Source organism: Pituophis catenifer, unplaced genomic scaffold (assembly GCF_029215685.1).
Source record: "Pituophis catenifer annectens isolate HBS135680 unplaced genomic scaffold, rPitCat1.0.hap2 SCAF_6, whole genome shotgun sequence".
NCBI classification, from domain to species: Eukaryota; Metazoa; Chordata; class Lepidosauria; order Squamata; family Colubridae; genus Pituophis; species Pituophis catenifer.
The window spans coordinates 68,391,841-68,461,209 of NW_027256886.1; the positions used below are offsets into that span (position 1 = coordinate 68,391,841).

Consider the following 69,369-nt stretch of genomic DNA (forward strand, 5'->3'; position numbering starts at 1 on the left):
CTTTAGACCTATATGGGCAAATAAACTGGCTATGATCCCATCTCAATTTTTGTTGCTCCTTGACTGTTGATTTGAGACCATCTAAATGTATAAACAACGTTGCCCTTGAAATAAATTCATTGTATCAGAGATTCATTGGCTCAAAAACACAGCCTTGTCATCCCTCATATTCCAGCTACCCAAGCCCTGGTCTAAATCTTGGTTTGATGAGGTATAACATAGCCAAAGCAAGTAATTGTTGCTTATAGGAATGAGTCTATCTATAATATACATGGCTGGGTGGGGGGGTGAGGAGGGCAATGGAGTGCGGCGGAGCAAGCAGAGTGAGGGGCTTCGCTCAAGGCAGCAGGATTTGCTGGTGGGCGCTTCTTTTGCTGGGTTGCACCTGCCTTTGCTCTGGGGTTCAAGCCCGCCTTCTGCAAGTTTCCCTATCACAACAACCGTATGAGGTGGGTGAGGCTGAGAGGGAGCTCCCCAGAAGCCACAATTTATAGCATGTTCGAATCTCGCCAGGCTCAAGGTTGACTCAGCCTTCCATCCTTTCTAAGGTAGGTAAATTGAGGACCCAGTTTGTGGGGGCAATAAGCTGACTTTGTATAAATATACAAAAGTATGAAGGGTATTGCTTAACGCATTGTAAGCCGCCCTGAGTCTCCGGAGAAGGGCGGCATATAAATCTAATTAAAAACAAAAACAAAACAAAAACAATGTAGGCCTGGTTTGTGGGGCACAGCAAGTATGTTTTGTTAACTCTGGTTTGGAGATCAGCTGTTCTCATTCAAGCCATATGAAGATGCTACAGCCTCTGAAATGGGGGAGGTAAATTTAAGCCTGAGTCGGACAGCTTCTGGGAAGCCTAAAGCTTTTCCAGAAAGGCATTAAAAATATTTTTGTCCCCCTCATCCTCCCCTACCCCACCTTCCTTCCCCCTCCCCTGCTCCTCCTCTTTTTACCTTTTCTTCTCTCCCCCATTCCTCTCCCTGTCCCCCTTCCCCTGATCCCTTTCCTAACTCAACCTCTCCCTCCCTCTCAGCCAGTCTCTCAACTTTCACCCTCACCTTCACCCTCCCCCTGACCTTCTTGCCCTCACCCCCACCCTAAACTCACCCAAACTCTCACCCTCACTTACCCCTCTGAGAGTTGGCTACAAAAGGAGGGAAGTTTCCCCAGAGTCTAAGAGCCCCACTGAAGAGCAACTTAACTCTAGGAAGGCATCTTCACTCTGATAACTGACAGTAACTGACCCTTCAGCCTTCGGAGATGAAGTCATAAAGCCATTAGAATTTCCAAGGAGATGACCTGCCTCCCTTATCCACCTATCAAAGTTCACCTGCTCCTCCACCTTTGTGACCTACACGCATGCCACACAAAGGTCTCTAGGAAGCTACCAAGCCAATCACTAAAACTGCCAATTTGGTTTTTTTTGCACGGAATCCATAGCTCTTTGGATGTGGATTGCCTCTTGTTATAGAAGCTCCATTAAGTGTTTCAGCCACTGCTGAGGTGCTTAATAGTCTCCTTTTTGCTTTTTAAATTCAGGGGTGAAAGCAGACTTGGCTGTGTTTAGGGCAGACCTTGAAACAGATTTGCCCCATTGTCCAGCAGGACTGAATCTAACCAGATTTCACTGGTTTTAGTGGCACAACTTTGACAAATTCTGAATCCAGACCATTGTCTGGAAAGACCAATAGATTTTGAACCGAAATTATTCAGCCTTTCACATTTGGATCAGGGGTGGGTTGTACTTACCTTTACTACCGGTTCGCAACAGGATTGCACTTGTGTGTGTGCTTTGCTTGCACACTTGCCGAGATTCGGCACATGCTCAGAAGCTTCTGCACATACGCAGATCGCCTATGATGACATCTGGGATGGTGGGCAGAGCCTCCCGCCAGTTTTACTACCGGTTCTTGTGAACCGGTCTGAACCAGGGACAACCCACCACTGATTTAGACCCATTACAATATATGCTCTGCATTGTTTTCTGATTGAGAAAGGGGAAAAAAAAATCTTTTAAATTTATTACTTTCTTCTGCCACTGTCTTCCATCTATGTCTCTGTCACCTTGCCTTATTTAGTTCAGTGAAGCTCCTTCTGTTTTCCCCATCAGAGGCAAGGTGCTGAAAACAGTTGGGAAGTGACAGAGGAAATGGAATATGGAGGGCAAATCAAGAGGCAACTCTATCCTAGGGGATCAATCTGCTTGTGTGCATTAGTGACAAGACGGTCTCCTGCTTGTGCATGGGGTTGGACTAGAAGATCTCCAAAGTCCCCTCCAACTCTGTTTTATTCTGTTATAATGACTCTCCCTCATATCAAATCTTTTGCTTCCTAAAAAAGGACTCTAAGAAACTTCAAGGGAAACAAAGCATGGTTACGCTCTTGAGAATTATTGAACCAGATTGGACTTTTTAAAATAAATAAATAAATAAAAACAATTGCCTATTCTGGCAACTTGTCTTTTGATTTTCACGCAAAATAAATGATGGCAACAATTAGTCTAATTTGCCTGAAATCTTTAAGTGGATATTTCTGTAATTTATACACTGCATTTGAAGCTGGTGAATTTCCTACCTATCTATTTGATGAACTTCTCCCTGAACAGTGTCCTGTTTCATCCTTAAAAGTTCAAAGTCTAGTTTCTCAACTGGAAAGTTATCTTGGGAGTCTATTTTCAATCTTCTACCTGCTGGTCTATGCAACAAGATTGCTTTTAGCAAAAATCCAAATGGCTTCCCTTTCAATTATTAAATTTGCAGATGAGATTGGTAACAATTATGCTTCAGCAGCAATTCGACTAATTTAAAGCCAAAAGTCTAGGTTTGCTGCTGTATGGTGCTGAGCTAGGCATTAATAAGGAATTTTCTTGTTTAGAAACAATCGCAAAACAATTCTTGAAAATCTCATGTGAGTTCCTTATTCAGCTTCCTATTTTTGTTTATTAAAGTTTAAAATACAGAATAAAAACTAACAAGAATACTTAGAAAATGAAAAACTAAGAGTACTTGGAATGAAAAAGAGGAAAAATAGAAGAAAGAAAAATGAACAAAGACAAAAATGCAGAAGTCAAAGAAAAGGAAAAAAGGAATTACGGAACAGTGACTTTCGGTTTTCTTTTACTGGTTATGAGTACAAATATAAAATGGCATCTACTCTATGATTATGGCATTCTTTACATTTTCTCTATAATTTATTATTTTAATTCTAATCATCAAACCCATACAGTATATCATGAGTTCATTTTTTTTCTTTCCCAAAAGTCAATAAAGGGTTTTCATTCATCATTAGAAATTAGATGAGGCAACCTTGAGTTGGTCAGGATCAAACTCCTGACACTGAACAGAGTTAGCCTGCAATAGCAATAGCAATAGCAATATTTTTATTTTTATTTTTATTATTTTTAATTTATTTTTATATGCCGCCCTTCTCCGGAGACTCGTTTACAGAATCAGCATATTGCCCCCAACAATCTGGGGGTTCTCATTTTACTGACCTCAGAAGGATAGAAAGCTGAGTCAACCTTGAGCCAGTGAGAATCGAACTGTTGGCACTCAGCAGTCTGCAGAGTTAGCATGCAACACTGCATTCTAACCACTGCACCACCATGGGTCTTATAGTAAGTTATAGTAAATAACTACAACTGCAATGAGGGAGATAGTTTGATGTAGAGGTTACGGCATCAGACTAGAAACCATGATTATGTGAGTTCTAGTCTCATTTTAAGTACAAAGCCAACTCTCTGCTATGACAGAGAGAAAGTCAGTCACTTTCTCTCTGTCATAGCAAGAAGCCAATTTGCAAATCATTTCTGAAAAACATTGCCAATGGAATTGTCCAAACAATTTCCAAGAATTGGACACAACAATTGAACCTAGAACAAACACTCTTGAATAAAATTTTATTTTTATCATCACATTTTCCCTCATTCTAATGTTAATTTTCAATTAATGTTTAACCTAAAACAGAGGGGAAATGAATGCCATCATTATTTATTGACTGCAATAGTTATTCACAGTGACAAGTGAATTCCAGTGAAAAATATGCTGAATAGAGGAATGTGCTCCACATGATTGACAGCCTACGCATGAAGAGCTTGTTCGATTTTGCCCAAGACAAGGCAAGCGATTAATTATAGCACACCAGTAAGATGGGTAGCTGGTTGAAAAGGTTTTTTTACCCCCCACATAACATGCCAAACTAGCTGAACGAGCAACTATAAACAAATACGTACTTCACCTCTTTGCTTTATTAGTGGGACAGTGGAATCATATCTGCTAGAGAAAAACAGGCGATATCCCAAGACAGTGAATTGAGAGAGCTAGCAGAGGCTTCTAGGATGTGGACATCTGCAGGGACAATAATCCTGGTGCTGTTCAAAAGAATCTGTAGGAGAGGGCCAGGCTGAGCCCGAGGGAGCAGTCAAATATGTTGTCAGTCTTGAGTCCCTTCGCACCTACAAACAATCTAAGTTTTGATCTAAGATACTTATCTGCTGCCAATTTGCTTTGACCCTTGAGAGTTCAGATTCTTGTAGAGAGCATTAGCCTACAATATACCTATATTCATTCGAACTGCCTGCATTCCTGATTTCCTGTGCTCGACAGAAGTCTATCTTCATCCAGAGTTTCAGGGCAATCAGCCATATTCCAACTTTTGGAAAAAAAAGACCCATTATTTATTGAAGATGGCAAAATGCTAACAAGTAACAAGACCAAGGCAGAATTGATGTAGTTTTCGGAGTATAAGTCGCACTGGAGTATAGGACGCACCTTAGTTTTTGGGGAGGAAAATAAGAAAAAAGCTGATTGGTGGCTGGATCGGCCTCCCGGAATACCCCCAAATCAACTGTTCCCAGAGGTGAATTTTAGCAACAGGTTCGTTGGTTGTGAGCTCTGTGCCTTGCTTTTTTTTTCAGCCTTTGAAACTTCTTTTCTGCCTCTGAAAGCCTCTGAAACAGAGCTTCAGGAAAAAAAGGCTTTTTTTCTGAAGCTTCTTTCAGAGGCTTTTATTCTGAAGGACAATCTCCTTTCTTTGGTATTGATATATAGATTAACCTCTTCTGATCTGTTGGTTATTGTGTCATTCTTCAGATTTGTTAGCATCGTTTGGTTAGAACCTTTACTGATTCTTCTTTTGTTGCCTGCCATATTATTTTAGATAAAAGCCTTTCTGAGGGTTTTTTTTCCTGAAGTTTCTTTCAGAGGCTTCTTTCAGCTTCTGAAATCTCCGTTTGAGAAGCTGGGCAGCAGAGGTGGGTTTCAGCAGGTTCTTACCAGTTCTGGAGAACCAGTAGCGGACATTTTGAGTAGTTCGGAGAACCAGCAGTAAAAAATCTGACTGGACCCGCCCCCATCTATTCTCTGCTCCCCAAGTCCCAGCTGATCGGGAGGAAATGGAGATTTTACAGTATCCTTCCCCTGCCACGCCCACCAAGCCATGCCCACCAAGCCACGCCCACAGAACCGGTAGTAAAAAAAATTGGAACCCACCACTGCTGGGCGGAACTACATTTGGTGTATAAGACGTACCCAGATTTTCACCCTCTGTTTTGGGGGGAAAAGGTGTGTCTTATACTCCGAAAAATACGATATTTGACCCCTACTCTGCCTCATCTTCTCGTGTAGAAGGTGACATGCATCTGTGAAAAACGGAATGAAGAGACAGGGCTGAAACTGAAGATCGATATAGGAGGAGAGACCTATTGTAGGCCGTCCTGAAACTGGCAATCATTCCAACTACAAGTGGATTGGCTTGAGACTTAGAGCAGGTGTCATGCCTCTCCTTGTTTCTGTGAATGAAAGAATATAACATTTTCAGATGACAAATATAATGGACTGAGTGATTGAAGTATAAAAACAGGAAGGCCCTGCTTAAAATATTGTACAGGTGGTGCTCGACTTACAACTGAGCCCAAAATTTCTGTAGTTAAGTCAGTTTTGCCCCATTTTATGACTTTTCTTTCCACCATTGTTAAGTGAATCACCCCAGTTGTTAAATTAGTAACAGGGTTATTAAGTGAATCTGGCTTCCCCATTGACTTCGCTTCTCAGAAGCTCGCAAAAGGGGAGCACATGATCCCAGGACACTGCAGCCGTCATAAATATGAACCAGTTGCCAAGCATCCGAATTTTGATCACGTGTCCATGGGGATGCTGCAATGGTCACAAGTGTGAGAAACGGCCATAAGTGTCTTTTTTCAGTGCCGTTGTAACTTCGAACAATCACTAAACGAAATGTACTTGGGTCATTTTTGCTAAGCTGTGGTATCTCCTCACTTTAGCCTATCCTACCCCATCTGCATTTTTGGCGTGAAATGGTCCTATTTTATTTACCACATTAGAGCTGCGAATTTAGGCTTCTCTTGATAGTGCTATTCAAGATTACAAATTAAGTTAGAAAATTCAACAGGAGTCTCCTGAAATGAGCGCATGGGGAAAATATTGCTTTGATAGCCACTTCAGGAGTTCTGTAGAACAATCACCAATGAAGTGATGCTAATCTTCAAGTCATCATATTATGAAAGCCAGTTTTAGGTTTCTTAGTTACTTGACTAATGCAGAAAGATTCTCTTTAATTAACCTTTCTTACTACACAGACAGTCATCTGACAATCAAGTGGTTATACGGAGAGTAGTTCTTTTTAATGTGATATTTTCAGCCACAAGGAAATGTTAGATTCTCATAAAATTGTCTGCGTGAACACAGAGGAAGTGTGCTGCACTACTTATCATTAGTCTGGAGACTGTGGTCAGACATGCTGATTTGTGCTCATATTTTTGTGTCATACCAAACGAACAGGAACATTAGAGGCACAGTTACCTTTCTGGACGTTAGAATAGCTGAAGGTTTGAGCTCAGATCATTTTTGTGTAGGGTCACTCGCAACTTGCTGCCCAGTAAAATATTAGTATGATTATTGTGTTGTAAAATACACCCTGGATTAACTTCAAGGCTGACACAGAATTTATGATTTTTTTTTTCCTGCTTGGATGTTAATGTTTCTCTCACCAACCTAGTAAAGGAAAACAGGACATATTTCAACAGAATGCTTGAAATAATAATATAACTGTCTTACTTTCCTTCCTTCCTTCCTCTTTCTACTTCAAAAGCCTACAGGAATCCTAGACTATATTTAGGTTTTTCAGAAATCAGAATATTTTGCAAGGGGAAAAAAAAAGATATTTTCCTAAGATAAACCTTCCCGAATAGCCTGATGAATTTGGAATTTCAGAAGCCTTGGGGAATGAAGCGAATATTTATCACTTCTAACAAGGCTATTGTTTTAGAATTAACCCAGTTAAGTATTCTCAGAATAGGGTTGCCAGACATCTGGCAAAAGATGCTTTTTTTCTCATGCCTTTCCTCCAGCAGGCATAGCTTTAAAATCTGATATTTTCAGGCTTTTTGAGTATCTAACAAGGCATCTGAGCAGCTTTTCTTTATGCATAGTGTTTTGCTAATATGGCCTAACTGCAGGTTAAAAAGATCTGCCTTGAGACCTCAATTAGTTGATGGGTACCCTCTGAGGGGCTTGTGCTGCCGCCTGAAATTTGCAAGACTTTAATCAATTATACCCAAAAGGCTTTTGCCTCCTAACTAGCTAGAACAACTTCGTGTAATTGAAAAACCACTTTTTCTGATGCTGGAAAAAATAATTTTATATACATGTAGGCCTCCGTATCTTGTTTTGCATTTTTCAACATCATTTTTTATCACAAATGCCAAGAAAGTTAAGCAACTGATGTGTCCTCGTATTTCCAACCCATACCTCCAATTTGTCCTCCTTTGCAATTGTCTGGGTCTTCCTTTGCTTTGGTCTGGTATACATGGAATACTGAACTAGTGGTCAGGATTCATATTTTGTAAGAGGTTGTTTGTCCATTTAAGCAGGGAGTGGAGTACTGTATCCCAACCATCCACTGCAGAACTGGTGTTGCTTAGCTGCATATAATGGGAACAGAAAGGATGGGTTAGCCCTCATCTTCTTGGCATGTTATAACTTCTTGCCCTCCCCAATACGAAGGAGAGAATCTCTTGGGTGAGTTTGGTTAATTATGTTGCTAGCGAGCAGGGGTGGGTTCTACTTACCTTTACTACTGGTTTACATCACGCCCGTGCGTGCACACGCATGCTCTTCTGTGCATGCACAGAAGCTTCTGCGGATGTGCAGATCACCTATGATGTCTGGGTCAGTGGGCGGAGCCTCCCGCTGGTTTTACTACCGGTTCTTGCAAATCGGTCTGAACCGGGGACAACCCGCCACTGCTAGCAAGGCACAACAAAAGGCTAAGCTTGTTATCCAAAAAGACTATCAGTATTGTCTGGAGCAGGGGTCTGCCAACCCCTGAACCGTGAACCGGTACCAGTCCATGACCTGTAAGGAACCAGGCCGTGCGAGCAAGCAAGCAAAGCTTCCTCTGTGCATGTATGGAATCCAGGTAGCATAAGAAACCATGCACCTCTGGTCCCTTTTGCTCCAAAACTTTGGTCCCTCTGGTCCCTTTTGCTCCAAAACTTTGGAGCCCACTAGTCTGGAGCGCTATCTTTCTCAATCCTTAAAAATTAAAATTTTTAAACAATTTTAATATTTTAATATTTTTAATATTTTTAATCCTCAAAGTTTAAATTTGTTTTAAATTGATTGGGGTTTTAATCTGTCTGGGCCAAACTATTTAATTCGATTTTATTTCTGCTTTTTAAATTTTGTATGTATGTATTTTATTGTTGGCTGTTCACCGCCCTGAGTCCTTCGGGAGTAGGGCGGTATACAAATCAAAAAAGAAAAGAAAAAAAAAATCCTGCCATTCTAAAGATGGCAGCTCGATTCCTAAGGAGTCAAGTTAATAACATTTAAGAAAAGGTTAAAAATGGGGTTACCCAACTGTCATTACTTTACAGTGCTCTCATACTATTAGGCAGTGGTGAAATCCAAATTTTTTTACTACCTGTTCTGTGGGCGTGGCTTGGTGGGCGTGGTGTGGCTTGGTGGACATGACGTGGTGGGCGTGGCAGGGAAGGATACTGCAAAATCTCCATTCCCTCCCCACTCCTGGGGGAAGGATACTGCAAAATCCCCATTCCCACCCCATTCTGGGACCAGCCAGAACTGGTATTTGCCGGTTCTCTGAACTGCTCAAAATTTCCGCTACCAGTTCTCCAGAACCTGTCAGAAGCTGCTGGATTTCACCCCTGCTATTAGGTATCATTTTGTTTTGTGGAAGTTGGTGGAGATTTTAAAAATCTCCAATTTTAAAAAATAGGTTATGTACATTTTGTTGGTTAGTGGTTTTTTAAAAATTTGCATAAGTATCATATCAATGGAATGCATATGCCAGTTAAACTGTAGCTGATTGTATCCATAAAAGACATGTATCGTCTAAACTTTGGTTTTGGAACAAAGATGATTGATGTATTGAAGCATAATTTTAAAGGTCTTTTATTTTGCATTGGTAGGTTTTGGTGTATATCTTTAATGCACTTGGCTACGAGTGCTAAATAAATAATTAACTTCCACTTTATTACTACTTTTAGTACTTTTACTACTACTACTACTACTTTTACTACTGTTGCTACAATAGAGGCGCATTCAACGGAGGTGGCCTGCCTAGAGTTATATAAGACCTGAATGGCAGCAAAGAGATATTGAAAACTCTAATTCTTTGAATGTTCCCATCAAGTGGCCTGCATTTTTACAGCTCAGAACTTGTAGTCTTAATGTTGAGGATATTTTAGGGATTAAAATATTTTGGATTCCTTATCTCAAAATAACATCAAACTATGACTTTCATTATTGACCATTTCAGTTGGAGGTATCTTCAAAAGTTGGAGGAGAAATGGAGTTGTCTCACTTAGCAACGGAAATTTCGGGCTCAATTATGGTCGTAGGTTGAAGACCATATGGGCATAAAATTTTCAAGCACAATTGCTGGGTTTGCAAGTTCATTACATGAAATTGTGAAATCGAATGCAGGACCCCAAAATCAATAGCCAAGGCTCACTGCAGTATTTGTTTATTTATTTAAGAGTGTGTACTGGAGGAATTACGGCATCCTTCACTTAATCCTCCAGGGCAAGATTGAAGGCAAACAAGGTCCAGGCAGAAGAAGAACATCATGGCTTCAAAACCTAAGGGACTGGCTTGGGCAAAACTCAGTAGCACTTTTTCATGCGGCTGTTGACAGAAATAGGATTGCCAACATGATTGTCAACGTACAATGTTGGATATGGCACAAGAAGAAGAAGAAGAAGACTGGAGGAATTCCTTACAGAAAATAATGGGTGGGACTCCTACAGGCAAAGGAATATTATATATTTTAGGTAAGGAAGAAAAAATGATAGAAATAATATATTTAGGTAACAGATACTTAAAACTTACCTCAGATTACTTTCCCACCCTTCTACTGTTATTGTCTTCAAGAAAGTTTTGTCTTAATAGAAAGACAGTTATATTAATAGAGTATCAGTAACACTGCCATAGAAACTTCTATAAGTACGTACTTCAAGGTTGCTCTAATTAGCATTCAATGCTCTAACATTTAAATATTTTTAAATATCCCTCCCCTCTAAGAACTTGTTTTCTCACAGTTGCTCCCCGCCCCCCATTGATCTCAAGGTGGTCAATATAGGTATTTGACACAAGAACAGGATTCAATCTATATACTGAAAGCAACTAGTGAAAAGGCCAATTAAATATTGGCCTGTGCCAAGTAAAATGATTGTGTCAGTCAGAAGAGCTAGACATGTTAGAACCAAATTGCATAATCAGCCAGTTCCAGGTAACCATAAGGTAATTCAACTCCAAGTATTGGGACTTGGTCTGTAGCTTCTGCTGTTAAAGCTTCTAAAATCTTGCATACTGGCTTTTATTTAGTTACCTGGAAAATCTTTACAAAAGTTGAAGTATTATGGCTTAAAGCAATGCATAATCACACCTCAAACATGCGAACCCTATTTATCCGTGATGGTGAATTTATGGCACGCGTGCTGGAAGTGGCACACAGAGCCATCTCTCTGGGCGCACGAGCCGTCGCCCATTGCTTTTCTGGGTTCCGGTGCGCCGGCCAGCTGTTCTTCACGTGTGCGGAAGTGCTGGAAAACAGAACAGTAGCCGCCTAGTGTGCATGCGTGCGCTGGGAAGATGATCTTCTGGTTTCTGGCGCACACATGCGTGCGGGCGCGCGGGCTTTCCGATTTCAGCACTCGGTGCCGAAAAGGTTCACCAACATTGCTATATGTCATCAGTTGCAAATATCCCTCAGGCACAAATAACTATGTTGAGTTCAAAGCACATAAGGCCTATATGCAAGAATCCGGTCAATGAATGGTCAAAGCTAAATTGTTGCTAGATAAGGAATTAACAAGGGGATGAACTTGGGTCTCTTGTGGCAATGCAATGACTCCAAACTGATAACATATTTAATTCCACCTTCCAACTCAGCCTACAATACCTGTCCTTTAAAATTTATAAGGGCCGCACACTTTTATATTTAAATAAAATATAAAGGTGAACTGCAGCAATAGTAGTACTAACACCTCTTCCAGGTGAGGTGAGAAAACTCTCAGCTACTAATGGAGCAGTGACACAATTTCAGTATTGTGTTTTATGTCACGTAGACTGTAGGAACAACGTGCCAGTTTGGAGAAAAGTTGGACCTTTGGGTTTTAGTAGAAATGTGTCTGTGGCACTGAAAGTATTATTTACGAAGCCTGGTGCCAATCCTGCCTCAGAGCCTTCAAAGTTGTTATGTCCCCTCAAGCAGCAGTTAAATTGAGAAATGAAAAACCATACACAGCTGCTTTTAACCATCGGTGGCCAGGAGAACAATTTAACCTTAGATTAAGGAGAACCACTGGCACCTCTTGGTCTCTGTTTGTGGCTACCCCCTACTATCCCTCAATCCCACAAAGGCCTCTAAAAAGCCACACCTCTTTGTAAATTGGTTTTGTTTTTTAAAGAACTCCTGAAAACAGTGCAAAGGCCAACAGACTGCAGAAGATTATGTTTGTCCTATTCCAACATTGAATACTGGTTTTCTTTAAAAAAGAAAAAGAAAAAGAAAAAAGAAAAGCATTCCTGTTGTCATTTGGGAAGTTTTCTCATCCAGTTGTGCTAGTTTTGGAGATCACTTATGAGAAATTTTGGGGGTTTGTGGCAGTGGTGGGATGCTGCCGGTTTAACAACCGGTTCGGTGATTGTATGCTTGGCGCACACACGCACACTTGTCGCACATGTGCAGTTTTAAAAATTTTGTGTTACCACTTGGGAGTAACACAGCTGAGGCCTGGCTGTTGTGGTCCGCCAGCAGCCTGAGGATCTGGCAGCGGAGTCGGACAGTGATGAAGCTGAGGTAGAACAGGGGCCAGTCCTGGAGGCTGGGGAAGGCCCGGATGACGACTCTGGGTCAGAGGCAGAGATGGGGCCAGGACCATTGGGGAGTGAGGTGTGGACTCCGGAGCCTCCAGAGGCTGACAGTAGAGAGGCAGAGGAACAGGAGGAGCCTGTTCCTAGTACACATATGAGAAGAGCTGCCAGAAGGCAAGAGCAGCTACAGCAAAGAGGACAACTCGAGAGTAGGGCCAAGAGATGATTGGCCCCTCCCGTAAGGCTTAAAAGACCAGCAACGGCTCTTGGCCTCTTTGTCGGAAAACAACGTTGATAGACTTGTTCTTGTCTTGCTGCATTTACCTCATGTCGGTGTCTTCAGCTTCTGAACTTTTGCCAAGAGAAGCCTTTGGCAGCTTGCCTAATTATACCAAGGTTGGTGATTAGACTTAAGAATTTGTGTTATGAAGAATTTGTTTTAATTTAGTTTGGACTACGCTGAGAATGAGTTAATTCTCAGCTGTTCTAATAAAGTCTGTTTGTTTTGGAACTGTTTGCGTCTAATACTACCTACTTAGGCCTGGGTCACAACAGTGGCAATCTGCTCTGCCATACCAATCAGCTGAGAAGATAAAGATAAATAAAGCGCAGGGGCAGGCAGGCAGGCCGGCCTGATTGTTGGAGCGAACTGATTCACTCCCAGCTGATCGCCGGAACTACCAGTTCGCCTGAACTGGTCTGAACCGGTAGAATCCCACCCCTGGTTTTATGGGGGGCTGAGTTGGGCTGGTTTTGGAAAAGCTTGATGGCAGAGGATGAGATGATTTGATAGTGTCATCAACACAGTGAAGATGAATTTTAGCAAACTGTGGGAGGCAGTGGAGGAACAGAGGGGCTGGCGTGCTATGGCCCATGGGGTTGTGAAGAGTCGGACATGACTTAGCGACTGAACAACAAAACAACAACAATAGTTTGGGGGCGATATACCAAACTGTCATGAATAATAACTGCAAATGCATTGCAGGGATGCAGATGACATGGGCATACTGAGTCTGGTCAGCTGGCCTCTTTCCCTACTGTAATGGGATTTTTTAAAATAATAAGGAAATTAATAGACCACAATCCTCTTTCTAAAATTCTCCTCCTCCTCCTCCTCATTTAACTTTATTTTCATAGCAAACTATTGTTGTTGTTTTTAGTTCAGTCGTTAAGTCATGTCTGACTCTTTGCAATGACTCCCAAACCAATGCTGATAATAAGAGATGAGAACACATCATGGCATAGCTTGACTTACTTGCTGTCACTAATTTGGAGTGTGAAAGAGCCTCCTCCCCCCCATATCAGCTGGACATTTCTCGGTCTCCTGTAATGGGGAGGAGAAGGGAAGGAGGAAAAGATAGATATGTTCAAATTGTGCAATTTAACACCTTAACAATATTGCACTGTTTTTCTAGCGGGCTTCCGAGCACATTTTAATATGCTGGTTTTGATCTGGCTTGAAAGACCATCTCCTTCAAGTAGAATCAGTAACAGTTACAGAGTTGAAAGGAACCTTGGAGGTCATCTAGTCCAACCCTTTGCTCGCGCAGGAGACCTGTACTAGGGATTTGAACCGCTGAACTGCCGACCTTTCTGATTGACAAACTCAGTGTCTTAGCCACTTGAGCCACCTAGTCAGGCTTCTAACTGACCTTCCCAAAGTTTCGTTTAGTCTTCCATTATCTCCTTGCCTCCCTGTGGCAGAAGGGTGCATGGTAGCCAGGACATTTATAAGTAAGCATTTGAAAAATCTTTCTTATTACCTCAGACAGTCCTTCCTGTATCGCAGCCAAGGCAGGAAATCCATATCAAAACAACACAGCTCTCATTGTTCCTTTGATTAAAATACCTTTCTTTTAAATGTGCTGTTCACTTATTTGGGGAAACATGTTGATGAATAAAAATATTTTGATCCGATCAAGCCACTCAATTAGTTAAAATTGCAGACGTCTGTCTGAGGCAGCCATAGTTTTTGAGTCGCGTGCCAGCAACAATTCTCCAAACTTACGCAAATTGACTTACTACAGTTAGTATAGTCAGTCTCCACAGATTCCATCATTTTAAATAATTTCTCTAATATTTTAAAAATTACATTTCGGGGCAAAATGGTAAAGATGCCAGATATGCCACCTACAGCTTTCAAATTATGGGAAATTGGTCTTTCATAAGGCCTTTCGTATCACTTATTTTATGGAATCAGAATAGAGCTTGGAGGGCTTCTAATCCATCTCCCTGTGTCGCACCCCTCCATTCTGGCTATTAGCACCAGAAACTTCCACGCTGCCACCCTGCTCAAGCAGGATTGGTTGCTTCTTTCAAAATGTTGATTAAATTTGAAGTCATGTGGAAATGTAGCCATCTTCTTAGCTACAGGCAGGGAAATTTGCCTCTCAATCAGGTGGTAGGCCTTACATCATTATTAATTGCACAAGAAGAGCTCATAATGTTCCCGACTATTAAGGAGTTTATACCAAGTATTTGAGTTGGCAGCTCTGACACAGATGTCCTCATTTGCAGTCTGATTACTGCAAATCTTGTAGATTGCCTGCCATCTAGTGGATATTTCTGTGAATGGGGAAAAAAAGACTCAGTAGCATCAATCTTACTATATAGTACTCTATATAGTACTAGAACTCTCCTTGTCATAACCTTTAACTGGCTGAAACTGTGCATCACAGGGCAACAATTTTTGAACTAAGGTACCTCAAATGGATAAGGGATACGGTGGCTCAGTGGCTAAGATGTCCAGCTTGTCGATCGAAAGGTCGGCAGTTCAGTGGTTCGAATCCCTAGTGCTGCGTAATGGGGTGAGCTCCCGTTACTTATCCCAGCTTCTGTCAACCTAGCAGTTCGAAAGCAGGTAAAAAAATGCAAATAGAAAAATAGGGACCACTTTTGGTGGGAAGGTAACAGTGTTCCATGCGCCTTTGGTGTTTAGTCATGCTGGCCACATGATCATGGAGACGTCTTCGGACAGCACTGGCTCTTCGGCTTTGAAACGGAGATGAGCACCGCCCCCTAGAGTCAGGAACGACTAGCACATATGTGCAAAGGAAACCTTTACCTTTACCTTTACCTTACCTCAAATGGGTTAACTTACAGAATGCTTCCCACAAGCAAAGTAAATGCAAAAGCTGGACGAAATGAAAGGATGGATGGACAGACGAAAGAAAGAAAGAAAGAAAGAAAGAAAGAAAGAAAGAAAGAAAGAAAGAAAGAAAGAAAGAAAGAAAGAGAGAAAGAGAGAGAGAAAGAAAGAAAGGTAGATTTCAGGTATTTCCTGCCATCTTTCAATAAGGAAACTCAGTGGGGAAGCTGGTAGGAAGTCAGAAATCACTTCTGTTCCAACTTCCACTGCTTTTTTAATTACTTGTGTTCATATTGTTTCTCTGTTGAGGTAAGAAAATGTCTCTGAAACAGTAACCCAACAGGGCATAAGTTATTTATTTAATACTTGATTTTGGTGGACCTTTTAGTCTACGTCAATGTGGGCATGATCATCCAGCCACTGTTGTACTGAAATAAAAATATCGAAGCTTTATATTGTCTCAGGGATGGCTGAGTGTGAGTACACATAGCAATAGTCATCTTCATTTAATTGTGGAAAGTGCCTAAGCAATAGTCTGTAGAGATTCTCAGTCATCCAGGTCATGGCTGTCCTAAAGGTGCTTTTTCAGGATTCCATTCCCCACTAGACTGTCAGAGTTGAAGAAGCTTCTTGGATAAGAAGTGAAACATTTTCAAAAGAAAAAACAAGAAAGTCCAGTTGCCTCCTGAAATTAGGGATGCTTAGGGATGCCTAAGCAATAAATATAAATGGATCTGTTTCATAAAACTTCATATAAGTATGTTCCCCTAAGGTGGTATAAAAAGATAAACTATTTAATGATAAATCTTTTTTTAAAAAAAGTGTTCCAGATTTTGAACATGAGGGTTTAATTCCAAATTACACAGTTTTCAAATTGAAGTTTCTAATTGTGAGAGATTGAAACTTGAAATAGGAGCTTCCAGATCAATGATGTTTTTTTAAATGAATAATAACCCATACTTCGAAACCTCTTTATCAGGGGTGATATCCAGCAGGTTCTGACAGGTTCTGGAGAACCGGTAGCGGAAATTTTGAGCAGTTCGGAGAACCGGCAAATACAACCTCTGGCTGGTCCCAGAGTGGGGTAGGAATGGAGATTTTGTAATATCCTTTCCCCAGGAGTGGGGAGGGAATGGGGATTTTGCAGTATCCTTCCCCTGGAGTGGGGAGGGAATGGAGATTTTGCAGTATCCTTCCCCTGGAGTGGGGTGGGAATGGAGATTTTGCAGTATCCTTCCCCTGAAGTGGGGAGGGAATGGAGATTTTGCAATATCCTTCCCCTGTCACACCCACCAAGCCACACCACGCCCACCAAGCCACGCCCACAGAACCGGTAGTAAAGAAAATTTGGATTTCATCACTGCTCTTTATATAATGCAAGGATGTCTCTTGGGCACTCAATAGAATAGGGACAAGGATCTTATTTCAAGATGTTTGATCTCCATTCTGGTTTTGTTCAAGGAGTATCTACAGCAGTTTTTCCTAACCTGTAGACCTCTTCTGAACATTGAGCACAACTCCTGTTTTAACTTTTGAGAGACTTGATGTCTAGCTGAAATTGTCTGAAATAGGCTTTCTGCAATTGAAGCAAAATCTACTTCATATTATGGGAAATACGAAAACAGAACTCTGGAAGGTATATGCAAACCATTTTTCAGATAGAAATGCCAACGTTCCTGTAGCCACTTGCTCTGCAAAATTCCTGTCATCTTTTCTACCTACCCAGATTAAAATAAATAAATAAATAAATAAAGAAAGAAAGAAAGAAAGAAAGAAAGAAAGAAAGAAAGAAAGAAAGAATCTCACTTGGCACGTTATGTATGTGCGTGGGAACGGTATTGTTATAATTGCAGCCAGGAAAGTTTTAATGCTGTCATCACCAGCTTGTAATGGCATCTTTTAGAAGAGAGCTCTCGCATGCGTGCAGTTTCGATAGAGAAAGCAGAGGATCAGCTACACACAATGTGATGTGCTGGTCAGTTGAAATGACAGCAAAAATGATTTGGAACCGAAGATTTGGACTTCAGTGCCCATTGTATAGTATTTTATGCAAATGATCTAATCCTAAGAGTCCCAACATTTATTATGCATTGGAATTTGAAACCTATTTCTCAGGACTCTGTGAATGACACCCAAATGGCTGATGAGATTTAATACCAGCCTTCTCCAGTCAGGGATCCTCCAAATTTAAGTCTCAGAATTTCCAATTAATTTTCAGAATTCTGGGAATTCCTCTCTGTAAGTGTTAAGAGCTCTATCAACAGTGGCTGGTGCCAGCATGCATTTCTTTAAACACTTTCACAGTATTGCTGCCCTCAAAGACCCCCTCTCTCTCCCCACCCACTCACCTACCTATATCTATCTGCCTGCCTGCCTGCCTGCCTGTCTGCCTTCTATCATCTATCTATCTACCATCTATTTATCATCATCTATCACATTTATACAGGGCCCATCTCACTATTGAAGTGGGCAGTTTTCAGTTAAAAAACAATAAAATCCATAAAAAATACAAAATTAAAAGGCAGAGTTAAAAAGACAAAATAAATCAGTTACTTCCCCTTCTTTGCCTTTAGGTGAATTCCAAAAACATAGACACAAACAAAAAAGGGCTGTTGTTCATAATAAAAAAATGAATAAGAAAATGGAAGGAAGGATGGATGGATGGATGGATGGATGGATGGATGGATGGATGGAAGGAAGTGTTCTGCCCCAGCTACGGACCCCAAAGAACGCAGCACACACAAAGTCTGTACAAACCTTTGTTTACTAAATTAAATCAGTCTTCTTTCAAACAAAGGCTGTTAATTAACTTTCTTAACAGCCTACAAGACTCCAAAGAATAAATAATCGTAATCTTACTAGGATTGGCAGAAAGCCAGAAGCAATTTGCAGGTAACTGATAAAAGAACTAAGATCAAGACACGAAGGAGAGTGAACTAAGTTGTTCCCTGCAAATTGCCCCAGTCGTTGTCCGTCCTTAAATAGGCTAAGGGAGTGGCCAATTAGCCCCAAGCCTTACTTTCGAGGAGACCTCCTCCTGAGGAGCCACTCCTGCCTTTTGGCAGCTCTGTGCGCCTGTGCATTGAAAAGAGGTTTCTCCTCTTCTTCCTCTTCACCCATGGAAGCTTCTAGAGGTTCTGAAGGCCCTGGCTGAATCCCCGCCCTGGCACCACATCTTCTCCAGACTCCTCATTGTCCGACTTGAGTGCCAGCTGCACAGGCTGCTGGCACAGCACCACACCAGCCTCCTCACTGTCGGAATCAGGTACTAGCTGCACAGGCCGCTGACGGGCCACAACAGACAGGAAGGAAGGAAGGAAGGAAGGAAGGAAGGAAGGAAGGAAGGAAGGAAGTTTGTTTTCTGGAAAAAGAAGGTGTAATTGTGATTTACCACTTCCTTTTCCCACCAAACGTTTCTCATCTGAAATGTCCTATTCCCAACCAACCCCTACCAGAAAAAAAAAAAAAAAACCCCACTCAATCCCTTATTTTATATCCAGCTATGGGGGTAAAGAGTGGCCATTGGAGCTGGAGAATCATATAACTGGGAAAAAGTAATTTGGGACAGGTCAATTCTTGTCTCCCAGTCGCATTGTTCCAACCTAAATCACACAGACCTACTAACTTAATTAGCCATTGGAACCACAGACCCCACACCGTTTTTTCCCTTCTGACCCTCATCCAGGTTGAATGTGGCTGTCATTTCCTTAACGCTTTGTACTAAGGAGGGTTTCCTTTTCCCAAAACAAAAGAAAAGCAATGTGGTCTATGCCGTCCACTGCAACTACACTGGAGAAACCCATCCACCTTTACACGAGATGATGGCCCAGCACACGAGAAATAACACCACAGGACCAGCAGTATACCTTCATTTAAAAGAAAGAGGACACTCTTTTGAGGACAATAATGTTCACATTTGGGACAGGGAAGATAGATGGTTTGAGAGAGTAGTGAAGGCATCCATTTACGCCAAAGTGGAAAACCTTTTCCTCGACAGAAGTGAAGGCTTCAGACACAACCTCTCCCCCATTTTTTATGCTGCTCTTGCATCAGTCCCCAGGGAGATCAAGATCAGTTCACAGGTTCACCAGGGAGGCTATGGACATGACAACCCACTTAGGAGAAAAGATTTAGGAGGTGAGGAATGAAACCATTCTGGAGGACACGTATAGTGTCCCCCCTCACCAACTTGCTCAGACCGAAGAAGCTGTTTGGATAAGCAGTGAAACATTTCAAACCGAAAAGGAAAGTAGTCGAGTTGACGTGACTCAACTTCCAGGGAATTCTACATGGATCACTGAGAATCTTCATGGACATGTTTTCTTTTGTCAGCATCTGTAACTCTCTGGGTGGAGTCTGAGTTCGACTGTGTGTGAGGCGTGGTTGGGGAATTCTCAATACTCTTTCATTTTTGTGTTTTCATCATGAGCACCTTTGCTCTCCTAAAGGAATGCTGAATTGCTGGTGTGTTGCAACATAGTTCCGGGTTTATTTTTGTCTTAGTGAATCATTTTCTCCATTGAAGACTTCTGTTTCTTACCTAGAACAGGAAGTGTCAGAGCATGTTTTGTTTTATTCTAAAAAAATGTTTCCTTGTGAAAATAAGGACTGATCACTGTAATGTTTTGGCACTTATTATTACTTTCTTTGTCTAATGCTGTTGAACTATGCATCCACAATGCTAAATAGTTGGTTGAGAATTTTTTTAAAACAAAATTCATTTGGAAACTCCCTTCCTATAATTTAAATTACCTGCACTACGGAATGAAAGAGAAAGTTCTCAACCTTGTTCTGGGTAATTTCTTTTTAGGTGTTCGAACTCTGCTCCTTCATTTTTTATTTTTCAAGGCTTAACAATTCTCAAGTCTTCCCATCTGACTTCACAGCCAAGCGAGTTTTATTACAACCAACAGAGCAGAACTCAGAAATTCACAAGAGGACTTCGTTTTCCTGATCATTCCTTCTTATGGTCTTTCTCTAAAGTTGTTTCATTTTTCTCTGAAATCTTCTTAAAGCATGGAAAAAATGAATACAAGACACAAAGTAGACCTTGACTGACACAGAATAAAGTGAAGCAATTATTTCCTGAAATTTGGAAACTACATTATTGACAATTTGGTCCAAAATTGCATTTTTCCTCCTAGCCACATCAGTCTGCAGCTTAGTATATATTCTAAGATGTTTTTCACAAGTACCATCCCCAAGTCAGATATCTCCCACTTTATACCAGCACATTTGAATTTTATTTCTTAACAAATAACTTTGCATTTGTCTCAGCAATATTTCATTCTGTTATTTTTTCAGGCTATTTTGTAACATATCAAGATTGCTTAGAATTTTTCCCCCCTGACTTCTAAGGCTCCCAGCTAGTTTTTTGCTACTTGAAGACTAATAAACATTTCCTCCACCTCTTTGTCTAGGCCAGAGGTGGGAAATTATGGCCCCTTTATGACTTGTGGACTTTAACACCCAGAATTCCTGAGCCAGCATCGAATTCTGGGAGCTGAAGTCAACAAACCATAAAGGGGCCATATCATATTTTTTGGAGTATAAGCACCAGAGTATAAGATGCAGCTTAGTTTTGGGGGAGGAAAATAGGGGGGGAAAAATCTGCCTACCAGGTATTCATCTGGGTAGTGTCCTTAGTCTAGTCAGCTTCAGCACATTAGTTCACTGGTTTTGAGCATGCTTGCGCTTGGGGATAAAAAATTGCTTCTAAAGCACAGCTGATCTTTGGAGAGAGAAGCAATGAGAAGAGCAAGCGCGGAAGATCGCTTCACTCACTAGCGCCTCATTAGGGATGAAAAACAGCTTCTAAAGCACAGCTGAGAGGGAGCAGCAATGAGAAAAGCAGGCAAAGCACGAAAGATCGCTTCACTCGCTAACGCCTCACTAGGGCTGAAAAAAAAGCTTCTAAAGCACAGCTGAGCTTCAGAGGGAGCAGCCCAGAAGAATGCTTCACTCGCTAGTGCCTCGTTAGGGCTGAAAAAAAGCTTTGAAAAAGCTACATTCAGAGTATAAGACACACCCAAATTTTTAGCCTATTTTACAGGGGGGGGGAGTGCATTTTATACTCCAAAAAATACAGTAATTCACCACCCCAGTCAATAGAAAAAAAAAGATTTTGAGATTGAAGACAGCTTTGTAGCACCACATTGGAAGCTTCACTCCAGTTTTATAAGGAATCATTGGTAGACAACAATTTCTATGTGATTCTCACACTTTCCCCTTTGTGAATGTTTTCAAAGTATAGGAAACTTATTTCTTCCACCTGAAATCAGGTGCCGTGTGAGATCAGATGGCACGACTCATACATCAAAGCTCTTTTTTTTAAACAAAACATTTTAAGAGCAGTTACTTGTTAGGGAAATTCCATGTAGAAATTACAACACACAGCTCTGAATCTGTTTGAGGTCAGGCCATGAGTCTATCACAACCCACAGAGCTGTAGTTCACTACACAAGGGAAATACATGCAGTGCAGAGTAAAAAAGGGTATTTCTATTTTGTGGTTGTCTAGAGAAATATTAACCTAAGACATAAGTATAGTATAGTTTATTGTATAGTATAGTTAAGACATACAATCAAGTGTGCTAGAACTCTGTTTTACAAGAGGCTTAATCAGTGCCCATTTATAATACATTATCACAACCATCAAGAAAGGAGTAGGAACCCTTACAATTTCCTGTGGGAATATCCTTGAGAAACAGGATGAGGAAAAGCTGCAGCCAGGGCAATAATCAGATAAGAGACATCTCAGCCAGTGGTGGATTGCCCCTGGTTCGGACTGGTTCGCAAGAACCGGTAGTAAAACCGGTGGGAGACGCCTCCCACCGTCCCAGATGTCATCATCAACAATCTGCGCATGCGCAGAAGTAAGGTGTGCATGTGATTCTATTGTGAACCAGTGATAAAGTTAAGTAGAACCCACCCTGATCTCAGCCCACAGAAGTAATAGAAGCATCTTAGAAGGGATTCTCTCTAGTTGCCTGGAAAGATAAGGGGACAGAGATGTGCTTCCAGACTTGCATGATTCTGTTGACTCTTTTGATTAAAGAAAAGAATACAATTAAGTTCGTTTCCACTTGGAAACCATTTTTGGACTTTGTGCTTGAGCTGGGGAAAAAAAGAAACTTTGATTTTGGGTTTTGCTGACTAGATAGGTTTGTTGTTACAGAAATGGCTAGTATATAGCAATAGCAATAGCACTTAGACTTATATACTGCTTCAAAGTTCTTTACAGCCCTCTCTAACTGGTTTTACAGAATCAGCATATTGCCCCCCACAATCTGGGTCCTCATTTTACTGACCTCGGAAGGATGGAAGGCTGAGTCATCCTTGAGCCAGTGAGAATCGAACTGCTGGCAATTGGTAGAATTAAGCTGCAAGACTGTATTTCAATTTCAGTAGCTGCTATGGGAAGGACTTTAACTCTTTTTATTTCTCAGAATGCCTTTCTGAGCATTTATATAGCTGTGAAGATTTTATACATAGGTCAAATACAACATCTGCTTAGTATGTGTTTGCTCAACATGTTTAACCAAGTCATTAACTAACGTAATGGCTATATTTGTTCAATATGCTAAACCTGGTTAGTTTTTTTGTGTGCTAGATTTTTCTTTTCTTTTCTTTTTATTTTATAGTTTCACGTGGGGTGCAATCCCCAGGCTAGTTTATTCTTCAATATATTGTGCAACCTAGAAAACAGGTTACTTGTGAAACCAGATTAAGCATGTTGTGTCAGTCCAACCATAATGTGATCCCATCTGCTGAGGTATACATTTCAAGACATTCTGATAGCAACAGCAATAGCACTTAGATTTATATACCACTTCACAGTTCTTTACATCCCTCTCTAAGCGGTTTTACAGAGACAGCATATTGCTCCCAACAATCTGGGTCCTAATTTTATTGACCTCAGAAGGATGGAAGGCTGAATTATTCTTGAGCCAGTGAGGATCAAACTATTGGCAGTTGGCAGAATTAGCCTATAATACTGCATTCTAAACACTACACCCAGGGGTGCAATTCAGCAGGTACTGACAGGTTCTGAAGAACTGGTAGTGGAAATTTTGAGTAGTTAGGAGAACCAGCAAATACCACCTCTGGCTGGACCCAGAGTGGGGTGGGAATGGAGATTTTGCAATATCCCAAGCCATGCCCACCAACCCACGCTCACAGAACCAATATTAAAGAAATTTGAATTCCACCACTGACTACACCACATAATATAAACTTATGTTATTACCTTATTCTACTGCACAAAGGGAGTTGGAAGTCGAAGCTTTCCCTTTTCCTTTTCTCCTATATCCTAAACTGTTTCCTCTTTCCCCATTTCCTCCCATTTACCCATTATTTTCATTTTTCTTTGTATTTCTGCATTTTATATTTTGATCAACTATTAAAACACTTAAACCCAGACTTGCAATGTTCTGTTCTTCTAACCTTACAATAAAGTTGCATTAGAATTCATAGTTTTGGTTTCTTATCTGGACTACTCTGATGCGCTGGCAACCTGTGAGAAATATTTAAATATATACACCAATAATATATACATCAAAATTTAGTTTCCACAGATAAATGTATGCTAAAGTATGGTCAAATCTCCAGCTACAGTGGAGAGAGGAGTGAAAAGGCTTGTGAGTTTAGACTCTTTGCATGGCTGAGTCAACCTTGAGCTGGTGAGAATTGAACTTCTGACAGTTGGCAGAATTAGCCTGCAATACTGCCTTTTAACCACTGTGCCACCACAGCTCTACATTCATTCATTTTTCTTAATATCTCACACAGTTATAGAATTCGCTCCGTGCAGAGCCTACCATGGCACCAAACAAAACTATACAAAAGTAAACATTTCAACAGCAGGAACTGGAAGTAAAGACAACAATTTCTTCAATAAAAATAGTTTTATTTTTAAAATGAAATATTTAAAATGCATGAAGTAGATGGATAATTCCACAAATGGTACTGTTGTGGTCCACCAGCAGCCTGCAGAGCTGGCAGCAGAGTCAGACAGTGAGGAGGCTGGGGAGGACCATGGGTCAGTCCTGGAGTCTGGGAAAGGCCCAGACGAGGGCTCTGCATCGGAGGCAGAGATGGGGCCAGGGCCATCTGGGAGTGATGCGCGGACTCTGGAGCCTCCAGTGTCTGACAGCAGACAGGCAGAGGAACAGGAGAAGCCTGTTCCTAGCGCACGCATGTGCAGAGCTGCCAGAAGGCAAGAGTAGCTAAAGCAAAAGGGAAGACTTGGGAGTAAGGCCAAGAGATGATTGGCCCCTCCCATAAGGCTTAAAAGAGCAGCAATGGCTCTTGGGCTCTTTGTAGGAAAGCAACGTTGCTAAATCTGTTTCTTTCTCTCTTTTTTTATTTTAAAAACAAAACTCTATTAAACATATAAAAAGTAAAATGTTAGCTAAATCTGTTTCCAGTCGGTGTCTCTTGTTTCTGAACTTCGTGGGACTTCGCCAAGAAAGGCCTTTGGCAGGTTGCCAAAGAAGATAAAGATTTGTGATAAGCCCGAAGGACTTTTTCTGAACTAATGACCTTTTTATTTCATCAAGTTGGGCTGGCCTAATCTCTCCAATTGTGTATTTTAATTTGGATTTTTAATGGGGGATTTTAACAAATTGTTTAATTGTTTTTAAATTGTTTTTAAATTTTGTATTTGATGTTTTTTACTTCTGGCTGTTCACCGCCCTGAGTCCTTTGGGAGAAGGGCAGTATATAAATTTAAATATTAAATTAAATTAATTAAATTAAGTGAGCCTAGGTCACAACAGGTACCATCTGCAGAGAAAGCATTCTATAAGGGGGAAGCAGAGCTTTTTCAAGTTGAGCTCAACTGTTGTTGACTTCATGAACATAACCATGCTTAGCAACAGTACAAAACCAGTTTACAATTGCCCTTTTGCTGGATTTCTTGAACTTCCTAGTTTAGTCTACATCAGTGTTTCTTAAATTGTAATCTGTGGACCTCTTGTGACGTCATCACAGGGGATCTGCGAAGCCTTGAGGAAATGTCCTGATTTAAATCTTGATTAAGTTTTGGGGTTCTGTGGCCATGGTCCATGGCCACAAAAGATATTTAAAAGGGCTCCGTGGTGAAGAAAAGATTGAGAACCATGGTTACATCAGGGTCTCCAACCTTGGCATCTTTAAACCAGACTTCAAAGCTGGCTGAAGAATTCTGGGAGTTGAAGTCCACTAAGCTTAAAGTTGCCAAGGTTGGAGGCCCATCATTGAGTTCTTCTATCTTTGTACATCGATTCTGAGTCCGGATGTGGTACTGAAATCAGATGCTGCCACCTGCTGAAACATGCTCAATGTGCCACCAGCAAAAATTTTGTGGTGGTTGTTTTGTTTGCCCACACACCACATGTCCTACTTTACTTGAAAGGAGTCCTTCACAAATTGTATAATGTCTTGCGTTCTTGTAAAGTAGTGATATTGCAATTGACAAAGAACTCATGAAGTAGCATAGTATAATTTTTAAAGAACGTTTATCAGGAACATTGCTGTATCAACTAGTCCTGTTACTGATGTTATGCATGCCGAAATATGCCATGTCAACATAGACAGTCCAATCTGATCACATAGTGACATCTGGAAAACAAAACAAAAATTGTTCTTTTCAGATAGAGGGCTGAAAAAACCGGGAACGTGAGATCCGTTCCCAAGAGAATCATCTGTTGAATCAGTTCTACTACATAAGAATAGCAGAGTTGCTTGATTATGAAACGGATGTCATATAAATTTTAATAAATTTTAAAAACTAACACAACTGTGGTTTTTATTTGAAAAGACACACTTTGATGAGCATTTTAAAGATTACCTCTTTTAATCTTCTAGCTGGCAGCATTTTCTCTCAATTATTTCATTAATTCTATGAACTGCATCATAAAATTTAAGTTCTCTCAGACTGTTGATTAAAGTCTGACAAGAACCTTTTATCCCACGGGTTTCGTGCCAACGTTCCAGTAATTTTATTTTTTGTTCAGAAGAATCATGCAAATTGTCATGGGCGATCTCATCTATTTCAGCCGAAGAAATACCCAATTTCCGAACCAGCTTTCTGACTTGGTTCACTTCCATATCACGTACAATTTCAGGAATGTAAGGCTTCAAGTTAATATCTGCGAAGGAAAATAAGAAAAAACTGCATGCAATTATAAGAATCAATGATGTATAAATGATGCAATGATGGGTAAAGAACATAGTCTTCAGTCAATTTTAAGTGTGATCCATAGACATAACAAAGTGAAAAGACATCAACCTAACAACCAAGGTATATATGGCTATATATTTAACTAAATTTAAACAAACATGGTTCCCAAACATAGAATGTATCATGCAGCATAGCCAATATAATCTCTTACAGTTTAGCTTCTGAGGGGTTCTAAATGCCTACAAATATTGCAAATCAGCAGACATAGAAAAAGGAGAAGTTAGAAACATATTCAGTTTTTTTTTCTCCTTTTGCAACTTGTGGCATTTTAATCCTTGTTAAATTTGGTCTATTACTCTATTTTTCTTTTTTATTAACATGTAGTACACACATGCACGCATGGAGAGAGAGATAGAGAGAATGTACATAAAGTATAAATACAGTGGAGACTTTAATATTAATTAATATTAAAACTTGTATACATAACAAGCACTTTTGGGGCATGGAAGAAGGGATGTATTGTCGAGGCCACGATTTTCGCAGCTATAACATATAGCTGTTGAAAGTAGACCATGAGAAAATACGAACAACAGTAACAACAAGAAAGCTAATGCTGGAGAAAATGGCTAATAAAGCTATAAAACAAAAGCTTAAATATTTTGCAAAAACCTAATGCAAAGGCAAGAATTATCAGAGAAGATTTCAACGGCAGTTTTTTAAATGGCCAACAAAAAACAGTAGCTAGATACTGTCACTGAGGGCTGAAGAATGAGCTGACAAGAATTCAAAGCAGTTCCTGACAGAACTACTCTTGAAATAATGTTTATCAGGTAACGAAGTATTAGAGGCAACTGAATAATAGAATATTTATAGCAAAGGCCTAGATCAGGGGTCTCCAACCTTAGCAGCTTTGCTGGCTGGGGAATTCTGGGAGTTGAAGTCCACCAGGTTTAAAGTTGCCAAGATTGGAGACCCCTGGCCTAGATACAGCATTCCTATATGTTTAATGAATAACATTGTGCAAGATTACAAGCATAAAGAAAGCTACATTGGATAGGGCTTTCTGTGCAGGTTTCTTTCTAGATCTGATCTGGAAATGAGAATAGCATTTAGCAAGACAATGTCAGTGAAAGGAGAGAAAATTATGGTAATCTTAGCTGAGCTGCAAAATTAGAAGCTGCATGTGGTTCATACATTGCTCAGTGGGATAGTTGAGAGGAAGCAAATGCTTTATCTGGAGCAAATTCTAGAGCCCAGAATATTAAGAATACAAGCCATGTCCAGGGAAGAACTGCAATGTCAAATTTAGCAAACGGGCCAATTCATTTAGGGTTAGGAAGGACTTCTCCCTTGAGATCATCTGGTCGCAAGTTGTAAATTACAGTATATTAGAAGGTCATTGCAAGCCATGGATTAATTGAATTTAGAAAGAAAGTGGAAACCAATTCAATGCTTAGAATTATTTGCCTCTATCAAGCTAGAATAGTACAACTTGGATTGGGAAAAAATCAATAGAATCATGAGGTTCCAGCAAAGCATTAACTAGACCTTACTAGTCAAGGCAAGGGGGACCAATAACCCAATTACTACATTTTGTATCAATGAAAGACCATTCAGTACAGAGCAAATGTTAATAGAATAGAATAGAATAGAATAGAATAGAATAGAATAGAATAGAATAGAATAGAATAGAATAGAATAGAATAGAACAGGAGCACAATGCAACACCCCACAACCCAACACAACACAACGCAACGCAACACAATGCAATGCAACACAATGCAACGCAACGCAACACAACACAACACAACACAATATTTTATTTGCCCAAATGTGATTAGACACACAAGGATTTGTCTCTGGTGTAGAAGCTCTCAGTGTGCATGCAAAGCAACAGGTGGATACACACACACACACACACACACACACATATATACACATACATAAATATAAATATATATAAACAAATAGTGCAATGATTGTGTTTTAGGTTTTTACGCACCTGGATACTTAATTTTCTTAAATTCCTAAAAGGAAACAATTAAAAAAAAGATGAACCAAATCCACACCACCAAGCCTTGCTTCCTTTTTATTTCTCAATATTTAATTTTTATTAAAACTTTTAAACCAGAAAATTAAAGCTAACACAAAGTAATAGAAAGTCAAGAAGAAGAAAGAAGAAGTCAAAGAAAAGGGAAAAGGTACAAGAAAGGGGAGGGGGGGAAGGTTAAAGAAAAACAGACAAGAAAGGAATACAAAGAAGTGACTTCCAATATTCTTAGTGCAAATTCTGTAAAGCAAATGCCACTTTTTTATTAGTACTAGGCAAAATATACTATTTTGCTCCCAAACTGTGAAGTGTCATATCATATCTAAAGAACTCCTCAGCAAAAGCAGCATATATTGATTCAATTTGATCTTACTCTTTGCAATTAAGCCTGGCTCCTGATGTAATCAAATATTAACAAATAAGGGGTGGCTCTGAATTCACAGGAAATTGAAAACATTTAACAATTATACTTCATTACAATCCATTTCTTTGGATTTCTACATGTGTGTTTATTGGCTTGGACCCATTATGTTCAACCAATGACTTCTTCTCTTTTTAATCAAATTAATTTTCAATTTGTGGTGAAGAAAGTAAATAAACAACAAGAATCTCTACAGACTGGAACAATTTATTGAAACAAAGTACTGGTCTATATTCAGGAATATTTTAAAGTCAGAACTGTCCCAGCAGAGACAAAATGTCTGAAGTTAACAACTCTATTTTGTTTTCTGGCATTCTAGTTTATGCATGCATATACCTCTTATTAGTAAATGAGGTTACTAATGCATATGTAAATGAGAAATAAAATACAAAACGGTCTTAAAAAGTCACGTCATTGAACGAAACAAGTGGCAAAGTTAAAAAAAATCAAATTCAGTGCCCAAATAAATAAATACAAGAATAGTAGGTACAGTATGTAGTTCTAAATTTTCTCAGTGTCTGACAGAACCCATTCTTTTCGTGACAAAGAAAAGAGTATTACAATTTTGGGGTATCTGTGTGGATCCATATTATTTTTATGGGGCAGACTTCGATAGCACGGTCATGGCCACAATTTTCACTTTTTGACCTTCCAGTAGATGTCCCCACACAGATGGTCATCTCTACCAAGTGGGATCCTTACCTCAAGGATCAGAAAGGACATCTGGACAAAGCCCCCTCCCCAAACCATTGGACAATTTAAAGATAAGAAACACAAGGAAGCATTAGAGTGGAAAAATACCATTACTATCATTAGGAGCTATACAGAAGCTAGTATGTACTTGTTGGTTCAATGTCTTAGGTTACTCTCTATCACCCTTCTTAGTTCTCTGGATTACTTCAGAAAAGGAGACTCACTATGAATCCATAGTTACGGCTGTTTTGATTTGGAATGTTTGTCCTCCTTTGAATTCTGTGCTCTGGACCTACAAAGGAACACAAATAATTATTTGCTAGGCAGTCTTCAAATAATCAGAAATGGCATATTAGGAATGTGCTTATTCTAAGTGTGAAATGCAGTAATTTCATGTAAAATTTCTGGAATTTGTGATGACTGGAGTTCTTAAACTTACTTTTAATTTACTTAATTTAATTTAATTTAATTTCCAAGTTATATACCGCCCTTCTCCCTGAGGACTCAGGGCGGTGTACAGCCAAGATAAAAAACATAGAATACAAATATTAAAAAACATTGAAAAATATATAAAATTTTGGCCCAAAAGTTAAGAAATCACAGACTGATTAAAAGAATTTTAAAATTTCTTCTTAAGCCAACCCGGCTTGCTGGAAAAGATGGGTTTTAAGGGAACGACGGAAGGCATTGAGGCCATGGATTCTCCTTATCTCCGGGGGCAACTGATTCCAGAGGGTGGGAGCCCCCACCGAGAAGGCCCTCCCCCTGGGGGTCACCAGTCTACATTGAGGAGGCCCTCTCTGTGGGAGCGCACAGGTCGCTGGGAGGTCGTCGGTAGCAGCAGGCGGTCTCGCAGATAGCTAGGCCCTATGCCATGGAGCGCTTTAAAGGTGATAACCAACACCTTGAAGCGCACCCGGAAGACCACCGGGAGCCAGTGCAGCTCGCGCAGGAGCGGTGTTACATGGGAGCGCCATGTTGTTCCCATCACTACCCGCGCTGCTGCATTCTGGACCAGCTGGAGCCTCCGGGTGCTCTTCAAGGGGAGCCCCATGTAGAGAGCATTGCAGTAGTCAAGGCGAGAGGTGACGAGGGCGTGAGTGACTGTGCACAAGGAATCCCGATCGAGAAAGGGCCGCAACTGGCGAATCAGACGAACCTGATAAAAGGTCCCCCTGGTAACAGCCGTCAGATGTTCCTTCAAGGACAGCTGCCTATCCAGGAGGACTCCCAGATTGCGAGCCCTTTCAGTGGGGGCCAAAGACTCGCCCCCAATAGTCAGTGATGGAGTCAACTTCAGTTTGCCACCTTAAAATGGCAGGATGCTCAAAAGAGCTGTTGGGAGAGGCACCCAAACATGGAAGTGAGATGGTGTGTATGGCACGGGGATTGCAAGTTGCCAATGCCTGACAAGGAGCTTATGGCTGACTCCCATTTTTTAGGGATGTTGTCTGTGTCTAATTCCATCTTTTATTTAATGTGCAAGCTACAAAAATCTGGTTGGTGTGCCTTGTGACAATAATGGTATACAAACATGAGAACTGGTAGAAGAGGATCAACAAGTATCTGGCCCAACTTTTACCTTCAAGCAAATATTGATGTTGTCATGCCCCAGCATATAACCTTTATATACTGTTGCTGCTCTCTAGCCCCATCTAGTGGCCGGAGGGATAAATATGCCCAAACATACCATCTTTATATACTGTTATTGTGCTCTAGCCCCATCTAGTGGCCAGAGAGACAAATATCAAGTATATTGTTTAAAGTTGACCCAACCCCATTACCCATCAGCTCACACTCCCAAAACAAGTGCATTTGGAGAGGGCAGAAGCACAAAGAAGAATCCATCTTAATCTGTGGCACATGGTCATCCAAGGACAAACCCACATCCCACACACAGAGCATCGCTGGTGAGATTTAGATTGCTTTCTTATTAATTGTTATGTTCAGCAGTAACCGAATACTGTCTATCTTGTATTTGGTTCTCATTGTGTGTATCCCTATTTTCCCCAGTTTCACCATATCCTGTTCTTTCAATAAAGCATTCAGATCTACGCACAAGGTCTGCTTTATTGGAGGATAGGTGGGTTTAGTTGCATGTCGAGCTGCACACAGACTAAGGTGTAGTGAGGACAGAACAGATGGTGTCAGCTGCCACAGTACACATGCTAGTGTACTTTGCTACAGTGACAGTCTGCCATGAACTCTGGTGAGAGTGGATGGGAGGGGAAATGCTCGCGGGAAAGAGAAAGTAACTTCTGTATCTCCCCGAGACACTGCTTCAAAGTCACCCGGCTGGGAGAAGAAGTCAGCTACACACCAATTTATGCTTGAAGTGACCATTCTGAAAACATCTTGCTTGAACCTGATTGATCATGGGAGGATCAACAATGGGAGGCAGTTAAGGGAGGGAATTTTTGAACTTAGGGATTTTGGCATGCAAGTCTCAGTTATGGCATTACTGCAGTACACTTGACTTCTAATAAAATTATACATTTCTCAACAAATGGGAACCAAGGATCATTTCTGTTTAAAGGGTTAAATACGGGCAGGACAGATGGTTCAAATGCTGTCAGGATAAATCTTCCCATTGTGGATGCATTCCATAAGGGGTCATAATTTTAAATTGGGTGATGCCAAAGGTTAGGATAAAGTGAGTAGACAATATTCTTGGATTCCCTTCAATTTGCTGTCCAATTTTTCTCTATCTCAAAGAAGAACCCTGATTTCCAAAATTGTTGAAAGAGGACACAATTGGATTTTAAATGTAGGATGAAAGCTTTGGGAGATAGTTCTTCCTCTGCATACTTGACTTAGAAAAAAATAAAGTTTATACTGCAGTTTTTAAAGGAAAGTGATATCAACTTACAACAGCGCCACCATAAAATCAGTCCCACAATCAATGCGACAACAGGCAGAATAAACCAAAGCCATAGCAAATGGTCTGTGAAGAAGAATATTTAATAACATCACATTTTCCAATCCATATGGGTCAATTTGCAGACTTTTGAATCTGTTCTGTTAAACAAAGCAACAAATGAAATGCTAAAAATGGAAACAGAAACCACATCTGGTAGAATTGTAAACATTCCTTTGAATGAAACAGAATCAAACAAAATACAGGTAGTCCTTGACTTACGACCAGAATTTGGGGGCAGAATTTCTGTTGCTAAGCAAAAGGGTTGTTAAGTGAGTTGTGCTCAGTTTTATGTTTTGCTACCATTAAGCAAAACACTGAAGTTGTTAAGTGAATCATGCAGTCGTTAAGCAAATCTGGCTTCCCCCATTGACTTTGCTTGTTGGAAGCCATCTGGGAGGGTCACAAACGGCAATCATGTTAACCCGAGAGGCTGCAACCATTGTGAATGCATGCCAGTTGCCAAGAGCCCAAATTTTGATCATGTGACTGTGGGCATGTTATGCTGGTTGTAAGTGCGAGGACTGGTAATAAGTCACTTTTTTTCAGTTCTGTTGTAAGTTTGAATAGTCACTAAGTCAAGGTTGTAAATCAAGGACTACCTGTATAATTGATTACCCATTTTATGCTACCATTTGAAACCATTAGCTTTTGCTAATCCCATGCTGATGCCCAATTATGTCCTGAACAGAGATATAGTAATAATAGTACGTGCTCTATAGGTAAGATCTCTTTTGAGTTGAACTAATTTTTGATGATTTTATGGACACATCCTACTATATACATTATAATGTTGCTCAAACTCTATAGACATACTCAAACTCTTCGGAAGATGAACCAAATTTAACAGTGATTCTTCCAAAGATTGGCCAAGTATCTGCAAAATCCAGATACTTACCATATTTTCCGGCGTATAAGACGACTGGGCGCATAAGACGACCCCCGAATTTTCCTGTTAAAATATAGGGTTTGGGCTATACTCACCGTATAAGATTACCCCTCTTCCAATGCACACCAAATAAAAATTAAAAAAACATCAACTGGCTCACCCACAATGTAAAAGCAGCTGTGCTAGACCCAAAATGGCCCCTGAAACAAGCAGGAACCTCACACAGCCACAAAAAACCCAAAAACCCAACTTTCACACTTTACACACACAAAATTCCACATACAGCTTTGTGAGATTTTGTGTGTTTGTGTAGTTAGAGTGAAACACTACAAAAACACACTAAATCTCAGAAAGCTCCACAAATATTATTTTATTTTATTTTTATTTTTATATGAAAGCTAAATTTAAAACTTCCTAAACTTTAAATGGCTAGGTCTAAAAAAGAACAACTAAAAAAACCCCCAATTAACTATTTTTTTTAAAGATCCCAAAGGGAAAATGTGTTGTCGGCGCTCTCGTAGCATCATCAGTCAGCGCCAGCAACTCAGATTCGGGAAGCTGTGCTGATCTCGTCAAACCTGCATGCCACTCAATGCTGGAACCAGCTGGTTGCTGAGCGGAGCTTCCCCCAGGCATCCAGGGGGATATTACCGACGCTCCGACTTCCCCAGACAGGTGGGGCTCACCATCACTGTGGGTAAGCTGGGGAAGTCGGAGCGTCGGTAATATCCCCCTGGATGCCTGGGATGGCGGGGGAAGCTCCGCGTAGCAATCAGCTGGGTCCAGCATTCAGCAGCATGCAGCCTTGACAAGATTGGCACAGCTTCCCCTCAATGTTGTCGGCGCTCCCATAGCGTCATCGGTCAGCGCCAGCAACTCAGATTCGGGTACCCGGCATATAAGACGACCCCCGACTTTTGAGGTGATTTTCCTGTGTTAAAAAGTTGTCTTATACGCCGGAAAATACGGTAGTGAAATCCAAATCAGTGAACATCACGAATATGGGTTTTCACCATTTTGAGGTAAGAAACTCATGGAAAGAATAATTTAACTCTTAAGATAGATTTTTAAATTGTTTCAAAAACGAGTGCTAGGTGAAAATTGTTTGCTTCCATTCGATTCACCCTGGCTGAATATTGAGCAAAAATAATGAGGGGAGCAGATTTCTGCAATTGTCAATGGTCAGAAAAGAAATCAAAGGCAGGTGAGATGGGGCTTGAACCTCAATAAATATTTATTTATGCAAAGTGCTATTCAACACTTACTGATATTCAAGAGTGGCTTTGATGCCTTCTGGGAAAGATTGATAAAGGACCCAGGCTTCCGCCCAAAGAGAAGAGGCAGCACAGACATTGATTAACGTATTAATACCACTCTATAAAGCCTTAGTAAGACCACACCTAGAATACTGCATACAGTTTTGGTCACAACGCTATAAAAAGATGTTGAGACTCTAGAAAAAGTGCAGAGAAGAGCAACCAAGATGATTAGGGGACTGGAGGCTAAAACATACGATGAATGGTTGCAGGAACTGGACATGGCTAGTCTAGTGAAGAGAAGGACCAGGGGAGACATGATAGCAGTGTTCCAGTATTTGAGGGGCACAGAGAGGAGGGGTCAAGCTATTCTTCAAAGCACCTGAAGGCAAGGCAAGAAATAATTGATGGAAACTGAACAAAGAGAAATTCAACCTGGAAATAAGGAGAAATTTTCTGACAGTGAGAACAATCTCGTGATGGGGCGCTCCATGTGACACGTCTCCTGCACGAGCTGCACTGGCTCCCGGTGGTCTTCCGGGTGCGCTTCAAGGTGTTGGTGACCACCTTTAAAGCGCTCCATGGCTTAGGGCCAGGGTATCTACGAGACCACCTTCTGCCACCAATAGCCTCCCACCGGCCAGTACGCTCGCACAGAGAGGGCCTCTTCAGGGTGCCATCTGCCAGACAATGTTGGCTGGCGACCCTCAGGGGGAGAGCCTTCTCTGTGGCGGTGCTTGCCCTCTGGAACAACCTCCCCCCAGAGATACGCACAATACCAGACCTCCGGACTTTTCATCGGGCCCTGAAAAATTATTTATTTCATCTAGCCAGGCTGGCTTGATCCCACTGTTTCGGTTAAATTGAATTGATTTTAATTGGGTTGTTTTAAATTGTGGCCAAAAATATTTAATTATTTTTTAAACTGTTTTTAAATTTTGTATGTTCTGTTTTTATTCTGGCTGTTCACCGCCCTGAGTCCCGCTGGAGAAGGGTGTTATACAAATTAAAACAAATAAAACCAATAAACAATCACCCAATGGAACAGCTTGCCTTTGGAAGTTGTGGGAGCTTCATCACTGGAAGCTTTCAAGAAGAGACTAGACTACCATCTGTCAGAAATGGTGTAGGGTCTCCTGCTTGGGTGGGGGTGTGGACTAGAAGACCTACAAGGTCCCTTCCAACTCTGTTAATCTGTTAAACTGATTAATTCTGCCTTCTCCTCACTGCCTCTAAGGACATTCCAGGGGCCTTTTTTCAGAGCTGCCAGAAGTCTATCCAGCACCAGATTTAATCCAGCACAAGATTAGATCCAACCATGTTATTCAGTTTTAGAGACAGGCTGATTTTGGAGTCCATTACTTTCCTGGTCCCTTTTGCTGGCTAAAGTGGTAGATGAAATGGTAGATGAAGCGAAAGGAAGTCACAGCAGAGAAAAAGTTTTGGACAAACCGGCTATTAGAGCCTTGACGAACTGAAACGTGGCCTTGCATACATTCAAATCCGGTTCTTCCCATGGGCTTCAACAGGGAGGTATCAAATAAACTCAAGATGAAAGCTACATTCATTAATCAAAGACCCACCCCACTTTACACAGATCACAGAAAGAGATGGGGCTTCCATTGGGTAGTTGTGCTGTCATCTTGATTTTTTTTTTTTACACCTCCTCAGTTACCCCTTGTATCCCTTCCTTTCTGGAGCAATTAATCAAACTTAGTTCATTAATCAAATCAATAGTTACCTTTTGTGGTTTGCGTATCTTTTTCCCTACAAACCGTGTTTTGTGTTGGGGTGCACTCTTTTACAACGATGCCATTTTTACACCTGCAGATAAAAAGTTGATAATAATGAAAAGGTCCAATCAGATAAAGTTTTTCATCCGATCAAGTTCCTCCTTCTTGAATTTTGGTGTATTCTACAATCCCTTTCGCCTTGATGGATCACACCAGGGTTGGGTTCTAAAATTTTTTACTACTGGTTCTGTGGTCATGGCTTATTTTGTGGGCATGGTTTGATGGTCATGTGACAATTCTTTAGGATTTAGCAGAGGTACTGGTCTACCAGGCTTTTAACTGCTTGCAGAGCTGTACCGGTCTACCCATTTGTTTTTGAAGGCACTGGTCTACTCATCTGTTTTTGGAGGCACCGGTCTACTCATTTGTTTTAGGTGGCACCGGTCTACCAGGCACTGATCTACTCATTTGTTTTTGGAGGCACCGGTCTACCAGACACTGGTCTACTCATTTGTTTTTGGAGGCACTGGTCTACTCATTTGTTTTAGGTGGCACCGGTCTACCAGGCACTGATCTACTCATTTGTTTTTGGAGGCACCGGTCTACCAGACACTGGTCTACTCATTTGTTTTTGGAGGCACTGGTCTACTCATTTGTTTTTGGAGGCACCGGTATAACAAGCACCGGTCTACCCATTTGTTTTTGGAGGCACCGGTCTACCACCACACTGCCTTTTAACACTGATCAGCTGTAGGGCGGCCCTTTAAAGCCCCGTGGCAAGAGTTTAAACAGTTTTTTTTCTTTCTAGCTGATCAGCTGAGGCTCAGGAGGCAGCGAATAGATTGGGGACGGGGCCAAATAAAAGGTAAGAATAACGCGGTGGCAGGCAGCTCCCAAACAAAGAGAACCGGTTCGGTGATGTCATATCGTCACCGCTACCAGCTCGGTGGAACCGGGCCGAACAGGGAGGAACCCACCACTGGATCAAACTGGTGAGAGGTGCAATGAAACGCTTGCGGACAAGGAAGGTTCCCACAATTTCCCACAATGCTTGGAGAGATATGCCAGAAGAAAAGAAAGTGAAGACTGTATACTGTGCTCTTTCTTTGCCTTCTCAGCTTTTTTTTTTTTTTTTTTTAATGTTCTGGGCATCCAGCATCAATGTTAGGATTTGGCTTATCCTGTCCAATTGCTGATATGAGTCAAGAGATTTGGTGGTGTATAAATTCAATAAATAGATATGTAGCATTTATTTATAAAAGTTACATCAGAGCCTTTGCTATAAAAAATGTTACATTTAAAAGGACAAGAAGGATGTTGCAACACTCAGAGAAGAGGCATGTGATAACCAAATATCCACCCATGTGTCAACCCATGACTTAGGCAATTAAAGACACTGAGCTTGTCAGCTGGAAAGCTGACAGTCCGGGTTTGAGACCCAAGTGCTGCACAATGGGGTGAGTTCCCGTTACTTGCCCCAGCTTCTGCCCACCTAGCAGTTTCAAAGCATGAAAGTGCAAGTAGGAAATAAATAGGTTTCACTTTGGTAGGAAAGGAACAGCATTCCATGCCCCTCAGCATATAAGCATGCTGGTCACATGATCACTGAAATTCTTCAGAAAATGCTGACTCCCTTAGCTAAGAAATGGAGATGAGCACACAGACACACACACACACATGACTGGACAGGGGAAACCTTTACCTTTATATAAGGGATAAGATCAGATGACATATCTGGAATTTCCCAAAATGGAAACATTCCAGGTTTCATGTGATAAAAGAGGAAAAATTCAAATTATACCAATGGGAAAGCTTGACAGATTTTACAACAATATAGTTGAATTTGTACAATGACCAATATGAATCAGAAAATGTTCCAATTTGATTCAAAACTTCAAACTGAACCATTATATTGGTTCCATTCCGACTGCTGCATCAGTTTAGGAAAATATACCTTTGTGTCTGTGCAGAAGTGCCTCAGTAGAATCAGGGGTATCTCATTCAATCCATCAATTAGAATAAATTTTCCAGTTCAATTAGCTGGTTCATTTTAATAAAGTTGTCTTTCACCTTAATCTCCATCATAAATATTTGCACAGCCGTAGATATGGGTAATCCTTGATTTACGATCATTCATTTAATGATCCTAGGAAGTTACAATGGTGCTGATAAAACTGACTTATGACTGACTGGTCCTTGAACTTGGCTGTTCAGTGCCACGTGGTCATGCAATCGAAATTCAGCAACCAGCATGTTTTTACGACAGTTGCAATGTCCTGGGGTCAAATGATCTCCATTTACAATCTTTTTAGAGAGCTTGTAACAGACAAAGCCAATGGGGGTAAACTGGATTTGCTTAACAATTTTGTGATTTGCTTAAGGATTTCAGCAAAAAGGGAATGACTCGCTGAATGTGAGCACTTAGAAATAGACATTTCAGTCATAATTGTGGCCATACGTGAGAACTACCTAAATAACCTTTTTTAAAACAACAACACAACAACCCAAAACCACAGACTCGCCTGAAATAGTAAAACACATGACACAAAAGTGAAATTAATTCTCAACCATAATGCGCCACCTGGTGTTTGTTAAGTTAGTGTTCATCTTCTGTTCCAGAGGTAATGACAGATTGAAGGAGGCATCTCCCAGCATCTTATAAAGCCTACTGTTCTTGGGGATTTAGAAAGAGATTAACATTTAAGATTTAGAGACAGTAAAACAGTAGTTATTAGAGAGAGAGGAGTTGTGGGGAGAGAAAGGCAGTAGTGTTATATGGTAGAGTTGAAGAGTTACAAGACGGAGGAGTATTAGATGGTCTATTTTATACCATGTACATTAGTCTAATATAATAGAAGATGCTGAAGAAAAACCTAGTTAATCATCTTGTCGGAAATAGCAATTAGCACTTAGCAATACACTGCTTCATAGTGCTTTACAGCCCTCTCGAAGAAGTTTACAGAGTCAGCATATTGCACCCAACAATCTGGGTCCTCATTTTACCAACTTCGAAGGATGGAAGGCTCAGTTAACCTTGAGCCGGTGAGAGTCGAACTGCCAAACTGCAGTCAGCAGAAGTAGCCTACAGTATGGCTCTACTTGCCCATAGAAATAGTCAGAAAAATACCTAGGGCCATCTATGTATCTTACAATCTTCCCATGTGGATAATACATATATTTGAGACTATAATAATTATAGAAAGTTATTTTTATATGACTATGGCTCAGTTGCCATACTTGACCTGCAAGTACATCTTAATGCTTCAAGCACTTAATTTTGTTCAGGATCTGATTTCTTGATAGAATTTTTTTCTGATACAGACAAAAATGATACTATATATATATATATATATATATATATATATATATATATATATATATATATATATATATATATATATATATGGTCTTTGGTTATTCGGGTCTTCTCCCACGTAAAATTGGAAGTGTCTTGGTGACGTTTCGATGAAGTCTCATTCGTCATCTTCAGGCTGGTGTTCTCGGCTTCGTGCTTCCAGGAAGATGACGAATGAGACTTCGTCGAAACGTCGCCAAGACACTTCCAATTTTACGTGGGAGAAGACCCGAATAACCAAAGACCTATATATAATATTGTTTGTATAAAAATCTGCATCTAGCACACAGTCAATAAGGCAATTTAGGCCAGGGCAGCGCATGGCTGCATTCAAAGCATTCAGCTTTCGAGTTGGGATTTTTTTTTCCTGCTTGTCAGAAGATAATAAGCCCTTATCTTCAAGGTCATGGTATTCTCTGTGGCCTCAAAATCATTACAGGTATTTCTCCTTTAATGAGGTTTAATTGAGACTGGAAACTCCATCCTTAAGCCACTTTGATGTAAGCTGAAAAACTACATACTTTTTACAACGGCAGTTTTGGCAGTTCTGGTGGTCGTCATTAAATGAGAACCCCATGTGACTGTGACCTCCAATTTCTTTCTGACTTCCTCATTGACTTTGCTTATGGGGTGCCGCATAAAAAGTTGCAAATCACCTTTGCAGAGATGGCAAAGATTTCAGCATATCTAAAAGATCGGACTCAAGAGACTTATGTATGGGAGTGGAAGAAGTGGATAGATTATGTACAGAATAAATATCAAACTAGGAAATATCAGATAGCTTTTAGCTGAATGTATTACATAGGGATAGATTAACTGAATGTTATTTACGAAGAAATGAATAGCTCACAGGGGGTGGAATAGTTAGGGGTTATAGTATTATAAAATGTGATTTTGATTTGGATTTCATCTTGAGGAAGTCATGGGGGGTGGGGAGGGTTAGGGAGGGTTTTTTGGGGGGGAAACCGGGGGGAAAATGTATTTGTAAAACTTTTTAAATAAAATAAAAAAAAAGTTGCAAATCAGGATCATATGACTGTGGAAATACTGCAAAGGCCCTACGTGTGAGGCCTGGTTCTACAAATACTTGTTCAGCTTTGTTCTAAGTTTGAATAATTGCTAAAGGTGTGGATGTCAAAGTTCCTATCTCATCTGCTTCAGTTTGTGGAGATTCTCAGTCATCCAGGTCATAGTTGTCTCAGAGGTGCTTTTTTCAAAAGGCAACTGGACTGTTTTTTCCTTGAGGAAGAAGATGTTTTGCTTTTCATCCGAGAAACTTCATCACTTCTGGCACAATGGTGCAGGCAATAGAAGGATAGATTCCAACAGGATGAGGTGGGGTTGGAAGGATCATATTTCTTTGCAGTCATCTGGTTGTTAGCACTCTCCCTGAGAGCTCTTGAGGCCATGTGGGGGCTTATCTGTGTCCTCAAGGTCACCTATATCAGAGTGCAAATGGGGATGGAATCTTCTTGAAACTGCTGAAAGGACTAGAAGTATCCATCTATCAACAGAGTGGAGGCATAAAACACCACCTGTCTATCCTGTCTACAACACCTCCTTTCAGCAGTTACAAGAAGGATTCCACCTAATCCTTCTCCCATCATCCTGCCAGAACCATTAATGCTTTTTGGATGAGAAGCTAAACATCTTCTTCTTCTTCTTGAAGGAGGAAAAACAGCCCAGTGGCTTTTGAAAAAGCACCTTCGAGACATCTGATTGAGTTTCCTTACTATTTTCCTTTTGCTTTCTCCCTTCTAATGATTGTAGACAGCTGGAGGATTGACTAGAAGTGCCCCTCCCCATTTCTATTTCCTTGTCTGCTGTTGGTACTACAAGGAATCTCCTGCCCCTTCCTCCTAAATATGTTTTTAGCTTTTATAGCCCTCCCTCCTTCAGCCTGAGAAATGCAAGGGCTGAAGAAGATTTCCATCTCTTTGGAGGCTAGAGTTGCTTATATATTTCCTCTGGTATTTCTCCCTACCTCTTTCTGATCGAATAAGTTCCTTACTATCCTCACCGGATTGGACAGATGCTTCCCAATATCAAAGCCTGATGGAGAATAGCCAAATTTCCATTGATTCAGGAAGGGGAAAAGAAGTGACTTAGAAATTAAACCCTAGGGGAGACCCACACTTATGGAATATGTGTGGGTGTAATGTGGATGTGACATGTCTATCTATCTATCACAGGAGTGTCAAACTGGAGGCCCATGGGCCGGATGCGTCACATGCAGGCCACGCCCACCCCAGCTCCACTATGGGAAAAACGTCACAATACATCATGTGACGGCAACAGGATAGCAATAGCAATAGCACTTAGACTTACATACTGCTTTATAGTGCTTTTATAGCCCTCTCTAAGCGGTTTACAGAGTCAGCGTATTGCCCTCAACAATCTGGGTCCTCATTTTACCCACCTCGGAAGGATGGAAGGTAGAGTCAATCTTGAGCCAGTGAGATTTGAACTGCTGAACTGCAGCTAGCAGTCAGCTGAAGTACTGCACTCTAACGACTGCTCCATCGGCTCTTGTGATTTGGCAAGTTTGACACCCATGATCTACCAGCTTGATTTCTGAGTTCTGTCATAAGAAATCTTTCCTGGACTTCTTGTTTGCAATAAAGCAATATAAAATGTGAACCTTCCAGGTAGGTTGAATTTCTGGGGAACAGAGATAAATTGTCACATCTGCACTGAATAATATGAGTATCTAGTTTTGTCACTCATAGTAGGTGTACTTACGGATCACATATCTCACAGTGGCGGCAAGGCTTAGTCGAATTGCAAAAGAAACCCATCATACACCTACATTTTACATTCTGTGTGATGGTACAATTTTTTTCAGGTTCCATTCCTAAAATAAATGGAAACATTTTGTTATTCAAATGTTGTTGTTTTTTTTTAAAAAAAAATATCTCATTTTTAAATGCCTGCCAAGCTTTGAAGACTAAGCATCCTCTCCAGGAAAATAATGCTGCTCTTCAAATACATGAGAGGATTTCAAATACGAAAGACAAAAGGTTATTCTTTGCACTGCCACTGGCCGTGTAAAATACACATTTCAGGAATAGACGTTTGACAGAACATTCAGAGAAACTTTTAAATCAGAAGTACGTCACCCATAAAGCCAATCTCTACTTGAAAACAGGTCTGTGGTTGGAAAAATGAAGATCTTGTGAAGATCCTCTAACTCTGAACTTGCTTCATCAAATCAGGGCTAGAACAAAGTGGTTTTCAAATTGTCAGGTTTTTTTAAAAAATTCTCAAGTCTGCACCAACCCTCAGTGACTCACGATTGTATATTTCTTTCCAGCTAGCATACATCAGGAAGTAAACATTCTTACATGTTTTTAAGTTGTATTCAGAACAGTCTATTTTGCTGAACAGGAACCCTGTTGGTGTTCATAGATATCTGCAGCTTGTGAGGGCCATAACTTAGATTTTCTGTAACCAAATGAACTAAATATCCTTTTCTCCTATGTGAAATACATTGATGTTGAAATAAAATATTGTTGATCATACATACCGTGCACTGAATCACAGTAACTACATCGTAGGCATTTAGTTTTATAATTGTCTTTATCCATATAATCTTTACCCTCTGTGCAAGGTTTGCAATTGGTTTTAGGATTGCTTCTGCAATCTAACGATTTGACAACAGAACCTGTAAAAGAAAATGTTTCAGAAAAGGACAGTAAAACCCTTCTGATTAGGAACATGGCAGATTTAGGCCAGGGGAGACATTTGAAACATTGAGAGCATCCTATACGAATTTTCATAGATTAGTTACTGTGAAATCCATAGGTAACCACAAATGGTACTATTATTGATGGGACTGCTCCATCCACTAGTCCATCAACAGGACTTCTGTGCTATCAGCTTACATATTATGTGTTTCAGCCCTATGAGGAAAATCAGATGAGCAAACTGATTATTATTATTATTTACTTTATTCACTTTACTTTACTCCCCCCTCCCAATAGTTATGTCAGGTGTGTTGTGGCCCAGTTATCTGTCTGTTTGGATTCAAAAGTCCCACAAAATCTTGACCTTTTCAAGAACTTTGTCAATTTGGTGTTCCCAATAATTTTTGTCGCATTGGAGCACAAACCTCTGGCCAAGCTTCCAACGTATCATTTTGGCAAATCGATCATGATGTTGTAGATAATCAGTTTGTGAGATTAGTTTTGTTGTCTTTTGATTCAAGTTATCAAGTTCTAGCTGATTTCATCTTCAATTTGATTCACAGTCTGGGACTGGTAAAAACTTAACAGTTCAAGTCCTAACCAAGGACCTAAGAGCTAATAAGGTAGCAACTGATAACAACAACTAGTACTACTACTACAACAATATTCTATGCCACTTATCTCACTGATATAATGACATTGGGTAGATTATTCTTTATCAAGATAGTTATGGTTACAGAATCTTGCAAGTCCTGCCTATGTTTTCCCTGCCTTTTGTGTCTTATGACCCAAGGAGTTGGGCAGTAGTCAGTCTGAATCATCACAGTGTAGGAGTTATGGTGCAGAGCTAGGTGTGGAAAGACCTAGATTTCCCTTAGGCACAGAAACTATCTAGGTGACTTCGGCACAGTCATCCTCCTCTCTTACCCTTAGACTGAGAAATTACAACAGCTTGTGGGTATATTTTCAAAAGGGAGGAACAGCTCAATGCTTAAATTAGAGATATCTCAGCCCATGGAAGGAACGGAGGTGTGGAAAACATCTCAGAAGGGACTTTCCCTGGTTCTCTGCAAAGTATAGGCAAGGCGAGAGAGATATGCTTTCAGATTTGCAAGATTCTGTTACTGTAACTTTACAATAAAGTACTCATGGTATTGATTCCCTATCCAGACTACATGAAAAGGCTGTCAGAAGTTGAAAAAACATCTGTCTACCAACTTGCAATGGACTAGGATGGTAGACTATGATCAATGAGCCTTTCAGTGATCTTCATTTTGCAGTAGATTAATTCAGGCTGTTAACATTCATTCATTCATTCATTCATTCATTCATTCATTCATTCATTCATTTATTTCCTGGTCTGCTCTGCTTAGAAAAAATACCCATGTTTTTCCTTTTCTAAACATGCCTCTACTGGGGTTTAATCTGAGACTCAGAGGCATTCTGGGAAATGAAAATGATACCTCAAACCAGCGCCCGGCCTTCCACACATGCACTTTGCTTGTGTGCATGCCTTTCGTGCATGTGCCCAGCCTCAAAAACATGGCTAAATAGGATGGTATTATGCCAGGGCAGGTGGACGGGCAGGCCCACCTGCATTCATTGCTACCGATTCGCCCGAACCAGTCCGAACCAGCTGAATACCACCTCTGCCTCAAAATAATACATTGTTTAGTGCTTGCTTCCCATTTATTATTTTAAGAACATGCATTTGAAAGAAATAACATTATTAATAATTAATATTAAATATTAAATTAATTAAATTAAAATTAAATATTAATAAATAATGTAGAGAAATGGAGTTTTGCAAGCCTCAAGTGAGAGTACAAGTCCAAGAACATCCCCTTCTTGACCATTTTGGATTTCCTGACTCACTTGGATCTATGCACAATCATCTAATGGAATACATTATTGGAAGAAGGCTTATTAAATACATGGGGCTTAAACAGCTTACTTGTTAGTATTTGACCACATGACTAAGTTTGCAAAAGTAGATTTACCTATATATTTTCTTTTAAGAAGATTATGGGAATGACACTTTATATACTAGGATGAAAAGTGGGTATGATGATCTCACTTACTTACTACTCTCATTTCCTTGTCAGGAGATGGAATGTGACAATTTGCTGCAGCCAACACGCTGTGGGCAACTCGTTATGGGCAACTTGCTGTGGCTAACTTGCCATGGCCAACTCAACACAGCCAACTCACCATGGCCAATTCAACACAGCCAACTCACCATGGCCAACTCAACACGGCCAACTCCCCATAGGACAATTTAACAATTGAATTTAACTATTTAAAATTATTTAAAATAAATAAAAATTCTTTTAATTTTTGCCATTCACATTTCATTCTGTCCTTCCTTTTGCATCCTTCCTTTAATGATTCTATTCCACCATTTCTTTGATATTAGCATAATTCTTGTCTCGCAGCAAGTTACCCCGTGGCGAGTTGACCATGGCAAGTTGGCTGCAGGAAATGGTCTTAGACCTGTGAGGAGAACAGAAGAGGGGAAAAAATGCTGCCAGTAGCATGTTTCCCTCTCCATCTTTACATTCCATTCACAGCACTACATATTCATGTTGTGTGTTAATGTTTCAGTGTTTTAGGAAAGTCTTTGGCTTTCTTCTTAAGGAGAAGTTTTCTTCTTAAGAATCACTTCTTAAGGAGCGATTCCTCAAAAGCGGTTCAACTTCCACTTCAAGAAAAAACAAGCATAGGCAGTCAGGTTGAGTTATTCAGAGTCATCTCTGAAGCAATGCCACACTGCCTTCAGTCAGAATGAGAGATTGCCTGCATGCATGAATAGCATAAAGGAATACTGGGGGACTAGGGGGGGTAGACAATAAAGATGGCAGTTGCGACATCAAAGCCCTGAGCCACCTTGAATATTTTGAGACACATTTCACCTGTAGTGTATCAGTCAAAGCTCAGGAGAAAAAGAGATATGGAGCTGCTGCAGTTCTCTGTAATGGTCAAATGTTCTGATGCCCTGAGGAAACACCTTAATAATAGTCACTAAATAGACCAGGATAATGCTGGTGGGGGATGCTTTTCTTCCACTGCTATAAAGAGAAAGAATGAGAAGAGAGAGCTCTTTTCATCAAGAAGGCCAGTCTTCTAGTTAACATAACCAAAACCACACGGCAGACTTCTCATTGTGCAAAGTACATCATTGTGATACCATTCAGCCTTCAGGCCATCTAGACGCCACCACATGCTCTCCGGGATCTTCGCTAGAAACTTGGCTACGGCTAAAATTGAATTTCCAAGTTTTTGTCCTTAAAGTAACTTCGGCTATGTTATTATTTTAAAAGGTTTTTTTTCCTGCGAGCTGCCTGAAACTATAGAAAAGTCAAAAAGCACAGCTTCCTTATTCCTGTGTCATTATGTACTTTCTTCCAGTCCCTGAGGCAATAGAAAAATATTGCAACACACTTTGTGTGTTGTGTGCTGTGCTAGCTAGATCAAACCCTATCCAGCCTCAGTGACTAAGTCGATCATGGGTGTGTGGCTCTTATAGATGCAATAGGGTTCAACTTGAGGAAAGTGATGGGTAGAGCCTCCAAATATTATCTGCTGGCAGGAAAACTACAGCAGAAGGAATGACTACTCCATTTGTCAACTGAAAATAGAAGATTCCTTGTAATTATGAGCCATGGAGGGAATTTTAACTTCCATTCTACTAAGCAGAAATGCATTTCAACTGTTGAGACCCAACCTGGCAAGATCTGAAACGAAGAAGGCAAGGTAGAAGTACACAGGGGTAGCCCTGTGTTTTTTTTCTATTTTAGCTCTTCCACTTGGTGAAAAATATGTTAACAAGACTTTTGTAGCCCAATGGAATAAATAGAGGGTATGGATGAGGTCTGAATGCTACTGGAATATAGTTTCATTAGGATTCTGCTCCAGCTAGAATGGTGTTTCTCAACCTTGGCTGCTTGGAGAAGTGTGGACTTCTTCAAGCAACTAATTCTGCAACCAGCCTGGAAAAATTGAGAGTTTCCGCAATCCCAGAGAGGTGGAATGCATCATGTCATTTTGCAACCCATCACTAGGACCCGTGCTTTAAACTTGGCAACTTGAAAGTGTTGGGTTTCAACTTCTACAATATGAAGCCAATATGGAGAAACACCAAACTAGACAATGATGCATTGATAGATCAGAAAAGGAGACTGGCCTGCTCATCTTTGCAGTGGGGACCTACTGCTGTTGGTGATCTTCTGCCTTCCAACTAATTTCATGCATTCTCAAAAGCACCCCTGAGCCATCCTAAAATGAGCACACCTTAATAGCAAAACCATCACAAAATCCAGATTTCATCTCACCTTTCCATAGTGACATTAATCTTTTTTTTTTTTTCTATTTCTCTATGATAATACTTACCAGGCTTACAAAGGTCACAACAGACACGATTGATTTCATATTGCCCTCTGGGACAGCCCTGGTTAGTCTGAACAGAACCACCAATGAGTAAGGATCTGGCAGCCGTTAAAACAAGAATCTGTAACAGAGAAGAAAACAAAGTATTATTGCATTGTGGCTTTTAGTCTTAGAGACTATTAGAGGTGATTAGTGCTGTGTTACTAATTGTACTCTGTGTCAACTTACCTCTAAAGTTATTTTGGAATTCCTTAGCAGAGACTAAGTTAATAAAAAACAGAAAAAATGAGTGATGTGAACAGATGATAAGAACACTGAAAGAAATAGGATCAGAGGTGGGTTTCAGCAGGTTCTGACCAGTTCTGGAGAACTGGTAGGGGAAATTTTGAGTAGTTCGGAGAACCAGTAAATACCTCCTCTGACTGGCCCTGCCCCCATCTATTCTCTGCCTCCCGAGTCCCAGCTGATCGGGAGGAAATGGGGATTTTGCAGTAATCTTACGCTGGAGTGGGAAAGGAATGGAGATTTTACAGTATCCTTCCCCTGCCATGCCCACCAAGCCACGCCCACCAAGCCATGCCCACTACTACCAGAAATGGTAGTAATTTTTTTGATTTTTTTTTTTTTTAAACAAAACATAAAACATAAATCCATCATCCATTACAATTGCAAACAGTATTTCGGTCGGTTACAAGTTTTTTTTGCTTCATCCCCATATTCAAAATTTACTAATTATCTAATTTCTAATCATATTATCAAACAAATGAATATCCTCATTTATCATTTATTTAACTATGGCTTTATCGCTTCATAAAAATTATTTTCAAATATATTTATAACGTTCATTTCATGTTTCATATTTCATTTCCATGTTTTATTATCTAGCCATTGATAAAATAAATCCCATATCTTATAATATTGTTTATCTCCTTGTTCTCTAATTTCAAATGTCAATTTACTCATTTCAGCACATTCCATGATTTTCTTAATAACTTCATCTTGCGTTGGTATTTTCTCATTTTTCCAGTTTTTAGCAAGGTAGTAAAAATTTTTGAATCCCACCATTGAATAGGATGATGGCTACAATGGTTCTGGTGGCACTATTTCATTTATTTATTTCAATTTCCAGGCTGCTCACTTCCAAAATATCTCTGGGCACCTTCACAAGTTAAAAGAACGTGATATAAGACAATAACTATCCCAAGAACAGAAACATGCTTCAATACCATTTTCCAGGTTAAAGGGAACTACCAGAATATAGAAGTATATAAAAGCTATGCTAATTTGTGGATGGGGGGGGGGGAACTCTCAATTTCTGATGTAATTCTGAGGGCCCACCTCTTTTTGCTGTACAGAATAGACAGCTTGCAATTTCCTGTCTTCTGTGATAATAGCACCAGGGGTGGGGGGTGGGGGGAATCCAGCATTTGGCTGTGCCAATTCATGGTTTGGCCATCGATTTGCCATACATGTAGCACCCAAAAAGTGTCAAACTCAGGAAATCAGGAGTCTAGGCGGTTCAAATGGATATAGGTTTATTGTGCGTTAATGCTCTCTACAAAAGTCTGAACTACTAATGGTCAAAGCCAATTGGCAGTTGATAAGTTAGTTAGTTTAGTTAGTTTATTTGATTTGTATATTGCCCTACTCCCGAAGGACTCAGGGCGGTGAACAGCCAAAAAATAAAATACATAGATACAAAAAATTTAAAAACCAGATAAAATCAAATTAAATCATTTTGGCCCAGACAGATTAAAACACCCCAATAATTTAAAAACAGATTAAAATTTACATATTTAAAAAAGGGAAGAGATTAGGCCAAGCCCGCCTGATGGAATAAAAAGGTCTTCACAGCGCGGCGGAAGGTGCGCAGATCCGGGATCCTCCGTATCTCTGGGGGGAGCTCATTCCAGACAGTAGGTGCCCCCACAGAGAAGGCTCTCCCCCTAGGGGTCGCCAGCCGACACTGTTTGGCTGATGGCACCCGGAGGAGTCCCTCTCTATGAGAGCGTACTGGCCGGTGGGAGGCTATTGGTGGTAGTAGGCGGTCCCGTAGATAACCAGGTCCTAAGCCATGGAGTGCTTTAAAGGTGGTAACCAAAACCTTGAAGCGCACCCGGAAGACCACCGGGAGCCAGTGCAGCTCGCGCAGGAGAGGTGTTACATGGGAGCGATAAGAGTCAGGGGAATTCAAACTGGGCTGGACTTAGATCTCTTTGCATGAGGGATTCGAGGCTCATGATGCATTTGACCCCTCCCTCAGATCCAGCTTGGTCATCTCCTATATCAGCACCCAAGGAACAGATAGGTTGGTAGCTCCTGACATATGAGGATAGTCAGTCTCTAGGACAGGGGTCAGCAACCTGCGGCTCTGGAGCCGCATGTGGCTCTTTCATCCTTCTGAAAGCTCACTGTCCCTCAAAATATGAGTCACAACTGCCATTGTGGGACATTTGCCGGCACACAATTTATTGAGCTTTTCGACTTCTGGTATGCCAAGCATGGATAAACCCAAGAAAAGAAAAGTTTCAGAAGAAAACAGAATGTTTAATTCAACTACATATGCTAGTTTTGTGGCCGCTCAGGAAATAGTCAGGGTTTTGTGGCTCCTGGTGTTTTCTTTTGTTTGGGAAACAGATCCAAATGGCTCTTTGAGTGTTTAAGGTTGCCGACCCCTGCTCTAGGATATTCTGAATGGCTCACTGTGGAGACCAATAATGAACCTTATAATAAACAAGGACCAGTTTTAGTTCTTAAGTAGTACGGCTGTGCATATCCTTACACAAAAAGTGCTTCAGCATATGCAGAGCACATATGAAGAATTAGTTTCTGAATCATTAAAGCAACTGCATCTTTCCCCAGGATGATGTGGCAGCTTCGGAAACAATCTCCAGCTACCTCCATGATTGCTCCAGGGGTGGAAATATAATGGAAATAGTTGTGCATTCAATATCAACCAGAAACAGTTTCCCAGTAGCAACAGCCTGGGGAAAAAAGATCTGGCTGTTTTAATTATTTGAAAAGAAATGTCAAACATTTCTTCCCAAGGGTTTGCACAATCCTCCTTCATAAATCCCATGTCTCTTGCCACCTGGTCTAGAAATACATGATTTAATTCTCCCATGCATTCTCCTTTCTGATCTTTGTATTTTAAATCCAGCAGTATTGGAGGTAGGTAAATGTACGCAACATATTCTGTCACAAATTCATCCCTCTGGGATGTCTGGTCCCAAATATGATTAAAGTATGAAGATAATGCCATACCAGTGTGATGGAAGCAGGAGTGGGCTTCAAAAATTTTAGCAAGGGGTTCTCTGCCTGGTTGCTGGGTGGCCATGGCCATGGTGGGCGTGGCCAAGTCAGCCTCCTGCATCACGGTGGGGTGTGTCTGTTTTCGCCCTCCCTGGGCTCCGGAGGCTTTTCTCAAACCTCCGGGAGGGTGAAAACAGCCTCCCCAGGCTCCAGAGGCCCTCTGGAGGCAAGAAATGGGTCCGTTTCTGGCTTTCCCAAACTTTTGATAGGCCCATTTTTCACCCTCAGTGAGCCTCCGCATGTGCCATGCACTTACCTGCATCCAAAACAGTCTGAGTGGAGACTTCTGGGAGGGGTGAGATAGGGTGGCCAGGGCCAGCCAGGAGTGGGATTTGGGGGTTCTCCGAACTGCACAGAATCTTAGCTAGAGGTTCTCCTGAACCCCTGTGAACCCCTGGATGGAAGCTTACTCATTTTTTTTTCTATTCCTAGCACCATCATGGACACTATCAGTCAACAGGCCTAATACAGAATTCCCTTTTCTTTTATTCAATTAAACACGGTCTCTTTTATTTTCTGATGTAAGAGGAAGTTAAGCTGAGAACTGTTCAGGTATAAGAGTTTTCCCTCCCACAGAATGTCAGGTAATTTGTTAGTATAGGGGTATGTTACCTCAAAGCACGGAGGAGTTGAGTAGATAGAAATGCATTTCTGAATACTACACCGCTCCTCTGAATAGAAACCTCCTTTTTCATTAAAAAAAAAAAAAGCTAGTTCATCCAAAAGAGCTTCCCTGGTGTGCTACTTTGTTTAACTGCAGGGACTTTTTCACATGAAAGTTTCACATTTGAAATTAGAATTGGTTGTCCAGAAACCGCTAAAATAAGATGAAGAATCTGAACCACTCAAGTGAAAAAGATGCAGAGGTAACTTTCAACTTGAATTTAATGGCACATCATCAGAACTGGTATTGATCATTTTTTATACCTTTCCTATCTAATGACTTTTTTTTTTAAAGGAAATTAGCATGGTAAGTAATTATAAAGACCTTTGAAATTTTATAGCTTTGAATATTCTGTGCAGACAGAATGGGCAAGCACCTTAAACAGGAACCTACAATATTGTCCTGCTTCCAAAAGATATTTTCCCAGGATGCAGGATAATTTAAAAAGTTCCTGTTTACAAGAATGAACTTGAATGACCACTTAAATTATTGCAGTTGAAATATTCTGAGGTTTTAACTTCCCAGTCAATCGAAAATTGTCAAATGATTTTAGTTTGCGGTCCATTGAGGAAATAAAGGCATTCTTTTATATATTGCCTATATCTGACAGTTTGTCAATTTCTATTTCTACAATTCAAAGAGAAAATGCTTTCATACCTCTTTTTGAACTGAACTACGTACAGACTTCTTAGTACCTTTCTTTTCCACTTAAAAAATAGAATAGAATAAAATGCAACATGGTTTTTGTGTAAAGTTACTACTCTTGTTAAAAGCAACAGACAGAATAATTTCAGCTACATAACAATAGATCAAAGTCTCAAAGATGTTTTTTTTTTTTTTGTCCTTCAAAAAGCAACTGGACTGGGGTTGTTTGTTTGTTTTTTGGTTCCTTGAGAAAGAAAAAGAAAATGTTTCGTTTCTCATGTGAGAAGCTTCATCAGTTGTGATGCCGGGGGTATGGAAGTATAGGTATTGACAGTTGTGACTGAAATGGAAGGATTGCAACCCCCACTCCATTCAGTCAGAACCTATCCTATATGTGGAGACTCTAGAAAGAGTTGAGAGAAAAGCAACAAAGATGATTAGGGAACTGGAGGCTAAAACATATGAAGAACGGCTGCAGGAACTGGATATGTCTAGTTTAATGAAAAGAAGGACTAGGGGAGACATGATAGCAGTGTTCCAATATCTCAGGGGCTGCCACAAAGAAGAGGGAGTGAAGCTCTTCTCCAAAGCACTTGGAGCAATGGGTGGAAATAATCAAGGTGATAACCAACCTAGAACTAAGGAGAGATTTCCTAACAGTTAGAACAATTAATCAGTGGAACAACTTGCCTCCAGAAGTTGTGAATGCTTTTTAAGAAAGGTTTTAAGAACAGATTAGACAACCATTTGTTGAAATGAAAATGTATCATTTTCATACAGGGTTTCCTGCCTAGGCAGGGGGTTGGACTAGAAGACCTCCAAGGTCCCTTCCAACTCTGTTAGTCTATTATATTCTATCCTTCCAGCCCTCCACCCTCCAGTCTCAACCTTCAGTACCTATCCTTCCACCACCACCCCTTCGCAATCAGAACTGATGAAGCTTCTTGAATGAGAAGCGAAATGTTTTCTTCTTCTCCCTCAAGGAAAAAAACAGTCCGGTTGCCTTTTGAAGAAGTGGAGGAAAAGCACCTTTGAGACAACTGTGACCGGGATGTCTGAGAACCTCCACAGACAGACAGGTCAAAATGAGCAACTGAATTTCTGCTACCAAAAAATACCCCTTAGGTGAACCCTTTAAGGTAGAAAGCTCTACGTATGGATAAATACTTACAGGATAGATGATTAAGAAAAGCAGCGGCTGCAACATGTTTTCAGGCTAGCTCTTAAACTAAAGTGAAAGCAAAACAAGGAACTGTGTTACCAGAAAGAAATCTTTATTTTTATTGATGTAAAAGACTGAATAAGGAAACACCCTCTTTTTTTTCAGTGCTTCTAGGGGAGGGAAATTCCATCTGAAACAAATTACTGCTCAACATCAATGCAAAGAAAGGAATTCACCCATATACCTAGCAAAGAAAGAGGTTTCCAGTTTCCATAATTACAGTTAGTCCTCACACATACAACAGTGTATTTAGTGACTGTTCAAAGTTACAATGGCACTGAAAAGAGTGTCTTATGACCGTTTTTTCACACTTATGACCACTGTAGCATCTTTATTTATTTATTTATTTATTTATTTATTTAATTTATTTATTTATTTATTTATTTATTTATTTATTTATTTATTTATTTATTTATTTACTTTGTATACCGCCCTTCTCCAACAGGACTCAGGGCGGTGAACAGCCACGGTAAAAACATAACATATAAAATTTAAAAGCAATTTAAAAAACATCAAGTCAGCCCGGCTAGATGAAATAGATGTGTTTTCAGGGCCTGATGAAAAGTCCAGAGGTCTGGTATCGTGCGTATCTCTGAGGGTAGGTTGTTCCAGAGGGCAGGTGCCGCCACAGAGAAGGCTCTCCCCCTGGGAGTCTCCAGCCGACATTGTCTGGCCGACGGCACCATGAGGAGGCCCTCTCTGTGCGAGTGAACTGGCCAGTGGGAGGCTATTGGCGGCAGAAGGCGGTCTCGTAGATACCCCGGCTCTAAGCCATGGAGCGCTTTAAAGGTGGTCACCTTGAAGCGCACCCGGAAGACCACAGGAAGCCAGTGCAGCTCGCGCAGGAGAGGTGTCACATGGGAGCACCCTGTCGCTCCCATAATCCCCCGCGCGGCTGCATTCTGGACGCATTCTATTTATTTGTCAAATACATATAAAGTAACAGATATAAGTATAAACATGATTATGAATACAGGATAAGGATATAAATAAATGGGGACAGTAGGACAGGGACGGTAGGCACGCTGGTGCGCTTATGCACGCCCCTTACAGACCTCTTACGAATGGGATGAGGTCAACAATAGATGGTCTAAGGTTAAAGTTATGGGGGTTTGGGGAAGTAACCACAGTAATAATCCCCATGTAACAGTCCCCGTGGTCACATAATCAAAATTCAGAAGCTTGACAACTAACTCATATTTATGATAGTTGCAGTGTCCCTGGGGCTCATGTGATTCTCTTTTGCAACCTTCTGACAAGCAAATTCAGTGGGGGGAAGCCAGATTTGCTTAACAACCGCGTTACTCACTTAAGAACTGCAGTGATTTGCTTAACAATTCTGGCAAGAAAAGGAGGCAAACATCGTAAAATGAGGCAAAATTCACTTTGAAATGTTTCCACTTAGCAACATAAATTTTGGGCTCAATTGTGGGAGTAAGTGGAGAACTACCTGTAATATATTGTAGAAGGCATAAGAAGGACAAGAGAAAAAGATGTCACTAAGGCAATACTCAAGATGAGAAGACCTTGAACTTATTCCAAGAAAGAAGATTTATTTAATAAAAATTTTATCCCCACCCCCACCCCCACTCACTCTCAGTGCTTCCGGGCGGCTTACAAAAAAATTGAATAAAGGGATCAGACAGACCCCTCCCTAATTCACACACAAATAAGCACATTCAGACTTGCAAGATTCTGTTATTACACTTGTTGCAATAAATATAGTCCTGACCTATATGACACTGGTTTCCTTTAGACCAGAAGTCTGCAACCTTAAACACTCAAAGAGCCATTTGGATTCCTTTCCCACAGAAAAGAAAACACCGGGAGCCACAAAACCTTTCCCGTGCCTGACTATTTCTTGAGCGGCCACAAAACTAGCATATGTAGTTGAATTAAATGTTTTCTTTTCTTCTGAAACTGTTCTTTTCTTGGATTTATCCATGATTGGCCTACCAGGGGGGTTGAAAAGCTCAATAAATCGCGTACCAGCGGGTGTCACACATTGATGGTTGGGACGTATAGTTTGAGTGACAGGGAGCCGCAGCAGAGAGGTGAAAGAGCCACATGCGGCTCCAGAGCCACAGGTTGCTGACCTCTGCTTTAAACTAATCTACCTTATAAGAACTGATCAGTACAGGGGGTGGGTATAGCTTAGAAAGATTTAAGGAAAAAAAATTGGAATAATAAACTCATCACCCAGAACACTGATGCTATATGGAAAGTTGGGTAAAACTGTTCACCTGTTGGCTGAGGAACTCTGAGAGTTGAAGTCCACAAGTCTTAAAGTTGCCAAGGTTGGAGACCCCAGATTTACAGTACAAATGCAAGAGAACAGAGATATTTTTACAGTTCCATATCATGCCACTAGAGGGCCATATACATCACTGCACAAAATGAACATGTAACAAAAAAAAAATATGGCCTTTTAAATTGACGGGTTTGACAGAAAAGATTTCCAAAGATTTGGAATCCGTTCTCCAAATTATTATTGACTTAATTTTGGCTTAGCAACTTTTGTGAACACAGCCCCAATGGTTATGGTTTCATGACTTAAAGCTAGATTTGGATCCAGTCTTAGTTGTTGTTAACAGAATTTGTCTTTTGGGGGACTTATTTATAATTGAAGGAGGGTAAGTTTTTCCAATTTTCACAGGAATAACAGAGACTTGAGAGCCTCTATTCAAGTAAAAATATCTGAAGAATGGAATAAATATGAAATTCTACCACTGATGTGAAAAATCGTTCTCAATTTCTCATTGTTAGCATCCAATGGGCAGATATATTTTAAACATTCCATAGAAAGAGAGCCAGTTTGGTGGTGTGGTTAAGGTACCCGGCTGAAAACACAGAGCCCATGAGCTGTAGTCCTGCCTTGAGCACAAAGCCAGCTGGGTGACTTTGGCCCAGTCACTCTCTCCCAGCCCTGGGAAAAGGGCAACGGCAAACCACTCCTGAAAAATATTGCCAAGAAAACTGCAGGGACTAGTCTGGTCAGTTCCCAAGTGTCAAAAAACTGGCAGGCAGGCAGGCAGGCAGTGAAGGGAAGGAAGGAAAGAAGGAAAGGAAGGAAGGAAGAAAGGAAGGAAGGAAGGAAAAGAGAGGGAGAAAGAAACAGAGAAAGAGAGAGATGACAGAAAGAAAGAGAGACAGAGAGACAGAGAAAGAGAGAGAGAGAAAGAATGAATGAAAAGAAGAAAAAGAAAGGAAGGGAAGGGAAGGGAAGGGAAGGAAGGCGAGAGGGGGAGGGAAGAAAGAAGAAGGAAGGAAGGGAGAAGGAAGAAAGGAAAGAAAGAGAGAGAGAATGAAAGATAGATGATAGATTAGATAGATAGATAGATAGATAGATAGATAGATAGATAGATAGATAGTGGTGGCACCACTTCGAGAGATTATTTTCTGAGTACTATTTGGAAGTGCTTGGTAAAAAGGAATAACATCAGTTTGTTTACATAGTTAAAATCAGTGTTGGGAATCAGCCAGTTCACACCACTTCGGGAGAACCGGCTGTTAACTTTCTGAGCAGTTTGGTGAACTGGTTGTTGGAGAAATCATTAGGGTAGAGAACCGTTTGTTAAATTGTTTGGATCCCACCACTGGATAGATAGATAGATAGATAGATAGATAGATAGATAGATAGATAGATAGATAGATAAAAAACTGACACTGGCATGTTTCAGAAACTGATTATGACATAGAAATAATGCTATTAAATTAAATTAAATAATGCATATTTCCAGTTTGCTAAACTGAGACTAAGGTTATATGATCTAATCTAGATAATGCCAGGGAGGATGGACTTTAGTTCTTCTTACAAAACATACTTCTCCTTTGCTTCTGTCAGCAAAGAGATACAGCTTTTTGGCTCAAGCTGTGTCCCTCAAACAGGGTCAAAACTGTGACATATAGCTAAAGCTTCATTCTCTCTTTGCGGGTCTGTTGAGATTTACTTTCTAGGACATTTTTGTCGGTTCACCAGGAAGTTCGTGCTGGATCACAAACAAGAATAATCTGAATCAGAAGAGGACATCTGATAAGACCCTGTTGAAGTTAAGAAGGGAAGCTGGCTCTGTCTTCTTCAAGTGGATCTATTGCCTTCTTCTCTGACTGAAAACATCTTTGGATGCATTTTAAGAAGAGTTTGAAAATGTATTTAATAAAACAGACTGATTGGTGGGATGGGTTGTGAGCAGATTCTGAGAATAACAGAAGGGTTCTCGAGCGCCAGGGAAATCAGAAACCCCAGGCAGTTCAAATAAGTATAAAGAATCTTCCATGTTTGCACTTGGGATCAGCATCAACTTTTTGTGCATGCCATAACTATTTCTCTACAACTGTAACTCTCAAAATGAGTAAGCTATAAGTCTTATGCTAATTATTAATAAATATATGTCTCAAAAAACAAATAAGTATAAAGAATCTGAACTACCAACAGTCAAAGCAAGTTGGCAGTAGATAAGAGTCAATGGAATTCAAGATGGTCTGGTCTTAGATCCCTTGTGGGTGCGAAGGGACTCCAGACTGATGATGCACTTGTCTTGACCCCTCCTTCCGACTCAGTCTGGTCATCTCCTACAAAGCTATATTGCGGTATCAAATTAGTAAAGTTAAGTGGTAGGTAGAGGTTCAGGATTTTATAGTTATATAAATGTTATTTTTTATTGAGATTGTAAACGGCATATCTTTAATTTATTGGCTTTTTTTAAAAACGGTATTCAGTCTTTATTTGCTGGGTTTTTATTGCATTGAGGCTGTATTGTAAGTCAACATTTTTGTTTTAAATGCTGTAATATTGATAAGAAAGAAAGGCCAAGAACTCTTCCTTACGGCTGTGTCTTTCCTGATGCCAAGCTCTGTTCTGCCTCAGTGACAGGGGTTGGCAAGTGACACTGTACTAACAGTTTTAATTTGACCTAAGGACAGTCATTGAAGTTCCTTTCCCCTCCCACCCAGTTTCACCTGCCAGTGAGAAAAACTATTAATCATTCTCCTTAATGTATGGTTAGATGTGATTGGGTGATTGTGATTGGGGGTTGGTTGTCTTTCAAACTGACAGGGTAGAATAGAATAGAATAGTATAGAATAGAATAGAATAGAATAGAATAGAATAGAATAGAATAGAATAGAATAGAATAGAATAGAATAGAATAGAATAGAATAGAATAGAATAGAATAGAGAACAGAGAATGAGTAGAGTAGAGTAGAACAGAACACTCTTCTTCTCCATGTCCCCAATAGATGAATCGGGGTATTTCTGAACACGAACTTAATATTTTCTGGGAGAGTCCAATTTCAAAAACACTGGTCAGGGTTCATGGAGGTGCCACCCATTGAACCAGGTGTTTGATTTCTCTTGAAACCCAGGTATTCAGCAATAGAAAGCAAAGAAGCCTAATTTCAGCTGCTTAGAATGGTGCCAGGGCTCAGCGGTTAAAGATGCTGAACTTGTCAGCTGGAAAGGTGAAGAGCCTGAGTTCAGGACCCGAGCGCCATGTGTCAAGCTCTCATTCTTGTCCCGGCTCTTGTCCACCTAGCAGTTTGAAAGCATGCAAATGCAAGTAGATAAATAGGTACCACTTTGGTGGGAAGACATTCTGTGCGTCTCAGCATATAGTCATACTGGGCACATGACTACAGAAACTTCTTCGGACAATGCTGTGGCTCCCTCGGTTAAGAAACAGAGATTGAGCACCAATCCCTAGAGTTGGACATAATTGGAAAGAGGCACTGGTGGGATCCTGCTGGTTTAACAACCAGTTTGGTGATTGTGTGTTTTGCACACGCATGTGCGCTGCATGCACGTGTGCAGTTTTAACAAAACTAACCTTCCACATTACTTCTGGGGAGTAACACAGCTGAGGCATGGCAATCTGCTCTGCCATGCGAATCAGCTGAAGGGATAAAGGTAAGTAAAGCACAGGGGCGGGTAGGCAGGCAGGCCCACCTGGTCATTGGCAAACTGGTTTATCCAAACCGGTCTGAACCAGCTGAATCTCACCCCTGGAAAGAGGAAATCTTTACCTTTACAAGAATAGCCAATAAGAATCTTGGCCTGACCACAGCATCATTAGCATCTTCTATGAAAGGTTGCGGATTGTGTGCAAGAGAAGACTCTCATCAGGAGAGGAAGGAAAATAGTAGTTCAAAAGTGGAACAACTGGCATAACGTTTAAGCTACCTTCCATAGAGGTGAGCATGAGGTGAAGGAAATGCCTTGAAGACAAGTTTTTTCAAAATGGTTTGTGATGCATATTTGTGTTGCCTTTAGAGGGATGTTAAGGACAAGCTGCTAATACTTGTTTTGTGGTGTGCATTTCCAAGAATCGGGCAGTTCCAGTGATCTCATTCCTCTCATTTCACATCCTACTGACTTCAGCTTTCATGCAAACGGGGACAAATCTGTAGATGGAAGACTTGAAAAAAAAAAAAACCCTATAGCAGGGGTGTCAAACTCAAGGCCTGGGGCAGTGGTGGGTTGCTCCCCATTCAGACCGGTTCTATAGTAGTTCTATAGCCCACCCACCACGACATCATCATGGGTGATCTACGCATGCACCAGGGGTGAAATCCAGCAGGTTCTGACAGGTTCTGGAGAACCGGTAGCGGAAATTTTGAGTAACTTGGAGCACCGGCAAATACCACCTCTGGCTAGCCCCAGAGTGGGGTGGGAATGGAGATTTTGCAATATCCTTCCTTTGCCACACCCACCAAGCCACACCACACCCACCAGGCCACGCCCACAGAACCAATAGTAAAAAAAATTGGATTTCACCACTGGCATGCGCACAAGCTTCTGCGCATGTGCAGAAGTGCGCACACATGCACAGTCCTGTTGGAAACCGGTAGTAAAGGTAAGTAGAACCCACCCCCGGCCTGGGGGCTGAATCCGGCCTGCTGGGTGCTTAGATCTGGCCTGCAGGGCCGCTCTGGAAACAGTGAAGGACAGTCCCTTGGTGCCTCTGCCAGCAAAAACGGAGCTGCATTTTTGCTGGCAGAGGGTTGCAGGACTCTGTCCCAACTGAAAACAGGGCTCACAAGGGCTGTGCATGGCCCCCTTGAGCTCTGTTTTCACTGGCAGAGGGTTTCAGGAGGCTGTCGCAGCTGAAAATGGAGCTTGGGAGCCCATTTTTGCTGGCAGAGTACTTGGACCTCACCAGGTGCCCCCGACATGAGTGATGTCATGCTTTCCACGCCCAACCTGGCCCTCTGAGGTCAAACACAACCCCGATGGCCTAATTTTTTCCCCTTCTTTTAAATTTTTAAACTCAAATTTTAATTCGTTTTAAATTATTGGGAGTTTTAAATTGTCTCGGGCAAAAATTATTTAATTGGGTTTTAATCATGTCTTAACTTTTGTATTTATGTGTTTTATTTCGTGCCTGTTCACCGCCCTGAGTCCTTCGGGAGAAGGGCGGTATACAAATTTAATAAAATGAAATGAAAATGAAATGAAATGATGCAGCCCTCAATGAAATTGAGTTTGACATCCCTGAACTATAGGAATAAATCCCAGATCGTAGAAGTTTAATGTAGTGGATCAGTCACAATACTTCCCTCTACCATGTGAATAGTGGAAGGAATGACCTGGCAATAGGGCACAGCCACAATGAGGGTATAGCCTCTTTTTCATTTTATATGATTATTCATGCCTGAAGTGTTTAAAATACAGGCAGTCCTTGACTTACAACTATTTCTTTAGTGACCATTACAACAGCACTGGAAAAAGTGACATATGACCATTTCTCACACTTACAGCCCTTGCAGCCTTTCCCACTGTCACATGATTAAAATTCAGATGCTTAGAATAGTAAAAATGAAATGATTGTGTTAGGATTAATTTTTTTAAAAAATGTTTATAGTAATTGTAATGATTTATATTGTTAAAATACATTCATCTAAGTAAAAAGGAAGAGGAAAATGGAATGATATCTGGTTAGGATTTATGATTTAAGTAATGGGTTTTTGGGGATAATGGCATAGTTTAATTGATAGAATTTAGGAAAATACTTGAGTAAAATATTAAGTTGTGTTAATTGGAAGTTAATGATTTGTTAGTGGTTTGTATTAATCTGTGACCGGATCAGTGCTTCGTTTTGGAAAAGATGTGTTTTATGTTTGTGTTGTAAAAAAATAAAAAAATTTTTTTATAAAAATTTGGATGCTTAGCAACTGGCATGTATTTATGACAGTGTCCCAAGGTCACATGATCCCCTTTTGTGACCTCCCAGCAAGCAAAGTCTATGGGGAAGCCAGATTCACTTTACGACCGTGTTACAAACTTAACAACTGCAGTGATTCGCTTAACAATTGTGAAAGGAACGGTCGTAAAACGGGGCAAAATTCACGTCACAAATGTCTCACTTAAGAGAAATCCTGGGCTCAGTTGTGGTTATAAGTCGAGGACTGCCTATACACTAAGCTTCTGCATACAACTGTTTTCGTCTGTCCTTGTAATCCTCAACCATATCTTCTGGATCCATAAATCAATCTATCCAACCTTGCATAAAATCAATGCAGCTAAAAAAAAAAACCCGAAGAACCATTTTGTCCTTATTTGGTGTTTTTGGGTCAAGTGAGGTGCTTAGACTCAAAGCAAATTACTGTTCTGTCGGAGAGAATTTGCAAGGGCTGTCTCTTGCATAGCTTATTATTTAAATCTCTCCCTACCCCCTTTCATTTATCGCCATATATTAAAATCAGCTTGATTGTCTACTGGGGAACCAACTTTTCTCCACACATAGCTTAAGCATTCCCTTCCAAATGGAATAGTAATTTGGCTGGATGCCTGGATGTACTCACAGCCAATCACTGCAATGTTAACCATAAATGTAAATGCATTTCTAATGCAGAATGCACCGAGGAGAGCAACTTCTCTCAAATTGGTCCTTTCCCCAATTCCTAGCCAGCCATTTGAAGACGGGCTACCTATCATTTTAGCTGAAGCCACAGGATTTCATTCTTGAGGCTTTCCCACTTGGTGTGAGCTTTACGGTGCACCCCAACACTTTTGTGAATCTCTTAATAGAAATGTGATTTCTCTCCCCCCCATTCTCATCCCCATCCCCATCCCCATTACGAATGACTCTTTAGCCTTGACTTTCAAAGCAGCAAATGGCATTTCTATGTAAAAAGTTAGCTTGATACTCTAAGCAGGGGTGTCAAACTTGCGATGACACATTGTCATCACGTGATGTACCGCCACTTTCCCCCCCCTTTGCTAAAAATGGGGGTGGGCGTGGCCAGTGTGTGACACATCCGGCCCGTGGCCTGCAAGTTTGACACTCCTGGTCCACAGGGTAGCTTGTTGCTGACAAGATAGATTGCATGAACTCGGAAGGAAGGAAGGAAGGAAGGAAGGAAGGAAGGAAGGAAGGAAGGAAGGAAGGAAGGAGAGATAAAGGAAGTATAGGGCGGGAGCAAGGGAAGAAAGGAAGAAAGGGCTGTATAGGAGAAGGAAATCTTTGAGTTCACCAATCTCCTTTGGGATATATCAAGTAATGTTTCTCTGTCTCTCTCTCATCTGTCTGAATCTGTGTATCTCTAACACATCTATCTATCTGTCTGTTGGTCTGTCTGTCTGTCTGCCTATCTGTCTGTCTATCTATCTGTCTATCTATCAATCTATCGATCTGTCTATCTGTCTATCTATCTGTCTATCTATCTATCTGTCTATCTGTCTGTCTGTCTATCTGTCTATCTGTCTGTCTGTCTGTCTGTCTGTCTGTCTGTCTGCCTATCTGTCTATCTGTCTATCATCTGTCTATCTGACTGTCTGTCTATCTATCTGTCTGTCTGTCTGTCTATCTGCTTATCTATCTGTCTATCTGTCTATCTATCTATCTGTCTGTCTATCTGTCTGTCTATATGTCTATTTGTCTGTCTATCTATCTGTCTGTCTGTCTGTCTGTCTATCTATCATCTCTCTCTATATATCATCTATCTATCATCTATCTGTCTATCTGTATTTTTATTTATTTCCTTTTTGTTTTCATAAATTACACAAGGTGATGAACAATAATTGTTTTTCTTCCTCCTCTTTTCCTCCCACAGTTACAATCCTGTGGGGTGTGGTGGGCTGTGTGTGTGTGTGTGTGTGTGTGTGTGTGTGTGTGTCCTAATGAAACCCAGCCAGCTTTCAAGATGCAGTTTTTTATCCCTTCTGTGAATTTGGCCCCCTGACCATTTTTGGAAAATGATAACCAGGTACTTACAAGATGGCAGTGTTTTATTTATTCATTGAACTGGTATGCTGCCAAATCCTTACAGACTCCTGACTGTCTAGAGCAACAAAAAGGCACAGTAGACAATTAAAATGTCCGTCATTATATTATAATAAACATGCAGCAACCCAACTACTCCAAACAGTCACAGAAGGCAAAATCAGCTTACATAATTTTCTTAAAAGGATAGAACCACAAACGGTTAATCCATTGGTGACAATGGGTCTCTTTGCAACTCATTTCAGGGGAGGTTGTTCCTGATGTTGATGGCGTGACAGAAAAGGTCACATTTCTAGCCTCAGCAGAGACACCCCTCCACCCCCAATTTGCTTTGAGGAAAAAAAGGCCTCCCCTGCTCATGACTTTCATTGACGAAAAACCCAGCTGCCATTCTACAAATGACTCAGTGTGGTGAGGCTTGGATTTCAACTGCACTTTGACCTGCTAAATTCATTACAGGATGTGTGACAAGGTGGGGAGAGAAAGTAAAAAAAAATGGTCCTTTTAAACCACAGAGTGCCTAAGTCGTTTTGCACCATCAAAACTGGAGTCCTGTTTCTCAAACACCAGTTCATCGTTTTTAGGGTCTATGAGTTATTCATTCAGATTCATTTTTTTCCCTAGACATTTGAAAGAAGCCTGGCACTAAAATACAAAAAATAAGTCATTTAAAATACATGCCTTCTTTCATCATTTCAAATACAGATGGACGGTTTCTTATGAATATATTTCTTTCTGCTTATTAACACGAGGAATACAGTTTAACTACATTAAGGAACTGCAACTGGCTTAACGGTTATATTACAGCTGCTGAGAGTTTATGACCACATAAAAAGTTTTTCATTTCCTTATTTGCAGTGATCAGCAAGGATAGAGTAGAGTGCCTTTATCTGATCTTCTGGGAATACTACCAAGATTCAGCCTTTAAAATGGTAATGCCAGCACCCCTGAGCCCACATTAGTCCCACGTACATAGAAATAGCTACAAATATGTATAAAATGGTCCTTTATATTGGTCCCTTTATACTAAATTTTAAAGCCCTAGGTGGAAAGTCAAATATAATTGAAAGGAAGTGAAATCAAATATATTTTTATTACATTTTAAAACTCTAGATGTGAGGTTAAACGTGATAAATTATAGAGTCATAAAACTGTGCAAGTATTAATATGATTACACAATACAAGAGTAATGGCTATGAAGCACTCTTTCATTGGTGGTTGTCATTATTCCTTCCTCCCCTTCTCCTATGCCTTTTGTTTTTATAACTAAGCGGTGAAATCCACTTACCTTTGCTACCGGTTCGGGAATGGGAGTGCGCCAGGGGTGGGTTCTAATTTTTTTTACTACCGGTTCTGTGGGTGTGGCTTATTTTGTGGGCGTGGTTTGATGATCATGTGACAATTTTTTAGGATTCAGTAGAGGTACTGGTCTACCAGGCTTTTAACTGCTTGCAGAGCTGTACCAGTCTACCCATTTGTTTTTGGAGCATTCCAGTCTACCCATTTGTTTTTTGAGTGTCCTGGTCTACCCATTTGTTCTTGGAGCGTTCCGGTCTACCCATTTGTTTTTGGAGTGTCCCGGTCTACCCATTTGTTTTTGGAGGCACTGGTCTACCGATTTGTTTTTCGAGCACACTGGTCTACCACCACACTGCCTTTTAACACTGATCAGCTGTAGGGCGGCCCTTTGAAGTCCCGCGGCAAGAGTTTAAACAGTTTTTTTCCTTCTAGCTATCAGCTGGGACTCGGGAGGCAGCGAATAGATTGGGAACGGGACCAAATAAAGGATAGGAATAATGTGGGCAGGGCGGGAGGGCCCAGCTCCCAAACAAAGAGAACCGGTTCGGTGACATCATATCATCACCACTACCAGCTTGGCCGAACCGGGAGGAACCCACCACTGAAGTGCACAGAGGGTCAAAAACGGGACTTCCGGCGGGTGGGCGAAGCCTCCTGCTGCCAGTGCTACCAGTTTGCGCAAGCTGGAAAAATCTGGCTGGATTTCACCTCTGGGTAAATTATATAAAAATATATATTTGGACAAAAAAAAAGAAAAAAAAGAAAAAAGTATTCTTTTTATAGCAAAGCTGTAGTGCATTACAAAGAATTCATTAGGATACTGAGAAAAGCAAACGAAAGAACATTACATAGGAAATAAGTTTCAAATATATTTAAAACATACCTAGATGTATTGTTGTTCCAAGAAAAGATGGGCTTGTGGATCCTGGAATGCATCAGCCAAAAAGCACACTAGAAGAGACAATGGAAATGCTTTATTTGTGTAAATAAGGGTGCGACGGAATAATTTTCCAAAACCAGCACGCATACTGCATTGGTGGCCATCCTTTTATTTATTTCTACAAGAAGTTTCAACAACAGAAAAGTAAACTCTAATCAATAGAAGTGTTATCATTTTCAACAGTTCAGCTGGATGTCATGATGGGTGAGGGAAAGTATGGGTTCAAGATCTTACGGTAGTAGCTTATCAGTTGACCTGGGACTTGGTAGATAAAATATCATTCACAGCCTTCAATTATCTGACAAATCTACATAGCATTAGGCATAGTTCAATAAAGAGCAACGATGGAGTAACTCTGGCAGGCACTCTAGTATCTGGAGAAAATATCTATCCCTCTATCCATCCCTCTATCCATCCATCCCTCCATCCCTCCATCCATCCATCCAGCCCACAAGTGTATGTGAGAGGAACAGTATGAAAAGAACAAGAACATATTAAAAAAATCAATATAATGACACAGATGATTCCTGTTAGAAGTAGCACTATATATTACATAATCAGATGAAATATCTGGTGCGATAAAAAGATTTTAAGATCACTTTGGAGACTCAATATCAAAATGGTAATTTGAATTTTTTCCTTAATATTCCAGTCTTACTCCATAGTTCCAGAATTAAGATTTATTGAATTCTTAATACTTAGAATTATGATGTAGCTTTAATATACGGAAGTATAAACTAGAATTACGTGAGATCATACTTATGAGTATGAACCAAGCATCAACTCACATATATTTTAAGACTATGAATTGTACCAATGGAAAGCATTTCCTGTTTCCTGCTTGTTAATACATTGTATCTTTTAGCTTTGTCTCCATTTCGCATCAGCACAAGAAATTGTGATATTCGAAGTGAATTTATTTATTAAATTGATATGCTGGCAATCTAACTGATAAGGCAATTCTGGGTAGCTTATGGATCATAAAAAGATAAATAGAAAAGTAATTAAAAATATAAAACTATGCAAAAAAACAACATCAAGGAGATGGGGGGCATGGGGATGAGGTCTTCTTACCTGATCAACCACCTCCAGCGGTAAGTGCCACCCTCTGGGCTCCAAGCCAAGTAGCATGTCCAAGTTTTAATTAATTAATTAATTAAATTTATTTGCTGCCCATCTCATTTCTGAGCAACTGGGCAGTTTGTAGTATAAAAACATTAAAATAATCTGAAATAAATATTCCTAACCCAATAAATGACAATACAATTGAAGTAAAATCATGGTCACAAGATGGGGAATATTAAGTATTGAATAGACGGGCACAGGAACCAATCAGGAGCCATTAGCTACAGCGGGAAAATTAAGTGCACGTCAGTGGCTGAAGCCAGGGACAGCTCCGGTTTAAAAAGGGCTGCCACGGCTCGCATTGGCATTGCTGTCACTGGAGATGAATAAAGCTGTTGAACTGCCGGATATGTCCTGTGTCCTCTGTCTGCACACACTACTCAACAGGGAAGGACGGAGCCAGATGCAGGGGGGAGGGGGGAATTAACAATTAATCAAGCACCTTCATTACGATACTCCCCCATTGGGGTCCCAAGCCACCTGGCAGTCCCAGATCTTTAGGCCCTTACAGAAGATCAAAAGATAGGAGCTGATCTTACCTCAGGAGGTAAGATATTCCAAAGGGCAGGAGCCACAACAGAGAAGGCCATTGACCTAGATCCCAGCAGCCCAAATTCCTTGATTGATGGGATCTGCAATATGACCCCTCTGCTGTTGTCCCTGGGGCAGGCCAGTCCCATCAGAGTGAGATGTTCCCTTCTCAAAGGGTACAGCATTAAAAACTAGAAACTTTTGCTTATCAGAGACCATCCCTTGCTCTAACAAAAGACCAAAATTCTGTTCAAATTTTGGTACCTATTCAGCTCTACTACTGTTTTTGGTTGGCTGCTGTGAATCCTTTTATTCCCACTTCCTGCTTTCACCCTCTCCTTCATTCAGTCAGAGGGCTACATTAGAAGTTCTTTTATCCTTTACAAGCTGCAACTCTTGTCCTCAATAATGTGTCTATTGACCCTTCCTTGGAGTGTTTCTTGCCAAGTTTCTTGCCCTTAATTACAAAAACGAATAAATGGGAAATCAGCAGGCAATCAAGCAAGAGACCAACTTCAAGGGATCTGTACTTCTAGGCATGCTTCTGGGTCCCCCTTAGACTTCCAAGGCCTCTTTAATAAAGTGGGGGATAGCCCAGTCTAGTGTTTTGCATGAGGGGTCTGTCCTTGGTGCCCTCTGAGCTTGCTTGTTTTCTTGCAGACGTTTCATTACCCAAAGTAGGTAACATCATCAGTGCTAGTAAGGTGTGGGGTTTGCTGACAGTTTATATTCTGGTGACTTGCCCTGTCGGTGTTGTTGGGAGTGGTCTTAGAGATTCTTTGGTTGGGGTGTTTGCTGTTGGCTTTTTTGGCAGTTTCTTGATTGGGGATGTTGTTTACTTGATTGTTGGGCTGATGTTAACCTTGGAGTTAATCCATGCTGATCTGGGTGCTGATTGCTGGTGGAGAGGTGCTTCAGTCTTTTAGTTCCTTTTTGGCTGATTGATTATCTCTTTTGCATTGTCCATAGATTTTGTTAATGTCTTCTGTCTATTGATGGCTAATTTGTCAGAGTGCCAGGCTTCTAGAAATTCCCTGCCAATTTTGGACTTGGCTTGGTCTAGGACAGTGTTGGTGAATCTTTTTGGTACCAAGTGCTGAAAAGGGAGCGCGGGCGCAGGGGAGCACTGGAAACCAGAAAAGCAGCTCCCCAGCATGCACGCTGGGAGTGCCAGAAACCGGAAGAGCAGTTAGACAATCTGGCCGACACGCATGCATGCACCAGAAAATGGAAGAGCAGCAGGCGATGGCTGGCATGCCTGGAGAGATGGCTCTGCACGACACTTCTGACATGTGTGCCATAGATTCTGATTTCCAGTGTGCGCATGCAGCCTGATCACCTGGTGTTCCAGTTTCTGGCGTGCATGTGTGCACGAAGACCAACTGGCCAGCACGCATGCATGCCCTGCAACCCAG

General features: G+C 40.7%; 1 protein-coding gene across 1 annotated transcript; it reads right to left on the reverse strand.

The window, feature by feature from the left end:
- Positions 1–26,266: 26,266 nt before the first annotated feature.
- On the reverse strand, positions 26,267–53,824 carry FAS (Fas cell surface death receptor). The gene is given in 12 exon segments (XM_070946298.1): positions 26,267–26,314; positions 26,316–26,578; positions 28,613–28,637; positions 29,999–30,053; positions 32,555–32,572; positions 32,655–32,718; positions 36,578–36,660; positions 42,667–42,778; positions 43,451–43,588; positions 48,000–48,117; positions 48,225–48,257; positions 53,789–53,824. Coding segments are annotated over 12 exon segments (993 nt in total).
- Between the last annotated feature and the right edge of the window lie 15,545 nt (positions 53,825–69,369).